Source organism: Miscanthus floridulus, chromosome 6 (assembly GCF_019320115.1).
Source record: "Miscanthus floridulus cultivar M001 chromosome 6, ASM1932011v1, whole genome shotgun sequence".
Taxonomy (NCBI): domain Eukaryota; kingdom Viridiplantae; phylum Streptophyta; class Magnoliopsida; order Poales; family Poaceae; genus Miscanthus; species Miscanthus floridulus.
The window spans coordinates 120,698,048-120,769,980 of NC_089585.1; the positions used below are offsets into that span (position 1 = coordinate 120,698,048).

At 47.1% G+C, this 71,933-nt stretch overlaps 2 protein-coding genes and 2 pseudogenes across 2 annotated transcripts; 1 reads left to right on the plus strand and 3 right to left on the minus strand.

The window, feature by feature from the left end:
* The first annotated feature begins 25,711 nt into the window (after nucleotides 1–25,711).
* On the plus strand, nucleotides 25,712–29,233 carry LOC136459350 (BAG family molecular chaperone regulator 4-like). The gene is made up of 4 exons (XM_066459215.1): nucleotides 25,712–26,225; nucleotides 27,225–27,487; nucleotides 27,575–27,721; nucleotides 28,797–29,233. The coding sequence occupies exons 1-4, from the start codon at nucleotides 26,054–26,056 to the stop codon at nucleotides 28,992–28,994; spliced, it is 780 nt and encodes a 259-aa protein (XP_066315312.1). The 5' UTR covers nucleotides 25,712–26,053; the 3' UTR covers nucleotides 28,995–29,233.
* Nucleotides 29,234–30,552: 1,319 nt separating this feature from the next.
* LOC136461134 (ammonium transporter 2 member 3-like) lies at nucleotides 30,553–31,901 on the minus strand (annotated as a pseudogene).
* A 7,117-nt stretch (nucleotides 31,902–39,018) lies between these two features.
* LOC136461135 (uncharacterized) lies at nucleotides 39,019–43,292 on the minus strand (annotated as a pseudogene).
* A 3,854-nt stretch (nucleotides 43,293–47,146) lies between these two features.
* Nucleotides 47,147–48,892, minus strand: LOC136459351 (ammonium transporter 2 member 2). The gene is made up of 3 exons (XM_066459216.1): nucleotides 48,173–48,892; nucleotides 47,807–48,092; nucleotides 47,147–47,706 (listed from the first exon to the last, which is right to left on the minus strand). Exons 1-3 carry the CDS (start codon nucleotides 48,821–48,823, stop codon nucleotides 47,147–47,149), a joined length of 1,497 nt encoding a protein of 498 aa, XP_066315313.1. The 5' UTR covers nucleotides 48,824–48,892.
* Nucleotides 48,893–71,933: the final 23,041 nt, after the last annotated feature.

Consider the following 71,933-nt stretch of genomic DNA (forward strand, 5'->3'; position numbering starts at 1 on the left):
TTCACCTCTTAGTCTGGAGTTAAGTAGCGAGTCTGGTTTGAGGAATGTAATCCATCTTAGCTACTTTCTGGATTTTGATCAAATGGTCTTACTTGGATTAAATTGGTTTCCTACAGTATGGCTCATGCCAAGATGATGCCCCGTAAGTCCACCGGACCCAAAGGAGTTCCTCGTCACCAACTTGCCCCTAGAAATGATGGTGCTAGCAGTAGCAGCTCTAGGCCTAATCCCCAGGCAGAGATACTGAGGGTTTCTATGAAGTTAGCACAATCTACTAGAGATAGGGCTTTGGATGTTATACAAATAGGAGAGTTACAGGGTCAATTGAGGCAGCTCACCACCGCGCATAGGAACTGCGAAAGTATGTTAGTTCATACGGTGGAAGGAAGAAATGAAGCTTGGCACAGGGAAAATGTAGCTAGAGCTAGAACTCATGAGCTAGAATTCTATGTAGAAGATTTAGAAGAACATAATACATATCTACATGAGAAAGTTCATAGGCTTAGCAATCTACTAAATCTGAATCATGAGCCTCAAGCGGATGCCATGGACCCTGGTGTCATCCTTGCCGATGATGATGAATCGGGAGAGGAAGAAGAAGAAGATCCTGAAGAATTAGTAATGATTGATGAAAGTGATGATGAAGACGATAATAATTCTGGAATGGATACCGAGCCTGAAGTTTGAAGAAATTGAGGAAAAGAGTAGAGTTGTATAATAGTAGCTCTAGCTAAGTTATGTAGTTCTATTTTCGTACTCGTGGGATTGTTTGTACATTAGTAAACTCTATGTAATATGTCTAGAGTAAGCTTTGGTACAATTCAATAAAGACATGTGAATAAAGTTTGGTTTATTATGAGCAGATGCGTCGTACGCGGGGTTCATTTATTCCGGGAACTTCACAAGATGAGGACGGTATTCCAGATCCGCCACCAGTTCCAACCAATTTAGCTGATGCTATAACTGCACTTGTCAATGTGATGGCTGAAAATTCTCATTTGCTTCATGAGATGGCTCAGAGTAATTAGAATCAGATGTACGGAAACTGTGGACGCCACCATAACTGACAGGAGGCTACATATGTTGATTTCACAAACACAAGACCCCCGGTGTTCACCAAGGCAGATGAACCATTGAAGGCTGATGACTGGCTTTGAACCATGGAGCAGAAATTTGACCTTATCCCATGCACGGAGTATCAGAAACCTATGTTTGCCGCCCAACAACTTAGAGGAGCAGCAAGTGCTTGGTGGGCAAACTTAGTGGCTATGCAACCTGCTGGCATTCCAATAACTTGGGCTAAGTTCTGTACTGCTTTCAGAGCCCATTATATCCCTGAAGGAGTGATGACTATGAAGCTAGATGAATTCCTTGCTTTGAAACAAGGAGATCAAAGCGTGATACAGTATGTGGGAAGATTTAATCATCTGTCCCAATACACATCCGAACATGTCAATACTGATGCCAAAAAGAAGAGGTGGTTTATGAGAGGCCTGAATACCAAGTTGCAGACTATGATGACCACTTGCACCAATGTCACTTACCATGAGGTAGTAAATATTGCAATTGCTTCAGAATCAAAGTATCGGCAGCATAAGGAGCTCAAAAAGAAAAAGAGTGTGCCATCTGGATCTTTTGAGGGAAATCCAAAGAGGCAGAGGGTGATTTATCATCCAGTACATCATAATCGTCCTCCTTATCGTCCGCCGCAGTTCCAAGCCGAGCAACAGTCAAATGTCCGTCCTGCTATAACCTATCCGAGTTCACAGTCAACCAATACTCCTAGTGGCAATGCTCCAACATCCCAGGGTCACAACTATCCATACTACAATTGTGGAAGAACTAGTCATTTCTCTAGGGAATGTCCATATCCTAGGTAGGCTAATCAAAATTATCAGAAGGCCCCTGCTAATCAACAACAGGGTCAGGCACCAAACAAGAACCCCAATCAGAATGCTCAGAAGGGCAAAGCTGAGAGGAAGACAAGACGGGTGTTCTATATTCAAGCTGGAGAAATTCCAGAAGGGGAGCCAGTGATGATGGGTATGTTTCCTGTTGCCAATCACCCTGCAGTTATACTTTTTGATTCTGGCGCATCGCATTCATTTATCAATAGAACATTTGTCGTGAAGCATGAAATTTCAATTGGGGCAACAAAGGAAAGTTTCTTTATACAGTCGCCCAGGGGACGTCTATGTACTAAGGAAATGGTATATCAGGTACCCATAAACCTGGGTGGGCATATTTTCCCCACTACCATGATTATTCTTAAGGATCAGGATATAGATGTAATCTTGGGAATGAATTGGATGTATCAGCATAAGACTGTTATAGATATTTTGAATAGGACTTTAAGAGTAAGTTTGCCTAATAGTAATTCTCAACTTCTTATCTAACTTCCAACCCTAAGAAGATCAGTGGGCAAGATTTGTGCAACTGCTGTCAAAGAGATTAGAGATATTCCGGTAGTGTGTGAATTTCCGGATGTGTTTCCTAAAGATTTACCCGGTCTACCACCTGATAGGGATGTACAGTTCAATATAGAGTTACAACCTGGAACAACTTCGATTTCTCAGAGAGCTTATAGGATGCCACCTAAGGAATTGGCTGAGTTGAAGACTCAGTTACAAGAATTGATTGAGAAAGGGTTTATCCAACCTAGTTCTTCACCTTGGGGATGTCCGGCAATTTTTGTGAAAAAGAAAGATGAGACCCTGAGGTTATGTGTTGACTATCGTCCATTGAATAAAGTGACCATCAAGAATAAGTATCCATTACCTCGGATAGATCTGCTTTTTGATCAATTGGCTGGAGCTAAAGTTTTCTCCAAGATAGATTTGAGATCAGGATATCACCAAATCAAGATAAAGCCTGAAGATATTCCCAAAATGGCGTTTACCACAAGATATGGATTATATGAATACTTGGTAATGTCTTTTGGTTTGACAAATGCTCCAGCTCATTTCATGTATCTAATAAACTCAGTATTCATGCCTGAGCTAGACAAGTTTGTAGTGGTGTTTATTGATGACATTTTAGTATATTCTAAGAATAAGAAAGAACATGCGGAACATCTTAGAATTGTTCTGACCCGCTTGAGAGAACATCAATTATATGCCAAGTTCAGCAAGTGTGATTTTTGGCTTAAGGAAGTGCAATTTCTTGGACATGTCTTGTCAACCGAAGGAGTTGCAGTTGATCCAAGCAAAGTGAAGGATGTGCTTGATTGGAAACCGCCAACCACAGTTCATCAAGTTTAGAGTTTTCTGGGTTTGGCGGGGTATTACCGTCGGTTTATTCTAGATTTCTCGAAAATATCAAAGTCCATAACTAAATTATTAAAGAACTAAGTCAAGTTTGTCTGGTCATCAGATTGTGAGGAGGCTTTCCAGACTTTGAAGAGACTGTTAACCACTGCACCAGTATTAGCCCAACCTGACATCGAGAAGCCGTTTGATGTTTATTGTGATGCTTCATGTATTGGTATTGGATGTGTGTTGATGCAAGAAGGCCGAGTCATTGCTTATGCATCCCGGCAACTTAAGCAACATGAAGAACACTATCCGACTCATGACTTGGAGTTAGCAGCTGTGGTTCATGCTCTAAAGATTTGGTGGCATTACCTGCTTGGTAATACATGTCATATGTATACAGACCACAAGAGCTTAAAGTATATCTTTACTCAGTCAGAGTTGAACATGCGACAAAGAAGATGGTTAGAACCGATTAAGGATTATGATTTGGAAGTACATTATCACCCCGGTAAAGCAAATGTGGTTGCAGATGCCCTCAGTCGCAAAAGTTATTGCAATTGTCTGACAGTGAGAACAATGGGTTTGAATTTATGTCAAGAAATGGAAAAGTTGAATGTAGAAGTAATTTAACAAGGAAGTTTGACCAACATAATTGTTGAAGCCACTATTCGAGATCAAGTTATTGCTGCTCAGAAGGAAAACAAGGGTATAGCCCATATCAAGGAAAGAGTCAAGAATGGAAAAGCGGAATGCTTTAGTATTGATGATGAAGAGGTGTTGTGGTTCAAGGATCGCCTAGTGGTACCAAAAGTTCCTGAGTTGCGGCAGTCAATTCTAGATGAGGCACATGCTACTAGGTTATCAATCCATCCGGGAAGTAACAAGATGTACCATGACTTGAAGCAAAGATTCTGATGGACTAAAATGAAAATAGAGATTGCTAGATACATAGCAAAGTGTGATACTTGTCAAAAGGTGAAAGCTATACATTTGAGGTCTGCTGGTGAGTTACAACCATTACCTATTCCATCTTGGAAGTGGGAGGACATAAGTATGGACTTTATTGTTGGTCTACCCAAGACATCAAAGGGATTTGACTCAGTATGGGTTATTGTAGATAGACTCACTAAGTCAGCACATTTTCTTCCAGTCAAGACAATATATCCTACGATCCAATATGCCAAGATGTATTTAGCAAGAATCATAAGTCTCTATGGAGTACCCAAGACTATTGTGTCAGATAGGGGTACACAGTTTGTCTCCAACTTTTGGAAACAATTGTATTCTTCATTGGGTACCAAACTGCTATATAGTATAGCTTATCATCCGCAGACTGATGGACAGACTGAAAGGGTTAATCAAGTACTTGAAGATATGTTAAGGTGTTGTGTCCTTAACTATTCCAATAAGTGGGACAAATGCTTACCTTTGGCCGAGTTCTCATACAACAATAGTTATCAGGAAAGCATTAGAATGGCTCCATTTGAAGCACTCTATGGTCGTAGGTGCAGAAGTGATTAGGAGTTAAGTAAAAGCCTAATTGGTGCATTACCACCCTTGTTATTCCATATTTACCATATTACCAGTTTTAAACTCGTATATGCCTAGTTTTGCTTAGCTATGCGTAGAACGATGAAAGTCGGGTGACCCCCTGCCACTTGCAAATTTTAAATGGGACATTGGTCAATATTGTTAGCATGTGATATGGGAATGTGGAGTAATAAATCTAGACCGGGCGGACTCGGTGTGTGTGAGCCACAAGACATGGAGGTCTTGTGAGCGGGTTCTTTCCGCCTGTGTCGATTATGGCACGTCCGTTGTTGAATTGTATGAGGTGAGAATTTGTAGTACTAACCACATACTCTGGTAAGCCTGAACTTGGAAATTCTATTATGAGAATGGCTACTCGCGCACTAGGAGTGGAGAGATGGCGGGAATAGCGTGTACCCACGTGGCCATGGGCTAGAATAGTGGAGTACTATATTCTCGGGTGGCGCGGACCTGTTCTTGTTTTAGAGGATCCGAGGGTAGGTTGATATATATGAGTCGGGGACCTACATATGTCGTGTGGTCTGGAATCCCCAGCTGGGCTTAATCGATTCGAATCGTCGTTGCTCCTCGGTTATGGAGACTCAACTCACTGTTCATCATCATAGAATTAATAACCAGAACTTGAATAAGGTTTGTAAAGGTGTTGGATATGAAGTTTCATGATCTTAGTGCAGATCGTGTCAGCTTTGTATATAATTCTTGAGAAGTTTTCTATATTAAGAATGTTGTTAAAAGAGCTTTTACGCAAAAGAACTTTGACCATTGTTAAAGCTATACCTTGAATCCCTGAGCCTGCATTACTGAGTTTATCAGTTAATATTTCGGATAAGTCTTGTTGAGTACTTTTGTACTCAGGGTTCGTTGACCCCTTGTTGCAGGTGAGCCTCATGAGCAGATCTGTTTTGGATCGTGCTGCATGACTATCGTTCGTGCTGACGATGAGAAGTAAATGTGTGATCCTTGGGCAGGATGTTTATATTGTGTGTTAAGTTTATGTTAATTATGCCACTCCACTACTACTATGGTTTGTAATAATCATCGAACTTAGTTTGTAAGGTTTGAAACAACTGGTTTGTAAACTATGTTATCGTAAGACTTCCGTTGTTTTTACTCTGGTTTTGATATTTGAATAAATGTTGTAATACTGCAATGACTCTGTAACGTGATCCTGCTCGGAAATCGTGGATGATTCGGGGTTCCCCGAGGACACCCGACGATCTTTTTAAGTTATTGGAAACATATGCATAAATGTCAATGGTCATCGGACAGTGACAGGTGCATGTGGGCCCTATAACTTAGGAGGTTCTACCACAAGGACTCACCCTCGGTCGGCCCCCTCCAAACCACAGCCTCGGTTTGCGAGGCCTCGGCTGCTGTAAGGGCCTCATCCAAAGCACCTTTTGTCAGCTGGTGCGCACTCTGTTCTGCCCCAAGCTGCCCAGCAAGAGCCATGGCTGAGGCCGTAGCCTCCACGGCCCGAGCCCTGAAGGCATCCTGATCACTGGCCGCGTGGGTGAGCTCCTCCTCTAACTCCTTGACCCGCGCTGCTAGAGGGGCAAGCTGCTCCTGGGCCATGGTCGCCTCGACCTTCGCATCGTCACAACGAAGGCAGAGGTCCTCCACCTCTGCGCTCCGCACCGATAGGAGCTCGTTGGCGCTGGCAAGAAGGCCCTTCTACCGCTGAAGCTGGTCCTAGACATCCCTCTCCCGGTGGAGGAAGACCGACTTCCCAAGAGATCGGGTCTCGAGCTCCTAGGGGAACAGAACAGGGATCAATCCCTACAAAGAAAGCTCGGAAAAAGACCACTGCATGGAAAAAGAAAGCACAAACCTGGGCGACTCTAGGCAAATCGTTGGCCACCACGGACAGCACCGTCCACAGAGACTGCTCCGCTAGCCGGCGGTACTGCTCAAACGTGTCCTAGCGACCGCCCTCAGCCACGTCCTCAAGGGCAAACAGAGGCCCTGCCTCAGGATCATCCTGGCTTTGCCATAGGACACGTGGGTGGTTCCACCCGTGAGGTTCGGGTCGCACCCGCGCGAGGGCTAAGCTTCCCTCGCCCAGAGTTGGAACCGGATGCTCCACAACACCGACCGCCTCGGCGCTGGCCATCTCTTGTGCCTGGGAAGTATCATCAGAGGAGATCGGAAGAATCTCCACCTCCTGGGTGCTCTCTCGCAACAGCAGCGGGCCCTGAACAAAGGGTGCTGCCAAGGCCTTCGCCGCCTTCATCTCCATTTCCTAGGCTGGCAGCCCTGCCATGATCGCGTTAGTGTCGGTGGTCTCGGGGGCTCCGGCCTCTACCATCGTCGCCTTAATGGTCCTTGGGGCTTCGGCCTCTGCCATCGTGGCCTCGGTAGTCCCGGGGGTGTTGGCCTCTGCCATCGAGGCCTTAGCAGTCTCAGGGGCTCCAGCCTCCGCCATCGTGGCCTCGGCGGTCGCGAGGGCCCCGATGCCCGCCGTAGCGGCCTCGATGGTCCTGGGCGCCGTAGTCTCCGTCGCCCCAGCCTACAAAGCCCCAGGGGCCTCGGTTCCGATGGTCTCGGCGGCCAAGGGAACCTCGGCCACATCCGACCCACGAGCCTCGCCATCGTGGGGCGGAGGCGCTACCTCCCCTTCCTATGTTAGGGCCACCTCGGAAGCCTCTCCTAGAGGGGCCAGCTCCTTTGGGTCGGCCCTCGCCGACGCCGCACCACGATGCAAGGCGGCTTGCGCCTCCACCACCCAGTGGGCGGTGGAGCCAGGGTTAACCTTGAGTGCTTTGAGGGGCATCAAGGTAGGCACCTCCGCAGGCCGCTTCTGGCTAAGGACAAGACAACCACGGGGTCAGTACAAGACAAAAGAACAAACGGAAGGCACTACGACCCCACCAAAAATACACCTACCTCAAGCGGGGTGGCAATTGCTTCACCATGGTGACCCTCATCTGCAAAGGCGGCGGCGGTGGTAGAGGCGTCGCCTCCATGTCCATTGGCGCCGGTTGGTCCTCAATGGACCCCGGCGCCTCCTCGGTCCTCTGCAGGGGCGGTGGCGTCGCCTCCACCGCCACTTGTTCCACCACCGCCGCCGAGTCCACTGGGCTGACGACACGTTTGCCCAACGCCCGTGCCTTGAGCGTGTCAGCCTCGGCCCTAGAGCAGGCAATTACCGGTCCCAGGTGAGCTCCTCCTCCTCCTAGGAGTGCCGGGCTGCTTGCCAACGCCCTGGGCACCACCTCCACTATGTCAGGGAGATGGTCTAGGGGACCTCGCCCCACCTCGCCCTCATCATCCCCGTCTGAGGCCTTCATTGACAGTGATAGCGATGGGGATTCCTCCAATGAGAGACCATCCTTCCTTTATTGATGGCGACGCTTATCCAGCTCCTCGCGCGCGAGGATTTTCTTTGTACGCTTCGCCGCCTTGATGTCTTTCTATTTTTTCTACGCGTCGGCGTGCACCCGGTTGATCGCCCGTAGCCTCGCGTCCTCGGGAACAGGCGGCGGAGAGGCGCGCACATCCCTCATCCCCTGCAGGAATGACGAACGCGCATAAGGGAACAAGGGGTAAGGGCAAACTGAGGAGGCTTGGAGGCTACAGCGGCACACGACTTACTAGCGAGGCGAACCCCTACGACGGTTGCATCGTGATGGGGGTCAAGTTGCTGCCCCTCAACTTCACTCCCCCACCCGACGAAGAATTTCCTTGTCAGAAAGGGCGGAGGAGGACATCCAGATGCCCTCAATGGGCTCACCCGGCTTCATCTCGAACAGCCGCCGCCGCCGAGCCATCAGCGGCAGCACCCTCCGGCGGTGGAAGGCGGCCACAACCACAGCCACGGTAAGGCCACGGCCCCACAGCCTCTCCAGCCCCTCCAGAAGCGGCTGCAGCTTGGGTTGGTCGTCCGTCGGGATGCCGTACTTCCACCTCTCTAGGCAGCACCCCACAATCGGCCCAGTGTAAGGGGGAAGTCCTCCATTGTTGTTATGAAGGTAGAACCAGCTCATGTACCACCGGCAATTGGATGACGTGAGCTGGGCCGGGATGTAGAGGTGCTGGCAGTCCTGGCGTACTTGGAGAGGGCAGCCGCTGGTCCTCATCACTTTCCTTGTGCCCGACATGCCCGTCGGCTTAGTGGTGTGCCCCGCTCAGAAGAGATGGAGCCACAACTCCCAATGGGGAGCAATCCCCAAGTACCCCTCGCAGACGACAACGAAGATGGCCACCTGTGCAATGGAGTTGGGGTTGAAGTTGTGGAGCTCCACACCATAGTAGTGCGGGAGCGCCTGCATGAACCGATCTACCGGGACGCCGAGGCTGTGCTTGTGAAAGGAGATGAAGCTCACGACGTAGCCATCATGAGGCCTTGGCTCTGGCTCACCGTATGAGTCGATCCACTCTGGCCTGTTGGGGTCCATCACTGGATGAAGGAGTCTGTCGTCGATGAGCGACTGGAGTGTCTCCACAGTAACATCAGAAGGATACCAGGGGTCCACCTCGACAACAACGATGTCGCCGACCATGAGTGCAGTGGAGGGATCGAGTGCGGCGGTGAGTTTTTCTCTCTCTCTCTCTCTCGCTTTTTCTCACTTTCTCCTTGGCTTGCTCTTCTCCCTTCTTCTTCCCGGCACCCGCAGCGCTAGCGATGGCTCAATGAGGGCAGAGCTAACACAGGCAAGGTAAGGTGAGGAGGGGCGAGACTCTTCGAGTATTTATGCAAGGGGAAGGCAAAACAAACTGGCGATGAAATCAGGGAAGTTTCCCCTCGATCCAGCGCGGTTAACCACGATCTAATTTTGCCACCCACACACCCACTTCTTTCTCATTAATTGCGGGAACAGTTATGTCCCGTCCACCACGTCATGCTCAGCCACTATGGTAGTAGGCATCGTTTCACCTCCCTAGGAAACTGCCTCAAAAGGTGCGTCACCCATTGCCGAGCCGATGGGGAAGATATTCCCCCACCCTATTCCTTTCTGATGAAGGAACCAGGCTCTGAGCCTATTATGGTCTAGGGGTTCAAAGGCTGGGCCCCTAGGGGTTTCGACAACCACCCCAGGACAATAGAGTCAGGGATGACCACGGGTGAGCCTATATAGGGCTGAGGCCTAAGCAAGCGAAATGCTTGGGATGCTCTAAGTCGTGTCCGAGACCGGTAGGGAGGTCTGTGAATGGGATCCCACCATAGGGAGGCACTGAGCCACCGAGGCCTAGTGAACGGCCTCAACACTCACTAGAGAAACCCTCTGGTACTCTTGGAGTGTGTCTCTGGACCGCTAGCCATCCCCTAGCGAACGGGGCACGGGCCTCCACTCAAACTTACCCGATAACAGCTCACCGGAAGTGCCAATGCTCGTGCCCACCAAGGATAGCCTGGCACATTCCACCCCTCCTTCTGAGCGAAAAGGAAGCGTGTGGGTCATATAAAAAGCCAGGGGAGCTCCCGATGGCCCCCTTGCTCCATGCGGAGGCTAGGGAGCCCTTTCTGCAACCTCGCTGAGACCCCGCGACCAAGGCTTGCGCCCAAAGGGGCCTCGGCAAACAAACCCTCATGCGCGAGGGGCGTATAAAAAGCCAGGGGAGCTCCTGATGGCCCTCTTGCTCTGTGCAGAGGCTAGGGGGCTCTCCCTGTGACCTTGCTGAGACCCAACGGCTTCGGCTCGTGCCCAAATGGGCTCGGCAAACAAACCCTCCGTCCGAACGAAAAGGATATATGAGGGTCGAACAAAAAAGCTAGGGGACCCCTAACCGCCCTCTTGCTCTAGGCGGAGGCTCGGGGGCTCCTCCTACACCCAAGATGAAGACAAACGATCTAAGCTCGCACTAGAAGTTTCGTTACGAAAACGATAAAGGGCACCGAGCCCATTACAGTCCAGGGGTTCGAAGGCTAGGCCCCCTGAGGCTTCGACAGCCGCCCTAGGGCAACGGAGTTAGGGACGACTTTGGGCAAGCCTATGAATGGCCGGGACCTGAGTGAACAGTCGCTCGGGGCATCCCAAGTCATGTCCAAGACCGGTAGGGCGGTCTCCGAATGGGATCCCACCGTAGGGAGGCACTGAGCCACCGAGGCCCAGTGAACGGCCTCGACACCCACTAGAGAAACCCTCTGGTACTCTTGAAGTGTGTCTCTAGACCGCTAGCCATCCCTTAGTGAATGGGGCACGGGCCTCCACTCGGACTTACCTGTTAACAGCTCACCGGAAGTGCCAACGCTCGTGCCCACCGAGGGTAGCCTGGCACATTCCACCCCTCCTTTCAAATGAAAAGGAAGCATGAGGGTCATACAAAAAGTCAGGGGAACCCCTGACGGACCTTTTGCTCTATGTGGAGGCTAGGGGGCTCTTCCTACGACCTTGCTGAGACCTCCGTGACCCGAACTCGCACTTGTGGGCTCGGCAAACACGATAAAAACTCCTCACTCAAACACGAAAACAAAAAAAGCCCCTAGAGGAGTAACTCCACTCCTCTAGGACCTTGGGGGCTACACCTGGCGGGTGCGCTCGCGCGCATCCACTGAAACCTCAAGAAGCAAAACACAATCTTTACGGGAGCGACTACAAGCCAAGTCTCGATAAACCCTCAGGGAAAGTGCACTCACTCCCCCTGAGGCTCGGGGGCTACTATCGGGTACCATAAAATGGGGTACCCCGAGTGTACACCAAAAGAGGCACTTAAATCCCATCAACAACAAAGTTAGAGGGTAAGCCATGGGCTCATCACTAGCCTCGTCCGAGCCTACCCAGCTCTTTGCATCGCCTTAGGCCTCTGACAGGAGGTCTCGGCGTCCTAGCACAATTTTCGCCTCGTGCGAGGCCTCTCACGGAAGGCCTCATCAAGGAGCCCAATCTCCGTCTCGCGCGAGGCCTCATTCTTCGTATCGCTCGAGGCTGGCTTGTCCATAGCCCGTCGCCCTTGCCTTGATCGGTCTTCCCGACATCACGTCATGTACCATTAATACGTTAACCACTCCCACAATCTCAGCCGGACGATGGCTCGACACCGCGGAATGGCCAACGGGGCATGAGGTCGCATCAGCGCCATACCGGCTAAGACAGGGCACGACGGGGATTACCGGCCACTGTATTCCGACGCTGTGCCCATGATCAACGCCCGCACTACACTATGCCCCGCGATCCCTGCCTCAAAAACAACATGACATGGGCAGCCTAGCCTGGGTCATCATCGCCTCTGAGCCTCGGCACTCTGTACCAGGGTCTCGGCCATCTCGGGATTCATGCCTGCCGAGACCCCCCACCGCGATGTGGCCTCGGCACCGACCAAGCCTCGGCCTCGCGTACAGTCAATCCACAGTGACCCGCACACTAACCGTCGCACCCGCTCTGAGGTAGCCCTAGAGCTCCCATGACGCACAGGATTAGATGTGACCAGCACACCGCCCCAGTGCTCCAAGGATGGACCACTCCGATGACCACGCCACCACAGGAACAGGCTATAGGGCTCGGACACGCTGCCTCTGTTCGCACGACACCGTATAGCTAGCTCATGTACTGCCCTGGTCCTCCCTTCAAACTATAAAAGGAAAGGGCTTGGGCTATTTCTAAAGGGAGAAGACAAGTTCTCATGAAGAACAACACTCGGTGACATGCGCACTACCTCATCGCTTGAGAGCAATGTCTCAAGCAGCCCGCATCACTCCCCGCCAAGACTTGGGACTATCTCCCTCTCTCACCTAGCTTGTAACCCTCTACTACGAGCACTTCGGTGCAAGGAATACAAGATCAATCTCCTAGACTAGACGTAGGGCTCGAATTGCCCGAACCAGTATACACCTCGTGTCTCTTTGCATCACCATCTAGAATCAGAATCACGTAGAATAAATTCACTAGTTGGTTGAGGACCCCCCCGGTCCAAAACACCGACAATAGGCCTAAAAAAATTTGGGTTGCAAAGTCACTTGTTGAGAAGGTAAAGGGCCCTCAACAAGTTTGGGTTCCTAAAGCTTGATCTCTTGTGTGTAGGTGAACTACAAGACTAGTGGAAGTCATTGGGTTATTGATAGTAGTTGCACACAACATATGACCGGTAATCCTCGTATGTTCACCTTACTAGATGAAAAAGTAGATGGACAAGAAAGAATCACATTTGGAGATAATTCTAAGGGCAAGGTTAAAGGATTGGGCAAAGTGGCAATATCAAATAATCATTCTATCTCAAATGTGCTCTATGTTGCTTTATTGAGCTTTAACTTGCTATCCATTAGACAATTATGTGATCTTGGCTTCCAATGCTTGTTCACCAAGAAGGAAGTTGTTGTATCTAAGAAGGATGATGATCAAGTGATATTCAAAGGATTTAGAACAACAACCTATACTTAGTGGATTTCACCTCCAAAGATTCTAACTTGAAAATATGTCTATTCACCAAAACAACACTTGGGTGGCTATGGCATAGAAGACTTGCTCATATTAGGATGAGCTCACTCAAGAAGCTAATGAAGAATGATTTGGTGAGAGGGTTGAAGGATGTGAAGTTTAAGAAGGACAAGCTTTGTAGTGCATGTCAAGCCGACAAGCAAGTTACAAATACTCATCCAACAAAAGCTTTCATGTCAACCACAAGAGTGCTAGAACTCCTTCACATGGACTTATTTGGACCAACAACATACAAGAGTTTAGGAGGAAATCTTTACTGTCTTCTAATAGTTGATGACTATTCAAGATACACATGGGTGTTCTTCCTTCATGACAAATCCAAAGTTACATCTTGCTTCAAGAAGTTTGCCAAGAGAGCACAAAATGAATTTGAAGTGAAGCTCAAGAAGATTAGAAGTGACAATAGGAAAGAATTTGACAACACAAACATAGAAGCCTATTGTGATGAAGTTGGGATCAAGCATGAGGTCTCCGCAACATATACTACTCAACAAAATGGTATAGTTGAGAGAAAGAACCAGACATTGATCACTCTTGCAAGAACAATGCTAGATGAGTACAACATCTCCGAAGCTCTATGGGTAGAAGCTATCAACACCGCATGCTATGCATCCAACCGCCTATTCCTTTGAAAGTTCCTTGGCAAGACACCTTATGAGTTGCTCAATGGGAAGAAGTCGGGCACCTCCTTCTTTAGGGTGTTTGGTTGCAAATGCTACATCTACAAGAAGCGGCAAAACCTAAGGAAGTTTTAAAGATGTTGTGATATTGGTTTTCTTGTTAGTTACTCATCAAAGTCCAAAGCATATAGAGTATTTAATCATGCCACTGGCTTTATTGAAGAAACATATGATGTGAAATTTGATGAATCTAACGGCTCCCAAGGAGCACATGAGAATCTTGATGATGTAGGTGATAAACCATTGAAGGAGGCTATGAAGAACATTCCAGTTGGAGACATCAAGCCTAAAGATGATGAAGATGATGTACAAGTAATTGATCCACCTTCTTTATCAAATGTGCCACAAGATTGTGATAAAGATGGGAGAGTAGAAAATAAAGACACTCATGTCTCCCATGATCAAATGGTGGTACAAGCACAAGATGTTGATGCTCCACAACCTCCTCCTCAAGTGGTCAATAGAAGAAACACACCTCTACTACAAGATCATCCACAAGATCTCATCACAGGGAGTTCATCAAAGGGTGTAATGACTCGCTCATAAAAACTTGCTTCATTTATTGCACATCATTCTTTTGTCTCTTGTTTTGAGCCTACTAAGGTAGAAGAAGCTCTTCGAGATCTGGATTGGATAAATGCCATGCATGAAGAGTTGAACAATTTCACCCATAATGAAGTTTGGACTCTTGAAGAGCGGCCAAAAGGTGCAAGAGTCATTGGAACAAAGTGGGTGTTCCGCAACAAGCAAGATGATCAAGGCATAGTTGTGAGGAATAAGGTAAGACTAGTTGCAAAGGGGTTCTCTCAAGTTGAAGGTTTGAATTTTAGAGAGACCTTTGCATCGGTTGCAAGACTAGAAGCCATTCATATCCTCCTTGCATATGGATCACATCATGACATGAAACTATATCAAATAAATGTGAAAAGTGCTTTTTTTAAATGGCTTTATTAAGAACTAGTCTATGTTGATCAACCTCCTGGGTTTGAAGATCCTAGATATTTTAATCATGTTTATAGGTTGTCCAAGGCGCTATATGGGCTTAAGCAAGCCCTAAGAGCTTGGTATGAGCGTCTTCGGAACTTCCTAATTGAGAAGGGCTTCACCATTGGGAAGGTCGACACCACACTATTCACCAAGAAGCTTGATGGGCACATCTTCATTTGTCAAGTGTATGTTGATGATATCATCTTTGGATCATCAAATGAAGATTCTTACAAAGAGTTTGGTGAATTGATGTCGAAAGAGTTCGAGATGTCAATGATTGGAGAGCTTATATTCTTTCTTGGTTTTCAAGTCAAGCAAATGAGAGAAAGGATTTTCACCTCTCAAGAGAAATATACAAATGATCTTCTCACGAGATTCAAGATGGATGAATATAAGCCAATCAAGACACCAATACCACCTAATGGACATCTCGACCTAGATGAGAAAGGTAACATGGTTGATCAAACTCTCTATCGCTCTATGATTGGTAGCTTGTTATATTTAACTACATCTAGGCCCAACATTATGTTTAGTGTGTGCATGTGTGCTAGATTTCAAGCTAATCCTAAGAAAATTCATTTAATTGCTGTTAAAAGAATCCTTAGGTATCTTAAATACACACCAAGCATTGGCCTTTGGTATCCCAAAGGAGCTATATTTGAATTGGTTGGCTATTCTGATTTGAATTATGCCGGTTGCAAAGTGGATAGAAAAAGCACATCCAGAGGGTGCCATTTGCTTGGTAGATCACTTGTGTCTTGATCCTCTAAGAAACAAAATAGTGTGGCTTTGTCCAGCGCCAAAGCAGAATACATTGCCGTTGGTGCTTGTTGTGCACAAATTCTTTATATGAAACAAACTTTGCTAGACTATGGTGTAGTTCTAGAAAAAGTACCTCTTTTGTGCGATAATGAAAGTGCGGTAAAACTTATAAATAATCCGGTTCAACACTCTCGCACCAAGCACATAGATATCCACCATCACTTTCTTAGAGATCATGTTGCAAAGAATGATATTTCATTAGAAGGTGTAAGGACCGAGGATCAATTGACGGATATCTTCACTAAACCGCTAGATGAGGTGACTTTTTGTCGATTGCGGAATGAGCTCATTGTTCTTGATTTTAGTAACTTCACTAAAAAATGAGTTTGCGTTGTCCCTTGCATTGCATTGTAATATACAACATATTTACTCTTTATGGTAATGCATATAGGGCTTGTCTAACATGGTTAAGATAACCACCAAAAAGCGTGTGAAGAAGCTTAACCTTGGATCAAACTTGACAAGCAACTAGATTTACTTTCAAGTATTGCATTACATATGCATGAATGTTGCTTTATCGTTTATCTTCAATTACCCTCTTATTGCCTATTTTCTTAAAAAGAATTATAGCCTAAGGCAAAATATTTTAAAAATTTTGAGGGTCTGAGAGAGGTCACTCACATCAGTCAAAATTAGTGTTTATTTGGATCTTATTGGAGTTGGGACTTGATTGGAAACAAGAAGCATGAAGGACTTTGAAGATTTACTGGTCAGTTCATAGGAGGTGAACTGCTGCTGAGAAGGAGTGACCGAACACTAAAACAGTGTTCTACCAGCGTCCGGTCAGATGGCGATCCAGCGTCCGGTCAAGCAAACAAGACGTAGTCTAGGTCGACCGGACTCTGGCTGTGTCCGGTCAGTTGGGATCGGACGCATCCGGTCGCAATTCTAGAGGTTTTGGACCTCTCTGGAATCGACCAGATGCTGGGTGGTAGTGTCCGATCGCTGCCACCGGAGCGTCCGGTCAGTAGAAAATGTGCGGGTTCAGGACTTCTCATCCGTTTCCTTTTCTACTTCGTAGGAGCGACCATAAATCGCCGCGCATGTTTGACCTAATCCTATTCCGCATCCTCACTGCACGCCACCAAGCCCGTCGCCCTACTCGTGCCACCGCTTGCGTAGCTCCCACGCCGTGCTCCCTGTACCGTCGCGCCCTGCCTGTGCCGCCGCTCATGCCACCGTTGAGCCCTGCCTGCACCACCGCCCACGTAGCTCCTGCACCGCCGCTACCTATGACGTGCACCCCACACCACTATGCCTTGCTAGCGCTGCCGCCGTGCCTCTGACCTAGTGCCGCCGAGCCTCTATTCCAGAGCCATCGTGTTCTTGCCCTAGGCCACACCCGTGCTTCTACTTCACATGCCCGAGCCACATTGTTGTGCCATGCATCCTCTATCGCCGATCCACGCCACTACAAAACCCTAGTCGACCTAGTGGTTCCCTGATCCATTCCTATTCTTATCGTTTCACTGATTCATCAGGTAGCAAGCCCTTGTTTCCAATTTTGTTCCTAATTGCTTGCTTCCTAGGATTTTGTATATTTAGATATATTGTATTTATTTGCATATCCTATCTTTTCTATCATGCAACTAGTCGATGCCATTATGGTTCTATTTATAGTTATCAGTCAACTCAGGGCCAAGCCTCGAAAGTGACAGTTGGCAGTTGATTCTTGTTAGGGCAGTTGTTCCTTTCAGCTTCATCAGATGGCTCATGTTAAGAATGTCGGAAGAGGTCCCAGTGATAAGGATCTGAGGCCCCCACCTCGCCAGCCTATAGATGCAAAAGGCAAGGCGACAAAGAAGCTAGCATCGAGGAAGCACAAGTACCCTGATGCAGATACAGTGAGAGCAGCCGCAGTTGTAGAGGCCGTAGAGCATGTAGAGAGAGGAGGAGCTCAGAGTGGTGTTGTTATTGCATATCAGCTTTCTCCATCTATGAGGGCTGCACTTGAGTAGGTTGAGCGCCATCATGGTGGTCTAGCTAGGACCCTTATGGTTGGAGGACGGCGTGTGGCTATTGATGAGAGTCAGCCTCAAGGGGAGTCACAGCAACAGCCATAGCCAGTAGTGCAGACTCAGGAGGGAGAGTAGGCCGAGGAGACAGAGCAGGCACCTCAGCCACAGCTTCGCCACTCTAGTCATACCCGTGCTCCAGTCACACCGAGGTCAAAGATATAGTAGAGGGGTTCTCGTCCACCACCTAGACCATAGGGTCCGCCTCTAGTGACTCACTTGGATTTGAGGGCCGTCATGGCCAAGCAGGTTCAGTAGCTTAGATTTGTAGACTTTGAGCAGTGGTTTCCACCAAGGTAGGATGAGCGTGCTTTAGAGGGTTTGTACACACCTCTATAGGAAGACTTTTATAATACATATCTTAACAGTGGGACAATATTCAGATCTCAGAGGGTGTGTAATATTGAGATCATTGTAGCAGCAGCTGGAGAGCATATTCACCCCTACCTATCTTACCTGCTAGGGCTGACATATTTACTTGGATGGATAGGCCTATATGTTTCATCTTGAGTTCGTCAGTTCTATGCTACAATCTAGATTGACCCGCAGCATAGATTTATACACTTTGCATTTAGAGGCAGAGATTACAGGCTGACAAGCACAAGGATCAGAGAGATACTCAGGCTTCAAGAGTAGCTCGTCTAGCTATATGAGGTTTGCTATGGACAGACAGCGCCCCCCAGACACCCTCATGGCGGTATGGTGCCCCATACAGATCTAGTTCGCCATTGCTTCACAGAGCCATTCGGCGAGGGGTCTAGCAGGACATCCAGTGATCTCACTCCCACTGCTAGAGTGCTTGATGCCATTATGAGGAGGACACTACTTCTGAAGATGGGATATCATGAGGGCATGACTCGCATACAGTTATGGTTACTGAACACTCTAATGTAGCAAACAATGTTTGACATTTGGGATCTCCTTCTATCAGAGATGGAGGATACTATTGTAGAGGGGTTTAGGGGGTCACAGACAGCTGCCATATGCTCACTAGATTACATTCCTGATCCATAGGGCAGATACCGTGATGCCTCCAGAGATGTTGACAGAGTATAGTGGTGCTACTACAGAGTTCTCTACATACAACATGACTTAGATGATTTGACATAGTACAGTGAGGACATCCCACCAGCCAAGCCAATGTCCAGATGTGCTAGAGACTATAACTCAGCAGGATGAGACCATCAAGAGCATAGCAGCTATAGAGGAGGAGCAGCTTGATGCTCAGCAGGAGGAGATTGTTGCGAGTGACCCCAGTGATAGCTCAGATGATGACTACCAGCCTATTCCTTAGATGCCTCCACGACGACATGACCATGAGGTCGATAGCTCTAGTTTAGCTCCATCTGCACCTAAAAGCTCTAGTTTGGTTTTGCTGAATTGTTGAAACCCTAAAGTGTTAATCTAGTTTATCAAGTGATCATGAGATAGGTAGCACATTCCAAGTGGTGAAGCAAATGAAGATTATGATGATGGTGATGTCATGCTGATGATCAAGCGCTTGGACTTGAAAAGAAGAAAGAGAAAAACAAAAGGCTCAAGGCAAAGGTATAAATTGTAGGACTAATTTTATTTTGGTGATCGAGACACTTAGTGAGTGTGATCATATTTAGGAGCGATAGCCATACTATTAAGAGGGGTGAAACTCATATCTAAATGTGGTTATCAAAGTACCACTAGATGCTCTAACTCATTGCATATGCATTTAGGATCTAGTGGAGTGCTAACACCCTTGAAAATATTTGTGAAAATATGCTAACACATGTGCACAAGGTGATACACTTGGTGGTTGGTAAATTTGAGCAAGGGTTAGGAACTTTACCGGTGGAGTGTCCGCCCATAGAGTGCGGACAGTCCGACAATGCCATCGACACCCTAAACTCAGGTGAACATGGTCACTGTAAGTGACCGAACACTGGTCTCTGAAGGATCGACGCGTTCGATCAGTAGTAGCAGAAGAAGCGCAGCGTCGATCATCGATCGAACGCTGGCGCTAAAACGACCGGACGCTGGCTGGCTGTGTCCGGTCACACTAACATGGTCATGCATAGGGGAAACATCAAGTGACCGGATGCGTTCGGTCATGAAAAATCGTCTTTGGATGCTTACTGGAAACGACCGGACGCTGGGGTTCAGTGTCCGGTCACTTTGAGCTGCTACGTCCGGTCGTCACTTGATCGTTGAGATTGAGCGATCAACATTTGAAGAGAGGGGACACATGGCATGCACCGCATGACCAGACGCTGAGGTCCAGCATCCGGTCACCCCATGTTGTGCCCAGTGAAGGAGTACAACAGCTCTATTTCGTGGAGGCTTCTATTTAAGCCCCATGGCTGGCTCAAGCTCACTCTCTTGGACATTTGCATTGACATAGCAACCTTGTGAGCTTAGCCAAAACCCTCTCACTCGTCTCCATTATTGATTCATCATCTTTGTGAGATTGGGAGAGAATCCAAGTGCATTGCTTGAGTGATTGCATCTAGAGGCACTTGGTGTTCGTGTTTCGCTGTGGGATTCGCTTGTTACTCTTGGTGGTTGCCACCACCTAGATGGCTTGGAGCAGCGAGGATCATCGAGCAGAGGGTGGTGATTGTCTCTGGCTTCGATCGTGGTGATTGTCAGGGGTTCTTGACCTTTCTTCGGTGAAGAGCCAAAAGGTACTCTAGTGGATTGCTCGTGGCTTGTTATGATCCTCATCTTGTGTTGGTTGTGCGGTACCCTATTGAGGGTTTGGCGTATGATGCTAATTAGCTCGTGAACCTCCAAGTGAGTGAATCGCCACAACGAGGAGTAGCTTGTCGGCAAGCAAGTGAACCTCGGTAAAAAATCATTGTGTCATTATTTGATTCCGAGGTGATTGGTTTTCATTGTTATTCATTCTTGTGATTGATTGGCTTCTTCCTCGACTCAGCGATACAACCTTCTTGCTCACTCTCATTACATTACCGCAAACTAGTTGTCAAGCTCTTTAGTGTAGCTAGTTGTGAGAGCTTGTTAGTTTAGTTAGTGTGGCTCTTTAGTTAGTTTTTGAGATCACACTAACTTAGTGTAGTGTCATAGCTATTGTGTAGATAGAAACTATATAAACTAGAATTATGGTAGGTGGCTTGCTATTTTAGTAGGCTAGCATAACACTTGCTTTGCCTCATAATTGTCTAACCGGTTTATTAAGTGTTGTTGTAGAAATTTTTAATAGGCTATTCACCCCCCTCTAGCCATTAGGACCTTTTAGCACTGCAGACAGACCCCGCTCTACTTGCCATACTTGAGCGGATGAGGCAGGATCAGGCTCGCTAGGCTCAGGAGACAGCTGTCACTTTTGCTTAGTTTCAGACTAGGCATGATGAGTTCCAGCGATAACAATAGGTGATCCAGCAACAACAGGCTATACAACAGCAGCAGTAGGCCATGCATCAGTAGCAGCTCCTCATGCAGCAGTAGCTCCTTGGATTTATGCAGCATGTTGTGACAGCTATTAGAGCTCCACCGCCATAGTCTTCGCCCTAGCTAGGTTAGCCTGCCACCACTTCTATGACTCCAGCTTTACTGCCTAGTGGGCTTTAGAGTTAGGGACAACCATCAGCATAGTTTGTTTCACCTATAGAGCAGGTGTCCTAGTGGTTTGCCTCGCCAATGTTAGCCCCGCAGTTCACACCTCTTTAGACGCGCTTCACACCGGCTTAGACTTCTTTGCTGCTAGTGCCAGATACCTCAGTCTCGAGGAGTCTTGGAGCGACTTTTAGTGAGTTGATAGGGCAGCTTACTCTGCCATATTTACATGTCCCAGGTCCTTCTATAGTTGTACCTATTACGGGGACTGCAGAGACGCTCTCTTCTTCTGTTGCATCATTAGAGCTGCCTACTTTAGTGATACCTACACAGTCTACGGCCGCTCTAGTCCCTGATCTGACCTAGATCGCTTCAACATCGTTTCCAGCTATAGAGGGTCAGATAGCTCAGAGCTCAGGGTCAGATGATGATGGCACACAGTTCTAGCTCCCTCCTCGTACCTCAACGCCTGACTCATCCGCTGCAGCCCCACCGACCGACCCTTAGGTTTTGGTGTTTGACGCCAAAGGGGGAGAGAGATCGAGTATGTTAGACTTAGGGGGAGCGACTTAGGGAGAGTTTAGTTTATCTATTTGGTTTTTATGTGTGATATACTATTATGCATTTGTGTGTTTACTTTTATGCATCAAACTATATTTATGTGATAGTGATATCTACGCAATCATGATATGTGACATGTGTGCTCTCTACTTTGAATCTCTTATATGTCATATCACTAATGTTATGCTCATTTGCTTTGCTTTCGTGTTTTACTCCAGTGCAAATGAGCTTTATTACTTGTACTTTTACTTATTTCATATCTTTTGAGTACATCATATTGGCTTGGGTCATATAAGCTTGCCTAACTCTTTTGTTCTTATTGTCAAAAGCTTATATCAACCAAGCATGTTAAAAACCTCAACTCTTTCATATACTCAAGGTGGTATTATCATCAATTACCAAAAAGGAGAAGATTAAAAGCATCTAGGCCCCCAGTTGGGTTTCAATGATTAATGACAATATGTGATTACTATGACTAACGTATGTTTTGTAGAGGCAATTAAGTTAGGTTATGGTAATGGAGATCTATTGGGCTATCATGGTGGTCATGCCCCTATGATGGAAATCGTTTTGGTTTTTAAAGGATGGATGACAAGGTTAAGGATGGACTAGTTCTAAGTATCGATTGGAGTTGAAGAGACACTTAGAGTAGTTTAGGACTTTGTTTTTTGTTTGGCCGTACTAAGGGGGTATGGACGGATAGCTTGACCTAGGTGAGTGTAGTCGGTTAGATGTGATACACACTTGCTAAACCTAGCACTAGGTAGCTCCTAAAAAGCCCTTAGATCCATTGGAGCAAACTTCATTCATATATGATCGAGAGTTGGAAGTGAATGCAGGATCAAATACTGACCGAACGCTGGCTTCGGTGTGACCAGACACTAGCGCAGAGTCCGATCAGTTCATTTGATCAAGGTGAAGTCGTCTAGAAGTGACCGGACGCTGAGAGGTGAAGTGACCAGATGCTGAGTCCTAGCATCTGGTCGACTCCAGTAAGGTTCTAGAGAGGGAAAATCACGACTGTACGCGTCCGGTTAGTGCTGACCGGACGCTGCCCAGCGTCCGGTCACCACTTAAACACTGGAGTTCAGGAAGAACTGACCGGAGCATCCGGTCAACATGACCGGAGCGTCCGGTCATCCCGCAGAGGCACATAACGGTTTATTTTTTAGCCATGCTTATAAATACTTCCTCCATTCGTGTGTGGGGGTACTTTTGCTCATTCCAACAGCTAAAAAACACCTTTGAGAGTGCCAAGAAGAGCAAGGTCCTAGTGAGGTGATTGAGATTTGAGAATCCCAAAGAGAACCCTCATTAGTGAGATCAAGAGTAGCAAAGTGTGAACCTTCGTAAGCACGTTATTTCGGGTGGTTTTGCCACAATATCGGACTCTAAAAAAGGAAAAGATTAGGGTCCAAGTTATCTTAAGTTAGAAATATTTTCTCTTATACCAAAGATTATAATGAGTCGTACTTGAGTAGGATTCATATTTAGGTTCTAGGTATAAATATTAGACCTCGGCTATTGTAAAAAAGGATTACAATCAATCAATATCAATTACTTCTTCGGCTTCACGCCAACCCTTAGGAGTAGAAGTAGTGTAGATCTCGATGAGTTCTTTAACAAGCAGGGCTGCATTGGTCTAGCCGATCTTCGGCTTGTCTGTAAGTACCGTCATGGCTTATCTCTCTGTTCGTAAGGCTGCATCGGTCCCGCCAATCTCTTGCGAGCTCTAGTATAAGCTAGTTCTCGATCCTTATCTAGTTCAAGTACGGCTGTATCGGTTAAGTTCGACCTCCACTGCTCGAATCAAATTAAGATCAAGTTATCAGCTCTACCTAAGGGTGGCATCCTTCGGGTAGATTTATTAAGTTACCGATCTTGTTGATGTCCTTATTGTCATTAGTTTTAATAATATCAACATGTCCGATCGACATCAATCTAGATCGACCTCATATCCCTCGTTTATTCTGTCACATTACGATGGTCCTTACTTTAAACGATGGATTATGTTTCATCGACTGTTCTATTTTGATCTTGATCGTGCATAGTACACAGTTAAGGCATATGTTATCTTGAGGAGATTTGCTGACTAGTTGAATCTAGTCTATAGCTCGCTATTATGGCTGTAATGATCCAGTTGATCCCCACATATGGTACTCTAGATCGGAGTATGCTAGCTGGTAGGCTTGCTTTCGACCAGGCGTGACATTGACTGTTTGCTATGCCTGCATCGGCTAAATAGCCGATTGCTTGTACTTTAACGCTCATAGTGTGTCTTCATGATTCTGTTAAATATGAATAGATTTATTTACTTTAAAAGTTTAATTTGTTATCTTTATTATGATTACCATCGATCCGGTCAAACCCTACTGTTAGAAATAATAGATTAGATTTGATGAGTTTATACATCTGTTTATATTAAATAGTCGATTGTTCTCATGCTATGACCCTTTTTCTACCTGAATCGGCTATTTTAGTCGATTCGCCCATGCTTTCACACATGTAGCATGTCTTTCGTAAACCTGTCAATATATAGATGGTTTTATGGATTCTTCGGCTTTAGTTTGTTGTTATCATCATAGCTGCATCGATCCGGTTGAACCTCACTGTTGATGGCGATAGATTAGATTCAGAGCGTTTGTAGATCCATTTGTACTAGACAGTCGATTTGTTCGTATGTTACATTCTTTCACGTTGAACTTATTGGCTCAATGCTTTACACTGGTTATATTTATCTACCCGATGATGTTACTTATATCTGGGTGTATTGTATTCGTTACTGTAAAACCAATCATGACCCGTGAGTTTTACAGTCCTTAACAGTAGATTTCTTCTCGTATCGGCTATTTAGTCGATTTTTTCGTCTGGCTGCTCCCAAAGTGGCACATTTGGAACTGTTTGGGCAAAACCGACATGTTCCACCTTAAATTACTGATAAACTTTCTCTCCTTGTCAATTGCGGGTCAAATTGACTGGCACGCCTTCGGAAATTCGTAGGATCGACTGGTCCTGCGTTGAAGCCAAGCGAATCTCCAGCTTACTCCACCAAACAGATCCTTCCGGCTTGCTGCGTGTCGACACTACATATCTAGACATATTATTATATTTAGATACATAGTAAAATAGATGTATCAATAAGTCAAAGCGACTTATAATTTAGAACAAAGAGAGTATTTAAGATTGGACCAACACATGGATTTTCGGATCTCAATATTGAACAAGCAAAGGACCCCACACTTGGGCTGTGTCCGGCCGTTATTATAATAAGCCGGCTTATAAGCTATGATACAGTATTTTTCTCTTTCAACATATTAACACCATAAATTAGCATAAACAACTTTACGAGCGGCCGAACTTATCCTCGAATTGACGAATCGTCTGTACCGGACCGGATAGCTACTCATGGCATTGGCCCCATTGGAGAAGTCCAAACGCAAAAATTTCACGAAAACCACACCACGAAGCGCAGGATCATCCAAACCCAAATTTCACGTGATCGTCCGTGGGGGACGGGGGCACGGGGACAACCGAACGCCGCACATCTGCAGTCTCCACCGAGTTCACGAACATGCCACGAGGCCGGCCCCAGCAGCCTGAGCAAGGGAGCAGGGATAGAAATGAATCAATACGGTATATTTGTTTTCGTATTCTGCCTAGATTTTAATTAAAATACAGATATTATCAACCATATCGAATATGATATGATTAAATATTGATATCATAAATATATAATTTAAATATTTAAATACAAATACGGTATTGGATATTGAATATCCAAATTCGAATACATATATTTATCCGTCGCAGGCCCGGCCCTCGCCGACCCCACGATCTCCCTCGTGGAGACCGTTCTATCCACGGCGGACACGGCGAGCGAGTCAGCACAGCAGCAGCACACGACATCCACCCCGGGCCAGACCCCGAGCCAGTCCTGCCGTCCATCCATCGTTTCGTCCCCGCCCGCCTGCACCTCGCGAGCATCCAAAGCTGTACTTGGGGCAAAGCTCTCGCAAAATCCTACTCCCGCTGCCGACCGACTCGTACCCTCCGCTCCGCTCCCCAATCCGCCATCTTCCTTCCACCCTTGCTTCTCCGGGAGGGAAGGCACCAGGGAGGCCGCCCCGCCACCCATCGCAAAAGCCACGCGCCACCAAACTTTTTTTCGCTCACCCCGTCGCTTTCGCGTTCAGCGCGAGCCGAAGCCGAGCCGGTGGGTCGGTCGCTGGAGGCGGAGCCATAAAGGCGTCAGCGACGGCAGGATGATGAGCGGCAGATCGGGCGGGAGGGACGCCGAGGGCGAGTGGGAGGTCCGGCCCGGCGGGATGCTGGTGCAGCGCAGGGACGGCGAGGCGCCCGGCCCCGTCATCAGGATCAGGGTCTCCCACGGCGCCAACTTCCGCGAGGTCGTCGTGCCGGCGCAGGCTACCTTCGGTACGCTACGCATCCCTGTTCGTTTACTGATCCCTTCTCCCTTCTGTCGCATATTAGCATTGGTGAAGAGGCAGAGAAGGAATTGGGTTTTGGATCTCGACAGGTCAACTGACAATCTAGTGGATTTTATTTAAGTCAACACGATTGTTCCGTTCGTTCTCCCAGCGTTTGATTTTAGATTAACCAGACCAGTCTATACGAAGAACAGAGAGTTCTCGAATACCTATATTCATATTAAGATGAAAAGTGCTTACGTACTTGATGAATCGATCATGACCCTGCTCCGGTAACTTTACCCTGCTGAACGGAAGTCCCGGGTAACTGTTACTCCCTCCGTTTCTCAGTTTTGAAGTTGTCTTAAGTTAAATATTTTAAATTTTGACTATAAATAATTAATTTCTTTTGGGTTAGTTTGAAAATATGAAAGTGATGTAAGTAGATTCATCTCGAAATGTAGTTTCATAAAAATATATATTGACTATATTTTATAAATATTTTATAGTAAAAAGTAACGATTAAAGTCATTTATTAAAGATCGTGTGGATGTCCTAAACGATTGGCCGGAGGGAGAACCCGTTAGCTTTTCGTACTAATCCTTTTGACCATATGTCTCTATGTTATAGTAGTAGTACTCTCTTTACCATCCATTGGTCCATAACTACTAGTTATTCTTCTTGTTCAAAAATAATACTAGTGTTTAAATGTTACATTAATAGCTCCTTGCCAGTTGTGATGATCAAATCAGTTGGAACCTCATTGGCTTGTAGCCTCACGTGCAATGGTACAAACCGTTACATCACCTAGTAGGTCTTTACATGCGTGGGGAGCATTTCTGTCAGTCAATCTCTGCACAGTTTATCATTAGAAAGAAGCAGATACCATCACCTTCCCCCCCAAAAAATCAATAAACCTGCATAAATGATCGTTGCTTCTGCATTGATTGCTTGAAGGTGTTGATTTACAATATTCTAATAGGCACTTTGTATTTTGTATATGAAGGTGAGTTGAAGAGTATCCTTGTTCAGACTACTGGCTTGGAGCCTGAGAGGCAGAGGCTCTTCTTCCGTGGGAAGGAGAAGAACGACAGAGAGTTCCTGCACACGGCAGGTGTTAAGGATGGAGCAAAACTGCTTCTGCTTGAGAAGCCTGCCCCTGCCAACATAGAGCAGAAGGTTGAGCCTGTGATTATGGATGAGAGCATGATGAAGGCATGTGAGGCTGTTGCTCGTGTTAGAGCTGAAGTTGATAAGCTGTCTGCTAAGGTGAAGGAACATTCCATCTGCCTTCCTTATTTGTTTAAGCATTCAAGTGTCATATTATTTTTGGTGCTCACACTGTTCCTTTTGTAGGTGTGTGACTTGGAGAAAAATGTGCTTGGAGGGAGAAAGGTTGAGGATAAGGCATTTGTCGTCTTGACGGAGCTGCTTATGATGCAGCTGCTGAAACTCGATGGCATCGAAGCTGAAGGAGAAGCAAGGGCACAGAGGAAGGCTGAGGTACACAACTAAAACACTTGCTGCTGCTATTTTTGCATGTGCTACATGTTCAGTGAGAATGCATTACAACGACTGAAATATTTATGATGTAACGCCTCAGGATAAGTTATATTCGAGTTGGAGATATGCCATGAAATGATCTTACTTTTTTTGGACGAAGTAAGAATTTCAACAGTACCTTTTCTTAGTCATATAATGAGTCCTTGATGCCTGCTCGGTGAGTAGTTAGTTCCTGAAGTATGGATGATCGACATATATCATAAATCCTAATGGATTAACTTAGCATCTTTGGTGATAGTTATCATATGAACCTTGAAATTTTCCATTCGGTAGATTTTCCAGCCAGTAGTATGGTTTCAGGAGTAACTGTGTTTTTCTGTTTTTCGCACTCTGCGTGGTGGTGTAGTGAACTAGTATTTCTTCGGTAGACTTCTTCTGTAGAGAGTGTATCACTTTATTGAGGCTCCTAGTTGAATAAATATTAATGGCCAGGTTTTGCTAGTCTGACCTTATCTGTTGGCCCTCTTCTGGTAAAGATGATCGGACTAAGTTGGCTGCATTGTCCCAGCTTTACTTCTACTCAAACTTTGCTTTGTAAGGGCAAACAAACCCTTGATCTAATGTTGCATAAACACTTAAGAGTATTCCAGTTACCATCAAATGTCTACCATTAATGTTGAAATTGTGCCAAGGAAAAGGTACATCTAGAACCTATCCAATCCCTTTCACTTTGTTATTTTCTGGCTTAATTAATCTATATAAGAACACATATGAAAAGGTTAATTGATTTAACAGATTATGCGTTTGCAAGCATCATCAGGGATTGTTCTGAGTTATTTTTGGTACTTCTATAAGCACAAATTGCTGGTTAATTATGTCATATGGTTAGTAGGTTATATTCACGTGCACAACATTTGATAGTTCACACTTATGATGTTATTAGTGTTGGTCTCTAAGGACAAACGGTTTAACTGTAGTCAATAAAATACACACTCATATTATGGAAACGATGAATTTAGACCTGCCAAACCAGTTGCCTGATATAGCTTTTATGTTCAATGCTTCAACATCTCAGGTGCGCCGTGTTCAGTCCCTTGTGGAGACCTTGGATAAGCTGAAAGCAAGAAATGCAAACCCCTTCAGTGATCATAACAAAGCTGTTTCAGTGACAACGCAGTGGGAGACGTTTGAGAACGGCATGGGCAGCTTGAGCGCTCCGCCGCCCCGTGTTTCTTCGACGCAAGTTAACACTGACTGGGAGCAGTTTGACTAGGCTCAGATGAAGCTATTGATGTATCATGAAATTTGTGAGATCGGTATGGACATTCCTTTTCCAGGCAGCGAGGTGTTGTGTATATGCGCCACGTTTGTATATGCACCACGTTTGATGCCTTTGGTGTCCTAACTGCCTGTGAATGTTACCAGATCATACCATACTACCATGTGAATTGCGTCGCTCGTTGAGGGTCATATTTCAATATGCTCCTGCCAATGCCATTCGCATGATATTTATTGGCTGGGTTCAGCAAGGTTGATAACGTCCCTTGCCAGATCCTTTACAGCACTAGCTCATCAGTGAATGCAATTGTACCATGTACAAGCTGACGCTATAGCTGTTCCGAAACTTTACCAATAATAAGTTTCCTGAATTCAGTGTAAATTGAAGCATAGTGAAGAGTAACCATTGCATAGTTCTCCAATGCAAAATGAAGTGACGAGAGAGTTTATCAAAGCATGAAATGTTACCTGCTGGCCAAATGTTTTGTAGTATGATAAAAGGGCAAAATTTATCCATTGGCAAATAATAGATTTGAGTTCCTTTTTATGTTACATTTAATTTAGAGAAAATGGTGATTTGATCCAGTTCAGCGGCAACTAAAGAATGCTGAATTGCTTGTACATCTGAATGCGTGATGCAGCAGTACACCGGCCATGGCGTTTTAGACACCTTGCGCCCTGTTCGTTTGCGCCCTGTTCGTTTAGGCTTGTTTGGCTTAGCCACAGTATGTTTCTCTCACACCAAATCAGGGCGCGTTTAGTTGCCCCCAAAGTTGGCGCCGCCTGAAATCCCGAGGCACTGTAGCGCACTGTATCATTTCGTTTGTATTTGGTAATAATTGTTCAATCGTTGACTAATTAGGCTCAAAACGTTCATCTCGCAAAGTACAACCAAACTGTGCAATTAGTTTTTGATTTCGTCAACATTTAGTACTACATGCATGTACCGCAAGTTTGATGTGACGGAGAATCTTCTTTTTGCATAGTGCCAAAGTTTGGATTTTGAATGAACTAAACATGGCCTCAGCCAAAAGTACTTTCAACCATGGCTTATCAGGCAAACAAGTTCAAACAAACAGGGTGTTAGAAGGTAATCTGCTACTACAAACCTACAACTGGATGGTGACGCCTCTAGCTCCCATAGACCCATTCCGGCAAGCCGGTGCTCCGCTGTGTCTTCCCTGACGGCGTTGCTGTTGGAGTTGTTCCAAATTCACTTCAGGATATAGGCCGGGCTTCTGACGGAGCGAAGCGGAGGCCCATCGCCGGAGGCTTGGGCCGGAGCGTAGCGGAGTCTGAAGCCAGCCCATCAGGTCTCACCCTTGTGCTCGGGGGGTGCGGGGGGCTCCGCCCCCCGCGGTACGGTACGGTATATACACCCTTGCTAGGGTTTCGTGGAGACTTGATTCTCTTGTAAGCCGCCATAGGCGTGTAATCCAAAACTCTTGAGATAGTGAGATTGTTGCTGGCTGGTGCCAGTGGTTTTTCCCCTTCACATCGGAGGGGTTTTCCACGTTAAATCATGTGTCTCCTCTGTGGCTTGATTCTTTACTTCATATTCCTATACGTCGTTCATAACAGTTGCCCCACGCGCGGGCCCTCGCCACCTCATTGAGTGTCACGTCGAACCTGTGGCCATCGCCCCAGAGCACGTAGGGCTCCTCCCCGTGCGCCGCGTCGTCGCCGATCCTGGCATGCGCGTCGTCGCCGATCCTGAGCTGATCGTCGGCCATGCGCAGCGGCACGAAGAGGCCAACGCGTAGAAGGATGCCCGTGGTGACCACGACGTTCCAGGAGAGGACGAAGAGGGCGCCGCCATAGAAGGTGGGAGTGGAGGGCCATGAGGTTCGGTGCGCCGAGGAGGCCAGTAGTGAGGGCGTCGCCGAGCCCAGCGACGGCGTGCGTGTCGTCCAGCTTCTGTTGGAGGAACATCATGGTGACCCACGGCACGCTGCCGGCGCAGACGCCCATCAGTATGGACCGTGTGTGCACCAGTCCTGCACGTGTGTCGTGCAGGACAATGTAATTTGTAAGTGCCAAACTTTTATATATACAAGCTACTAAAAAACGTAAATGCGATAGCCATTATAAGCTCTGGCGTATAATCCACAATTTGAGGGCATTTTTTCCCACATAGTTTAGCTGCACTGCCGCACTGGCGGTGATACAGACAAGCCCGGCAATGGGCATTGCCATCATGCTCTGCACCGCGCCAATAACCGAGGGCCTGCCGAAGAAAATGACGTCGAGGCAGGTGCAGGTCAGGAAGCTCGTCGCGGCACTGACATTGGTGTTGAGCATGGCAATGGACGCGCAGTGATGTCGGGCCGTACGGCGCACCGCCATTGAACCCAGACCAGCCTAGCCTCAGCAACCCACCGCCGGCGATATGAGGTGGATGTTCATTCAATTCGGTGCCAAACTCTACCTGTCGCTCTTCAGCCTCCGCCCCCACCTGGAAGAAATTTATTTGTCGCCTATCGATTGGTTAACAAATTTCATGTTCTACTACCAAGTACAAAGAGAGAATTTAATTGCTTGTTGATTAACATTGGCAAGGGTGTGACACTTTACCACTGACTGCATGCTCCCGCGTTCGGCCGTCCTACCTACTGTTTTCCCTGACCAACGACGAAATCACTGCAAGATGTAACGAAATTCAGACGACCGAAACGGCGGTCTGTTGCACGGCACCGCCCGTGTACTCTAGACACGTACGTTCCCAGTAGGCAGCGGTGAAGCCGGCGACTCCGGAGGAGAGGTCGGACCGCGTATCCGCCGAGTAGTCGATGACGCCCCAGTGGTATAGAGGAAGCCGCTGCCCCAGAGGCTGAATGTGTAGAATTGTAGATGGTGTAGGAGGAGCAAGAGCAGCCACAGGCCACAGCGACGTGAACGCCATCCACGCTCTGACGATGTTCATGCGCCCGAGGAGCGAACCGGCCGGCACCGGCAGCTAGCACCACTGCACCAGCGCGCGCGATGGCGGTCAACTCAAACTCAAACAGCACAAGCGACGCCGCGTCTGGGTAGTGCGGCTTTGTGTGCTTGACTCCACGCTTTGTGCACCAAGAACGCCGTAGCGCGGCGTGGCGGGGAACGACGCGCGCACGTCGAGGAAACCCTCCGGCAGCGGACTGGATGCCCACGAGCGTCGCCGCGGACGCGTTGTCGCTCTTGTTTAGCCACGCCGGCACCGCCGGAAGTCGGCCGCGTCGTGCAGGCGCCTGTCTGAGGCGGCGTGGCCATTCATGCGTCCGGTGGCACACGGTGTCACCCGATGAAAATTCTCGCGAGCTGCGGCGTGACGCAGGTGCGCACCGTGACGTGGCTCCTTGCCCGTGAGCGGTGATCTTTTTCTCAAATCCACAGTCATCTAGGTTTCTATCCTGTATCATACTGTTCTCTTTGCAATTATTTTACATTTTTATTTAACTTTTACGGTACACACGAATGAATAAATTATTTACAAGGTCCTACGTGAGCATGGGCACGCACGAAATCACTAGTATCATCTAAAGGGGTATAGGTTCAAGAATTGTTCAAAAGTCATGATTATATCTTTATTTTGTTCAATGTCCACAACAATTCTGCGACGATGACGTCCATTTGAAGCAGATTTGACGAAAGAAAGCAGGTAATTCCAACTCACTCTAAATTAACTGTGTTGTAATCTTATTCGGCCTGATGATCAGTGCATGATCAAATAAATTAATGCCGAAAGAAAAACACACTGTGGCTATCTCAAATAGATAGTACTTGTACTTATACTGCCATAGCTCTTTATTTGCTGAATCTACGTATAATATAACCCAACAACGGACCAGAGATCAGCAGTAACAGTGGCACTTGTGGTGACCACTGCGGAACTTGCACTCGCCTCCGCGGCAGGAGGTCTGGCGCCACGAGTTGCAGGCACCATTCTGATCCGAAGAGCACCCGTTCATCATGAAAGATAGTCGTTTCAGCACATAGGATTGGACGAGGCTGCGGCAACACACATATATCACATGGACAAGAAACAAAGCATGCATTCGTTAGCTACTATTAGTTCTAAACAAAACAGATAAACGATGGCATTATAGAGTTGTAGCTGCTGAGAGAATAAGATGTGTCATCGTCATCGTCAAGTTACCTGTCGAGGCAACAAGAAAGGCGAGCACGATGAGCACAACTACTGCACCTGTACGCTCTATGTTCCTCTGTATAAGAATTTCTTAACGAGCTAGCAGAAAATATTTCGATATCGGTCGATGGTGTTATAGTTCGTCTTTGGGTGCCTATGTCTATTTATACCTGGAGACTGCATGCCTTTGACTCTGCAGTGTACAAATTATGTAAATTAATGTTGTTACTCCCTCCATCCCAAAAAGAATGCAATTCTCGCTTCCCGAGGAGTCAACCGATTTCGACTTTGACCAAAGTTCTAAAAAAATACTAACATTTACAATATAAAATAAGTATCAATAGATTAATGACGGAATATATTTTCATAATAAATCTTAGTTGAGACATAAATGTTAATACTAATCACTGTAAATTTGGTCAAACTTTAGCAAATTTGATCGGCACGATTCCCATAATCGCATTCTTTTTGAGACGGATGGAGTATTATTTACTATATTATGGAAGTTAAATCGTTTCCTATATACTATTTATTTTATCTATTTTCCTTCCAAATTGTTTCACCGCGAGAGGTGACAAGAAAACCAGTTACACCAAGAGGCCGAACCTTGCTGCAGAAAGTAGAAGAGCTGATCGACCCGGCCACTGAGCAGTGGGACGCGCAACTCCTTAATCAGTGCTTCTGGGAGGAGGATGTGAGATTAATGAAGGACCGGAAACGGCGACCAGAGGGGGGGTGAATGGGAGCCGTAAAATTTCTCGCAAAACTTTTAGGCTACTGTCTCAAAATCACGGCCAAACATAAGTGAGTTCCCGAAATAAAAATACCCAAGCCACCTAGTGATGAGAGTATCTACGAAAATTCCTCGGAACGGTAGAAAGCCAACGCAATAGACGGAACTCGATTCGGAGCACAAACGATCAAGCTGCGCGCAAAACAAAAAATCAGGGCTTGAAAAAATTGACCGGAAAATCTCCTAAAAATTTGTTCAACACAGAATAGAGAGAGAAGAGGTAGCACATTGGCCTGGGCCTCTCGGGCCTGCACAGCTAAGTGCTCATGATGGTATAGCTGCCTCTGCTCTGCTCAATTCATGCACGAGGGAAGGAATTAAATTCACAAACACTATTGCTTGATTGAGACGTTTTCAACAACCAACATTAAAAATCATGAGAGCTGCTCCTGCTATTGGTGGTGTGCAGACATAGGTGATTCCTGTATGAGCATTGATTGGTGTTTGAAGCACTGGTGCTGAGCACGGCCAACCAGAGACGAGCGAGCTCCGGAAATCACGGGAGAGCACCAGAAGCTGTGCTGAGCGAGCGCCTAGTCTGCTCAGCGCTGGACCTCGGTTCATCGAGCAGCTCACCAGGGGCGAGCACACAGCTGTGCTTGTTTGCTCGGCGTCGGTCCTGAAAAGAGAGGAGAACGAAAACGAGGACAGAACAGAGCCGATGGCACAAGATTCCACTCACGCGACAGCAGGGCGATGGCGAGCTACGACTCAGACCTGGGGGCGCACGACGTACGCAGCTACAGGCGAGCCTACACTGGTGACCTCCGGCCCCTTCATCTGTTCGCCCAAACCGAGCACGACGAACAGAGAACGACGCCCTTCACGAACACAAGAACAGGAAAAAGGGGCGACCTCAAAATCAATAGAATCCAACTCAAATCAAAAGGATTGGCTCCCAAACTTTGCACAGATCAAATTTGACTTGATACAAATCTATTCCCGAAAATTCATCGCCTGGGGTTGACTCAAACTCCGGCAAAATCAGATCGTAGCAAGAACGAAAAATGGGGAAAAACTTAAGAACATGATGAACGAAAATCACAGCTTCAAATGAGTCCAGAGGATACGAGGAGGATTTGGGCCTCCTTTCCCACTCCAAATCACAGCATAGAACCACAAATTCTTAGATTTTTGACCTCTCTCAAGAAACACTAGAAAACCTAACCCTAGGGAGAAGGGAGGAATGAGAGTGGGAGAGAGGTGAGGGAGATAGGGGCTCCCTCATCCTATTTAACAGGGCTATTACACATTCCCAGTTTTGCCCCTAGATACAAATGAGTTGAACTGCTAAGCCCAAGGGCGTTGTTGTCCAACCCGGTGTAATCTTGATCCGACGGCCACCGCGCCTTCTCACCGGTAGCTTCGCCTCGACGCGAACTCCCCGATGCCGCCACGTGCCGTTCGTCCCTCCTCGGAACCTCCGCCCGGGTTTTGAGGCCCAAACCCATAAACCGTCCATCCGATGGTTTTGAGGCCCAAACCATCAAACCGTCCGTGGGTAGCGTACTCCATACGCGTCCCCCGCCATCCGACGCGTGTCACCGCCGTCCTCGATCGGCCAGCCCGTCAAGTCCTCCTGAGCCTCGCTCGACTCACGCGTCTGCCATCTTGACCCGGTCAACACCGTCACTCCATGTCTTCTTGCACTTGTCGATGTCCCAAGTGTCAGCCACCGTGGCTAGTCACCCGGCCTCTGGGTCCCTCGGTCCAAGTCTCACGTCCGTCCTTCACCGCTCCCGGTCTATCGGCACGGCACGTCCTCCTTGACCTTAACCTCGCCGTCGACCACCGTATCCAAGCTCCACACCTGCACAACACAAGCCAAAAGACATGTCGCACACATAGCTTTCGCCATGGTAGGGTTAGTCACCACTCAACCCACTTCGTGGATCACATTGACAATCACTCATCACAAAACGAACACACAAGGGTACTTGTCAACCTTGTGTTCGCAATCTCCCCCTTGATGAGTGCATTGTCAACACCAATACACGAACAGCTTGAGCAAAAGAAAAAGAAGAAGAAGAGAAAAGAAAGAACCCACCCAAATGACCAAAAGCCAAGAACCGGGTCATTTGAAAATGAGCAAAACTTGGTCCCCAAAGACATGGGCAACGGCTTGACGCGACCAAGTAAAACAAAGCTAGCCCTCAAGAAGAGGCAACGGGCTCAACACCACTAGCAAAGCTCGAAAAGCCGAAAACCTGCTAGACCCTCTAGAAAAGGCAAAGGCTCAACACATCTAGCAAAACACCTTAAATGCAACTCCCCCTGAACAAGTGCAATCTCTCTCAAATGAATGCATATCTCTCAACTTTAGGTGAAATTGAAAGTTTTCTCCCCTTGTGTCCCCTTGTGACATTGTGAGTGTGGAAACTTCTCCCCCTTGTTGACACATGCACTTATCAAGCTAGAGCTCAAGAATTGAAAGAATGCTCTAGTGGATGTTGTCATGTATATATAGCAACACATACAAGTGCTAGCAAATGCTCAAGGTAACCAAATGAGACAAAATATGGCATTTAAGCAAGTTTGATCAAGTTTGAGCAATTGTAAAAGAGGGTTCACCACCAAAGGAGCACATAGCAAAAATAGATAGGAGATCGACCTTGTGCTACACATGTATGCAAAGTGAACTACCCCAAACAAAGTTCACACATCATGTCAAGAGACAAACTGGTGGTTTGATCAAATTTGAGACACCAATTGAAAGTTATCGGAGTTATGCAGCGTATTATCAAAGTTTGTCAGACAAGTGTGTGCGGGAGGTTATCTATGCCATCAAAACCTGACTTAGCGACCATGTCAAGCCTATGCCAAAGGCAATCAGAAGCTTAAGACAATGATCTCGGTATCCATTACAGAGCTCAAGTTCACCAATAAGTGCAATTTGGAGCTATCTCGATACTCTGACATAGGATAGTACAGACCCATCCTGATCTTTTCAAATCACTTAGTTTGATTTTCAAGTTTTAGCACAAATTCAAGTTTCTCAAGCAAGTGTGTAACTCAAGGTATGAGCCGTAGCAACTAAGCATATATATAAGCAAGAAAAAGATCTCGACACATTCTACACATGCTAGTGCCACAAGTAGTGGTGAACACATTTCATGTTTCAACAAGTTTTAATCAAGTTCACAGTTTGGAAAACAAGCTTAGCTCATAACATGTATCAATTGATCAAAAGGAGCCTAAGCCAAAAGCACATCATTGTATATCCATAACATCCCCAATAAGAGCATAGTGTCAATCTAGCTACTATAAGGATGAAGCTCAGGATGCAATATGATACATGATGATATGATATGCAAGAATGATATAAAAACAAAAACAAAGGCTAAACTACAAAGAAAAGCAAAACTAGAATACAACAACCAAAGTTCCCCTCCTCTAAAAAGGGAAACAAACTCCAAGCTCCCCTCGCAAGCGAGCAAACTGGGCTTGGTCAAGTGGTTTGGTGAAGATATCTGCAAGCTGGTTTTGGGTATCAATGTGGTGCAGATCGATATCACCTTTCTCATAGTGGTCATGCAAGAAGTGAAAGCGAACTTCTATGTGCTTTGTCTTTGAGTGAAGGACTAGGTTTTTGGCTACACTTATGGCACTGGTGCTGTCACAAAACAAAGGCACTCGCCTAAACTCTAACCCAAAGTCTCTTAGAGTAGCTATCATCCAAAGCAACTGGGAACAACAAGCAGCAGCAGCAACATACTCAGCTTCTGTGGTGGATTGGGCGATGCTAGACTGCTTGCGAGAAGACCAAGACACAAGAGAAGATCCAAGAAACTGACAAGTCCCCGAAGTGGACTTCCTCTCAACACGACAACCAGCATAATCCGCATCAGAATACCCACAAAGAGAAAGAGAGGAGGAGGCTGAAAACCAAAGACCAAACTCGGGTGTGAAATGAAGGTACCTGAGGATCCGCTTGATGGCTTGACGATGAGACGTGCGCGGCGAAGACTGAAAGCACGCGCACAAGCAGACTGCGAACTGGATGTCTGGTCTCGTCGCCGTTAGGTACAGCAGGGACCCGATCATGCTTCGGTATTCCTTCTGGTCCATGGCTTCTCCCTCCTTGTCCTCATCCAGGGCCGTCGTGGTTGACATGGGCGTCGAAAGAGGCTTGGCCTCACCCATATCAAATTTCTTGAGCACGTCCTTGGTGTACTTGCCTTGGTGCACGAACGTCCCCTCACGAGTTTGCTTGATTTGCAGCCTGAGGAAGAAAGTCAATTCGCCCATCATGCTCATCTTAAATTATCTGCTCATAGTATCTGAAAACTTGGCAACAAGAGCATGAGAAGAGCCACCAAAGATTATATCATCCACGTATATCTGAACCAAAAGGATGTCTGTGCCTTGCTTGAGGAGGAACAAAGTCTTATCTATGGAACCCATCCTAAAACCCTTATCAAGCAAGAAAGCTTTTAAACGCTCATACCAGGCTCTCGGGGCTTGTTTCAAACCATACAAGGCTTTGTGGAGTTTAAAAACATGGTTGGGGTACTTTGGATTTTCAAAGCCAGGGGGTTGCCTCACATAAACCTCTTCCTCTATGTACCCATTCAAGAAGGCACTCTTTACATCCATCTGATATAGCTTGAACCCTTTCGAAGCTGCAAATGCTAAAAGAATCTTAATGGCTTCTAGACGGGCAACAGGAGCAAAGGTTTCTTCATAGTCTATTCCCTCTTTTTGGCAAAAACCCCGAGCCACTAATCTCGCCTTGTTTCTCACCACCACCCCATCCTCACTCTGCTTGTTCTTGTAAACCCACTTTGTACCTATGGGGTGGCACTCTGGTGGAGGTGGAACTAAAACCCACACTTGGTTCCGCTCAAAATTCTCTAACTCCTCGTGCATAGCATTAACCCAATCGGCATTAGATAGTGCGTGTCTAATATCTCGAGGCTCAAAAGAAGCTACGAAAGCAGAATGAGCGAAATGGGAAATATGATAAGACTTGGAACGCGTTACCCTTTCGTCGATGTCGCCGATCATGGTCTGAGGAGGATGGCGTCGCTGGATATGTCGAGGTGCACCCAAAGACAAAGTCGCCTCCCCCTCATCCACAGCTGGGGCCTCCTCAGTCGATTAAGGAAGCGGCTCGCATGGACCCCATGAAGTAGAGGTGGAGGGCTTGGGGCCGTGAGCTGAAGTGGTCGAAGCTGGCTCGATCGGGGCAGCCGGTTGAGATGGCTTGGGATCATCCCAATTGACGTCATCGTCATCCTCAACGAAAATGCCGTCACCCATCTCTTCATCACCTGCATGTTCAAAGACAGAAACAGAAGAGGGCATGGTTTCGTCGAAGGTGACTTCACAAGTTTCCACGACAAGGTTAGTCTCAAGATTAAGCACACGGTATGCATGTGAATGAGAAGCGTAACTGAGAAATATACCATCCGAAGATCTAGATTCAAACTTATCAAGATTACCTTGCTTAAGAATGAAGCACCTGCAACCGAAGACTCGAAAATGACTCACCTTGGGTGGACGCCCAAACCGCAACTCGTAGGATGTCTTCTTCAAGAAAGCACGAAGAAAAATGCGGTTTGAAACATGGCAGGCGGTGTTGATGGCTTCGGCCCAGTAACGCCTAGGAGTCCTATGCTCATCGAGCATCGTCCTGGCCATTTCAACCAAAGTTCGATTTTTGCGCTCAACAACACCATTCTGCTGAGGGACATAGGGCGAAGAAAACTGATGTTCAAGACCCAACGAAGCACATAAGGTGTCAAACTGTGAGTTTTTGAACTCAGTGCCATTGTCACTGCAGACAGCTCGTATGGCATTCTTTGGTAACTCAGTTTGCAACCTCAAGATCAAGTCACGAGCATGAGAAAATGCTTCGTCCTTGCCCTCCATGAAAAACACCCATGAATAGCGAGAAAAATCATCCACGATCACAAGAATGTACCACTTCCCTCCCTCTGACCGAACTCGAGCCGGACCAACAGTGTCCATATGGAGTAGCTCACCAGGTCTCGTGGTCATGACCTGAGTCACTGGAGGATGGGAAGCAGCCACCATCTTCCTGTGGCGACAGGGATGGCATACCAGATCCTTCTCAAACTTAAGTTTGGGCAATCCTCAGATCATGTTAAGAGAACTCAACCTCACTAGGAGATTGAAGCTCAAGTGACCAAGTCTCCTATGCCACTTCCACAAATCAGAAGAAGATCCGGCAACCAAACAACGAGAAGAACCAAAAGACTGAGAGAAATCAGCTCTGAAAACTCGACCAAAAGGAATGATCTGACAAACTAGATGTCCCTAAGAATCGAGCACACGAGAAAGTCCAGTCTTAAAGCGCACCTCAAATCCATCTTGAAGGAGTTGTGAAACAGAGAGCAAATTGAAATGCAAGCTTGAAACCAAAGCAACGTCCTTCAAGATAAAAGACTCATTGACCCGAATGGTCCCACGAGACAGCACCTTACCTTTGCTATTGTCCCCAAATGTGATGTACTCCTTGTATTGCATGGGGTCGAGGCTGGAGAACCATTGGGAACTTCCGGTCATGTGGCACGAACAGCCGGAATCAACAAGCCACGTGTTCTCCAAGCCTCTGCTCTGCATCAATAGAAAGACAGGGGGTGAGCAAATGGCACAACACTGGGGTTAGTGAAATGAGGAGAATACCAATGTTGAGTCATTTGCCCTAGAAAAGTGTTAGGAAAAACACCATACATGCCATGTCCCATTAGAGAGAAGCGATCACCACGTGGGGGAAAATGTGGTCCGCTAGGAGTGTGGGACTGAAAGCCACCGTCGCGAGGTCCAGAGTCATATAGATCATGACTTGGGCCACGCCGGGCACGACCACCTTGTGGTCTCGCCACCTGAGGCCTAGCACCTTGAGGCATTGCACCTCTAGGCCTAACACTGTGCCTCTGAATAGGCGGTACATGTACGCCATGGGGAGGACGGTACATGTTCCGATTGTTCAACTCGTACTCGCGCTGCTCATCTATCTTCCTCCTAAAGCAAAACTCAGCCAAATGACCATCTCTATGGCAATAGTCATAGTGGTACCTCACCTCTCTCTTGGGTGGTGGTTGACTCACTCTCTTGTGGATGTGGTTCACTCTCTGGGGTTTTTTGGCTTTAGGAAGGGGTGCACTAGAGATGTTGGGTAGAGTATCGAGTGAGTTCCGAAAGTGGTTCGGTTTGGGAACCCAAACTTGCTTAGATGGTGGAGCTTTTGGTGGTTCTTTAAACACACCATCTTTGATCATAGGCTTGGTAGGCTCTGGTGGAGGGATCTTGATCAATTGGGGAGTGTTGGTGGGTTTCTCACTTGGGTTCAAACCACTATGTTCACCAACCTTGCCATAGACATGCTCACCCTTCCCTCCTATAGCAAAGCCTACTCCCGATGAGTCAGTTCCCCGCCTGAACTGGCTCACCATCATGCCTAATTGGGGCTCACTGCACGACACCCAGCTCAAGATGGACCAAAGTTGTGTGTTTTCTTCCTCGGTTCCCATCTTGTTGTGCCTGCAGGACTCAAGCTCCAACACCAAAGCTTCACATCGAACACATGTAGTGGTGGTGCTATCTGAGTTGGCCTTCTCAAGCTCAGCAAGTTTGGCAACCTTCTCTGCCAACTCAGATTGCAAGCCTGAGCAGGACTTGCACGCACCGAGCAACCCAGAACGAGACTTCAGCTCATCACATTCATCAAGCAAAATAGCATACTTGGATTGCAAGTCAGAGAGGTTAGACATGTGTATAGCGCACTCATCGCACTCCTCCTCCTCTGACACCACTACACCACTCTTGGCAAGCTCCAACTCCTTCAAGGCAACCTCTAGCTGGTCCTTAAACTCTTTTCTCTCGTGGGCAGCACGCTTGAGCAGCTTATCTTGACTCATCAATGTATCATTCATAGTATCAAGCTCAAGCATAAGTGAGCCAAGTGTGGGTGGTACCTCGTTTTCGTCGTCATCGACGTCGACATCCTTTTTAAGCTTTGCTCCACCGTCAACCGCCATAGTGCAAAACCCACCACGGTTTGCACCGGCGACAAAGCAGAGACCGTTGAGCTTGTCCTCGCGCTTCTTCTCGGACTCATCGTCGGTCGAGGGAGAAGAAGAGTGATCATCGTCGTAGTCGTCGTCGAGGTCGCTGAGGGAAGCGAGGAAGGCGCGTTCTTGAGCTTTGGCCTTCCTGCGGTATGCCTTCTTGATCGCCTCCTTGTTGAAGCCGCCCTTGGCCTTGTGCTTGCCGGAGGTGTAGTTGCGCTTATCCTTGTGCTTGCTGGAGTCGTACTTGTTGGTGAAGGGCTTCTTCTTGGGGCAGTGCGCGACAAAGTGGTCCGGATCTCCACATCCATAGCATCCCTCCTTCGTGCCACCACTACATCGGCGGTTCAAACGGTTGTTGTGAAACCGAGAGAACTGACTGATGACGAGTGCCAACTCATCATCCCCAAGAGACTCCAGCTGCTCCTCTATGACTGACATCAAGCACGACAAAGAGAAGGAAGCTTGTGAAGGGTTAGTCAATGAACTTGAACCACTACCTGAGACCAAAGTCATGGTTGGTGCAGAAGGATTCTTGAGCTTGGCATGGGTTTGGTAGTCGATCTCTGTGGACTTGAGCTTGCTGAAAAGCTCATCGACGGTGAGGGTGTCGTAGTTGGCCGACTCGATGATCGCCGACACCTTCACATCCCATACCTTTCGATCAAGGGCATAGAGAAGCTTGAGCGCCCTCTCATGATCACTATAAGGTAGGTTGGCCTTGTTCGCTTTCATTTTGTTGACGATAGTCTGAAAGCGGGAAAACATGGCATCGATGGACTCGCCATCAAGCTGAGAGAAATTCTCGTACTCACGCTTGTACGTCTCGTAGAGTCTGGTCTTGACCTGTGCGGTCCCCTCGTGATAGCTCTGAAGCCTCACCCAGATCTCTCGAGCTGTAGTACAATCAGAGACACGCTCAAACTCAGAAAGCGAAAGACTCGAGAAAAGCACACTGCGAGCTTTGCTATTTGCGTTGTGCCGATCCTTGTGATCCTGGGTGGTACAGGCCGCAACAGGGAGCACAACGTAGGTAGCATCCTCGCAAATTTCCCAGATGAGCCAATCAATCCCCTGGAGATGCGCAGACATGCGGATCTTTCAATAAGGATAGTTGGACCCATCAAAGTGCGGTGGTTTGCCGGAACCACGCTCCATGTCGCCTTCGTGGATCACGGACCGATTAAGGTGGAATGATCCTTAACCGGCTCTGATACCAATTGAAGGACCGGAAACGGCGACCAGAGGGGGGTGAATGGGAGCCGTAAAATTTCTCGCAAAACTTTTAGGCTGCTGTCTCAAAATCACGGCCAAACATAAGTGAGTTCCCGAAATAAAAATACCCAAGCCACCTAGTGATGGGAGTATCTACGAAAATTCTTTGGAACGGTAGAAAGCCAACGCAATAGACGGAACTCGATTCGAAGCACAAACGATCAAGCTGCGCGCAAAACAAAAAATCAGGGCTTGAAAAATTTGACCGAAAAATCTCCTGAAAATTCGTTCAACACAGAATAGAGAGAGAAGAGGTAGCACATTGGTCTGGGCCTCTCGGGCCTGCACAGCTAAGTGCTCATGATGGTATAGCTGCCTCTGCTCTGCTCAATTCATGCACGAGGGAAGGAATTAAATTCACAAACACTATTGCTTGATTGAGACGTTTTCAACAACCAACATTAAAAATCACGAGAGCTGCTCCTGCTATTGGTGGTGTACAGGCATAGGTGATTCCTGTATGAGCATTGATTGGTGTTTGAAGCACTGGTGCTGAGCACGGCCAACCAGAGACGAGCGAGCTCCGAAAATCACGGGAGAGCACCAGAAGCTGTGTTGAGCGAGCGCCTAGTCTGCTCAGCGCTGGACCTCGGTTCGTCGAGCAGCTCACCAGGGGCGAGCACACAGCTGTGCTTGTTTGCTCGGCGTCGGTCCTGAAAAGAGAGGAGAACGAAAACGAGGACAGAACAGAGCCGATGGCACAAGATTCCACTCACGCGACAGCAGGGCAATGGCGAGCTATGACTCAGACCTGGGGGCGCACGGCGTACGCAGCTGCAGGCGAGCCTACACCGGTGGCCTCCGGCCCCTTCATCTGTTCGCCCAAACTGAGCACGACGAACAGAGAATGACGCCCTTCACGAACGCAAGAACAGGAAAAAGGGGCGACCTCAAAATCAACAGAATCCAACTCAAATCAAAAGGATTGGCTCCCAAACTTTGCACAGATCAAATTTGACTTGATACAAGTCTATTCCCGAAAATTCATCGCCTGGGATTGACTCAAACTCCGGCAAAATCAGATCGTAGCAAGAACGAAAAATGGGGAAAAACTTAAGAACATGATGAACGAAAATCACAGCTTCAAATGAGGAATCCAGAGGACACGAGGAGGATTTGGGCCTCCTTTCCCACTCCAAATCACAGCATAGAACCACAAATTCTCAGATTTTTGGCCTCTCTCAAGAAACACTAGAAAACCTAACCCTAGGGAGAAGGGAGGAATGAGAGTGGGAGAGAGGTGAGGGAGATGGGGGCTCCCTCATCCTATTTAACAGGGCTATTACACATTTCCAGTTTTGCCCCTGGATACAAATGAGTTGAACTGCTAAGCCCAAGGGCGTTGTTGTCCAACCCGGTGTAATCTTGATCCGACGGCCACCGCGCCTTCTCACCGGTAGCTTCGCCTCGACGCGAACTCCCCGATGCCGCCACGTGCCGTCCGTCCCTCCTCGGAACCTCCGCCCGGGTTTTGAGGCCCAAACCCGTAAACCGTCCATCCGATGGTTTTGAGGCTCAAACCATCAAACCGTCCGCGGGTAGCGTACTCCATACGCGTCCCCCGCCATCCGACGCGTGTCACCGCCGTCTTCGATCGGCCAGCCCGCCAAGTCCTCCTGAGCCTCGCTCGAGTCACGCATCTGCCGTCTTGACCCGGTCAACACCGTCACTCCATGTCTTCTTGCACTTGTCGATGTCCCAAGTGTCAGCCACCGCGGCTAGTCACCCGGCCTCTGGGTCCCTCGGTCCAAGCCTCACGTCCGTCCTTCACCGCTTCCGGTCTATCGGCACGGCACGTCCTCCTTGACCTTCACCTCGTCGTCGACCACCGCATCCAAGCTCCACACCTGCACAACACAAGCCAAAAGACATATCGCACACATAGCTTTCGCCATGGTAGGGTTAGTCACCACTCAACCCACTTCGTGGATCACATTGACAATCACTCATCACAAAACGAACACACAAGGGTACTTGTCAACCTTGTGTTCGCAATTAATTAGACAGCTACCGGTACATAAGGACATGGACGATACTTTGGCTTGGCATTATGACAGTAAGGGAATTTTTTCGGTCCGGTCAGCATATAAGGTCCACAGAGCAGCGCAGCAACGGTGTCAGCAAAGAACAAGGCCGGGGGGTTCGGAAAGCAGCAAGGGAAAAGGAGAATTCTGGAGGAAACTATGGAAAATTGACTGCCCGCCGAAGGTGAAGCATTTCCTTTGGAGACTAAGTCATAACTCTATGGCGCTCCGGATGGTTCTACAGCGACGGGGTATGAAACTTGACACCAGATGTTGCATGTGTGGGAGATTAGATGAAGATGGCGGTCACCTGCTGTTTAAGTGCAAACATGTGAAGGAGGTTTGGCGTGCTCTAAATCTAGAAGAGATACGATGTAAACTTGTTCAAGCTGCGTCTGCAAGGGAGGTGATGGAGGAAATCCTACAGATGGAGCCGAAAGTTCAGGTCACTGTTGTAATGCTCCTTTATATCTGGTGGCGTGAAAGAAATACATGGAGAGAGGAAGCGAGAAGAAGATCGGTGGTGGCAATGGCTTATAGTCTTATACTGCTGCTGCACAGGCTGATAAAGCTACTGCTCATGCTGAAAACCTGAAGGACATTGAAACACCATTGCCGTTGTCGGATTTCTGTCAGAAAAAAGTCTGGGAGAAGCCGGAGCAGGGGGGTCCTTAAGATTAACTCTGATGGAGCTTTCTTTGAGCAGTTGGGAGACGGTGGATGGGGTTATGTTATCAGGGATAATGAAGGCAGGATGTGGAAAGCTGGCAGCGGCAGGGAAGATTTCTTACAGAGTGCTTTCCATGCTGAATTGCCGGGATGCTTTGAAGGACTGAAAATGGCGGCTCAGATGGGGATGACACAGGTGATACTTGAAACGGATGCAGCTACCGTGAAGACTGCTCTGCAAGGCGATGAGTACAGACTGTCACCGATGGGCGGGATGATTATAGAGATCAAACATTTCATGGCTGCAGAGTTCTCCATGTGTAGGGTTAATGTCTGTCCCCGTGTCTGTAATAATTTAGCTCATGAGTTTGCCTCAATAGGCTGTAAGATGCCCAGTGGTGATCGCGCCACTTGGGATTGTGTACCTCCGTTTTTCGAAGGTCTGGTGTCCAGCGATTCAGCTGTGACAGAGGAGTAATGAAAAGCCTCGTTTCAAAAAAAAAAAATGCATTCCAAACCAACATACAGGACGTATGCAAAGGAGGCCGGTTTTCAAAGTTCACCTGGAGGCGGTTGGTGAAATTTTTTCAGGGACAGTACGTGAGCCGCATGAATGGGACGGTGAAAACTGAGAAGCGTGGCCTGATGTTGGTCAATTTGGGAAGCCCAAGTGGTCCATATTCTTTAGCATCCGTATCAAATCTCTTCTCTCTGTTGTTCTTTTCTTCTCAATTTCTCATGTCCTCCAAATTTTTTACTGCTGTGGAGCACCCATGTAGCAGGGGCCGCATTGTTAATTTGGCTCTCTTCCTCTTCCTGTCTAGTTTTTTTTTGGTTGAAATATGAAGGATCTATCAATGAATTACTAGTTACTGAGTACATAGTACAGTAGCAATTTAGGATTTTAACGTTGTACTTTCAGTTTTGCCTGAAAAACATCTCTGAATCTCTGATGTAATAACAGACTCATTAAGTCATTATGATGAGTTGTTTAAGCAAAGTAGTCACACTTATAAATAGCCACATTAGCACTGCACCATAAGAACAAAGGACACCGGTGATTATCAAAGTCGACATTTGAAGATCGAAACAAACTGATCTCATCATCAGGAAAAGAAATTACGACGACATACATCAGCTAACACTGAACATCAAAGACTCAAGAAACAAGCATGTCGAGATCAGAGAGCCCAGGCCCACTGACCAGTCAAGCAACGGGAGGAGCTACAGCTGAATGGTGACACCTCTGGCACCTATGCTGGTCAGTCGCTGCTCCACCGTGTCCTCCCTCGCGACGCCGCCCGAGGCACTGCCGGTCCTCGTCGTGTCCGGGCGCGTCACGTCGAACTTCTCGCCATCTCCCCAGAGCGCGTAGGCCTCCTCGCCGTGCGCCGCGTCGTCGCCGATCATGAGCTGGTCGTCGGGCATGCGGAGCGGGATGAAGAGGCCGACGCACAGGAGGATGGCGCTAGTGACCACCAGGTTCCAGACGGTGACGAAGAGCGCGCCACCGAGCTGCTTGCCCATCTGCGCGACGCCGCCGCCGTAGAAGACGCCACGCGCGCCCGGGACGGGGGAGTCGAGGGCGCAGAGCTCCGGGGTGGCGAGGAGGCCCGTGAGCACGCCCCCGAGCACGCCCGCGACGGCGTGGGTGTGGAACACGGCCAGGGTGTCGTCGACCTTCATGAGCAGGGAGGATTTCTTGTGCAGGATCATCATCGTGAACCACGGGACGCTGCCCGCGAACGCGCCCATCAGCATCGCCGACCACGTGTGCACCAGCCCTGCGCCACGCAAACCAGCATGGCACCATCATGTGCATGTGTTGCTCAGTGAACACATGACGTTACGATTGTTTCGAGATGAAATTGAGAGGCTCGTTACCTGCGCCGGGCGTGATGCAGACAAGCCCGGTCATCATGCCCTGCACCGCGCCGATCACCGAGGGCTTGCCGAAGAAGATGACGTCGAGGCAGGTCCAGGTCAGGAGGCTCGTTGCGGCGCTAACGTTTGTGTTGAGCACGGCGACAGACGCGGTTATGTTGGGGGCGTACGGCGCGCCACCGTTGAAGCCGGCCCAGCCGAGCCAGAGCAGCCCGCCGCCGGCAATCATGAGAAGGATATTGTTCGGCGAGAACCTCTCCCTGTCGCTCTTCAGTCTGGGGCCCACCTGTCAGTATCACGTTGTTATTGTGGTACACTGGTACAGATATGCTACTAGTACGTGTCTACCGTCTACGTGAGGTTTACCCAGTATGCGGCGGTGAAGCCTGCAATGCCGGAGGAGAGGTGGATGACGTATCCGCCGGAGTAGTCGATGACGCCCCACTGGTAGAGGAAGCCGCCGCCCCAGAGGCTGAACGCGCCGACGGTGTAGGAGAAGAGCAGCCACAGCGGCGTGAATGCCATCCACGCTCTGATGTTCATGCGCCCGAGGAGCGACCCGGCGAGTAGCACCAGCGTGATGGCCGCGAACTCGAACTCGAACAGCACCAGCGACGCCTGCGCGTAGTATGGCTCGGTGCGCGGCGTCTCCAGCACGCCGCCGCGGCCGTAGTGCGCCGTGGCCGGGAAGACGGCGCGGCGCACCAGGAAGTCCTGCGTCAGCGCTGGCCCAGCCTTGGCCCAGAACGGGAGCATGCGCTCGCCGAACGCCATGCGGAAGCCGACGAGCACCCAGACGATGAGCGTGGACGCGTACGCATACAGCGCCATGAAGGCAGAGTTGACGGCCCACTTCTTCTTGACGATGCTGCCGTAGAGCACGACCAGCCCCGGCATGGACTGGAGCCCGACGAACGTTGCCGCCACCAGCTGCCACGCGTTGTCGCCCTTGTTCAGCCACGCCGGCACCGCCGGGAGGTCGGGCATGTACGGCCCGGGCTCCGGTGGCGACGCCATTCCGGTGGACGCGACGTGCAATTGGCTTAGTGTTTGAGCGAGCTTCAAGGAGTACGTGAACAACTGCGCGCGAAGTGGCCGATAACTGGAGATGGGCGTTTAATAGCCATCGGTTCCAAGCTGAAATGGCGAATTTTGGGCTAATCTATTGCAGGTTGCGTTTGATAAAGTTTGGGCCAGCTCGGAGGCGAGCTCGTTAGACGTGATGCGCGCTCGAATCGACGTGTGGTGGGGGACGAAATGTGGGGAACCGCAACCGGTTCCGGGTCAAACCTGGCAACTCTAACGCGGACCGTTTTCTTCCTCAACTTTTGGCTTCGTTCCCTTGAGCTAAGACGTTGCTGCTGCAGTGATGTACTGAAAGACATTGCAGCCGTAGCTGTAGCAAAAGCTTTAGGCCTTGACCAGGTACCAGTCGGGGAGACGCAATTGGAGTCTCGACACTGAAGTCTGAAGATTTGGTACCGTTGGAGACGCAGTTGGAATTTTCAGTGTATATATTCCACGTTCAAAGATCATCAGAACGGAGGCCTCATCTTTTTTATATATCGTTAAAAAGCATGGGAGGCTGTGTACTTGTGTTAGGGTGAGCATGAAGAAGCAGCTAGGGATTGGTCTCATCCGGCACAGGATGTCACCATTCTGTTTTTTGTAACCACAACTTGGATTATGTGAACTACGTATGGCACACAAATGTAGGTTGTGCCGAAGCCCAAGGAATTATCCTCAATAGGTAATGATTTGATCCGCGATCCAACAGAAGTATGCGAATGTAAAATCCAAACAAGCCAACATGGAGTTCTTAACCGATTAGTCAGTTTACTGAAATACTGGGAGGCATGTCTACCTCCGGTACACATCCCCGGTTTAACAACCTACCAAGTTGAGATAAACGGCTGAGAGTCATCAGCACAAGGGAACTGATTGCACCCAATATCTCGCAGCATGCAGTTGAAAGAGCCTTGTCACTTGAGAGTTGAGAAAAACAAGTCACTAGATTTCTCGATCAGGGGAAACTGATGATGGTTAACCAGAACCAGTGCATCGCTTCGGTATGGATTTTATTTTTACCACTTTGTCATAACCTTGGTCATCAAGATACTTAGGTTTGCTTGCTTTAGTTCAATATAATGTGAAACAAGTGCCTTTTCAAACAAATGAAATTATAACTTCAATTACCTCCGGTCATTTATTTGGAGCAATGTGATGCACACATGAAAAGAAAGGGACCTCATAAAACTATGGGCAGTGCAAGCTTGCCTGATAAAAAGAGGTATATATAGGACAGATGAGCAACTGCGCAAGTGGACCTAAAATGCCTAATATGCCAAAGTTTCATCCTCACTCCGGGCTCAAATGCATGCCCTACTACACAGGAACATGACAACATGGCCCTCAAAAAGCAAATATGATTGCTAGTATTTTGTAACATAATTATAGAAATGATTACAATCAATCTAACTACTTGAAAACAATGCAAGCAGTCAATTTTTTTTTTTTGAAACAAAGCAGTCAGGATTAAATGCTTGAGCATAACTTTATGTCCAAAAGAAGAATTTGTGACCGGATATATTAAAGCACAGACCCCTATGTACGCAAATATAAGTTGTTTATGGTCATTGACGCTGCCTCCAATATGACACTTCACTGGTGCTTTCTATTAAGTTATATTTTTCGAGATCTTACAGTAGGAGCAACTCATCCCTCTCCCCCGCGTCGCTCCCCCACGCAGGGCGACATGGGCAGACCCCTGAGCCGCCGCCGCTCTCCCACCCCTCTCCTCCTCTCTCGCCGCGCCGCCACCAGAGCTGGCCGCCGGCATGGCCGTCCTGCCGGCCAGGAAGGTGGCGGCGGGGCTCTCCCTCCCTCGTGTGGGCGGCGTGCGCCGCAGTAGGCCGGCAGTCCTTCACCCCGCGAGCTGCGTGGAGCTTCGGTGGGGATGGTTGCCGCGGCTGTGGCGGCGTCGGCTCGTGCCTGCGCAGGCGCAGGGGATGGTGGCGGAGCCTTCCTTTCTCCTTCGCTCATCCCCTCCTCCATCAAGACGACAGCGGCGGCGCCGGCCGGGGCCGCATGTCTGGTGCCCGGGCTGCCGGATCCGGTGCCCGGGCTGCCGGACCCGGACCCTAGGCGGCCGGATCTGCCTTGGCGGCCAGTGGCAGGTAAAGTGGCGGCCGGCGGCGGCAGTTGTCGGGGCTCGTGCAGGCGCTTGGGGCGGCGCTCTCTCCTCTGCCTGCCTCTCCCCGCACGGCCTTGGCTGCTGCTGCGGCGACCAGCCGGGGCTGCTACGACGGCGACCGAGCCTCTTCTTGGGCTGGTTGTGGCGGTCTGGGCGACGGTGACGGCAACGGCGACAGACCGGCTCTAGGCGGTGCCGCGGTTGTGGTCAAGTTGGAGGCGGCGGCGGCGGCGGCTGGGGTCGCCCGGTTCGGGGCCTGGCGTCCGGACCCGGTGACCTCGGGGCAGGGGGCGGCGCCCGAGATGGTGGCAGCACAAGCCCTGTGGCTGTTAGCGGCTTTGTCTGCAGCGACATTGGCGGGTGCCTGAGCCGACGACGTTGATGGCCATTGGCGGTCTCGGCGTGCGGAGGTGTGACGCGAGCGGCAGAGTCTGGTCCAGCTCTATGTGACCCGGTCAGAGGGGGTGGCCGTCGATGCAGCTGTGCGGCTGCAGTGTGCAGTCGGCGCGTCGATGCCCCTCTGAAGGGGCTTCCGTGGGGCGGCGGGAAAGCGGCGTTAGCGGTGTTGGATGGCAGGGGGTTTCGCTTCGTGACTCGGCGTTTGTGCTAGAGGGTTCATGGGCGAAAGCCTTGGCGACGGCGACGCCGTTGGGCGTCGTTTCCCTGTTGGGGGCGTTGTGTTTAGCCCTCTAGTATATCTTCCAAGGGTGAAAACCCGATCCACTTTGGACGTGCGATGGTGGCGTCATCGGCGTTGCTCCCTTCCTGAAGGCGTCGCATTTGGATTATCGTCGTGTTTTCGTTGCGAGTTGACGGTTCGCGCTTGGAAGTCGGAGCTGCTCTTCGTTCGAGCTTGGCAACGATGACCGGTGGTGACCGTTAGCTTCGGACCCGTCGGGGAGTGACTAGTGGGTGGACTGCCATGGGAAGTCGGAGCTGCTGGCAGCTTGGCTTCCATGTTCGGCAACGATGACCCATGGCGGTGTGTCGTGTTTGTGCTCAACCGCGTCGCGTGGGGTGGTTAGTCCCTCGGGGGGCCTTTTGGCATCTCGTTTGGCTAACCTTCTTGTACATAATACTCTTTCGTCTTAATTGAGCGGTAGAGCTCCTGCCTTTGTTTCAAAAAATATATTTTTTTTTCTGAATAAAAAAGAGTTGTATATTGTTAAAGCCTTTTCAATTATGAATCATGTAAATCAATTTTATGACTTAATCTACATAATTATTTATATATGTTGGTAAAATGCAAAGTTTGGCCAGCACATATCCTAAAACTGACTTATATTTACAATCTAAAGGACTATAATGCTGGATGATAAACAAAAGTGAACATATTCTCCAAACTCTAGGTACAGATTCTCAACGTTTATATTTTCTCAGTAAAGTTTTACATATTACAACATGATGGAGAAACATCTCATATGTCCTTTGAGGCTAAACATCAAAAGATGAGGTTACCAACTAGGAATGATGTTAAAGGAACAGACAAATTGTTATCCAGTTCTGTGCTGATGGGGTGTGATTCAATGAGTGTTGCAGCTACAGAGACAACGAGGAAGCCTAAAGCCATGTACCATGTTTCCTCAATACAGCCAAAAGTGTGGAAGTAATGCATGTACCTGAATAAATGAGACTGAATGATTAAAAAGAAGTTGATGCAACTGAGAATTCAGTAAAGGTTAAACATTACCCAACTGAGGCCAGAAAACCAGCCAACACCATTGCTATGCTTCCAGCATATGATTTATTGGGGTTGCATGGATGTTTTTCTTTACCTAGGCGTCTCCTAATTACATCAGCTATACCAGGGAATGCATAAATCAACATCAGCAGAGTAGGGCCATATTTAATTATCACGTTTGTAGCATGAAACTTTTTGGAATATCCAGAAATATGTTTTTCCTTTTATAAATTAAAGAGGAGCAAATTAATGACATACGGTTTCCAGTAACTATGCCAATGAGCTAACAAATTATGAAGCATACAATTGATTTATTCTAGGATAAAAGAAGTGAAATGCATATATTAACATACCATCTCCTCCATTCTCTCTTTCTCATAAAAAAATCTCCACAACGCTTGTCCGCTCGTCTCGGCGTGGGCGCGTGGGCACTCATCCACCTATCGCACTCTGCCCCGCCGCGCTCCCTTCCCCACCGCGCGTCTGTCCTCCGCGCACACCGTTGCAAACTCTAGTTTGGTTTTGGTAAATTAATGAAACCCTAAGTGCTAACCTAGTTTATCAAAGTGATCATGAGATAGGTAGCACATTCCAAGTGGTGAAGCAAATGAAGATCATGACATGATGATGGCGATGCCATGGTGATGATCAAGTGCTTGGACTTGAAAAGAAGAAAGAGAAAAACAAAAGGGTCAAGGCAAAGGTATAAATGATATGAGCCATTTTATTTTAGTGATGGAGACACTTAGTGAGTGTGATCACATTTAGGATCGATAGCCGTACTATTAAGAGGGGTGAAACTCGTATCGAAATGCGGTTATCAAAGTGCCACTAGATGCTCTAACTCATTGCATATGCATTTAGGATCCAGTGGAGTGCTAACACCCTTGAAAATGTTTGTGAAAATATGCTAACACATGTGCACAAGGTGATACACTTGGTGGTTGACACATTTGAGAAAGGGTTAGGAACTTCACCGGCGGAGTTGAAAGGTCCTTGTTTGGTTTTGGTAATTGAGTGACAACTTAGGTAGACTAATTGTGTTTATGTGAGATACACAGGTGATTAGTCCACAGGTACATGCGTGTGAGAAACATATGCCATGAAGGTGAAAATGGCTTGGAGATGTTGCAAAGCTCACACATGTGATGATGAAGGAGCTTAAATGCACATGAGACATGACATTGAGTCATGTGATCAAGGTGGAGAAGATCAAGACAAGACTTAGCTTGATGGACCGGTTGCAAGCGTGAAGGGCAAGTCGAAGGCTTTGGAGTGATGGACCGTGTGGCGGTGAAGCTTGAGCAAGACTTGGCGCCGATGGATGATGGCAACGGTGAAGAGCAAGTAGAGTCAAGATCGATGAACCAATATGATCATGTGATGATATGAAGTGGATCATATCATTGTTGATCATGTTGGTGCATGTGTTGCATCGACATTGAAGGAGATGGAATGAAATGCGCAAGGCAAAGGTATAACCTAGGGCATTTTATTTCACCGGTCATAGGTGTGTAGAGAAGTTTATGACCGGGTTTAGGATAGATGGCCGTACTATCAAGAGGGGCAAACTTGTTTGCATATCGGTCATCTAGTGCCACTCGAGTGATCTAACTTTGCATTGTCGCTAGGATCGAGTGGCGTGGCAAGTTGAGTGGCTAACATCCTTTGGGAAATGATTGTGAAAATGCTAACACACATACACATGGTGGTGTACACTTGGTGGTGTTGGCACATTTACAAAGGAGGTGGTGTTTGCAGGGGTGTTGACGCTTTCGGAAAAATGGAATGTCTATTTTCTATTGCGCCGGATGCAAATTCTTGTGGTTAGCACACTTGAGCAAGGGTGAAGAGAATGGAGAAGATGCTGGCGTCGGTCAACTGACCGGACGCTGGATCTGAATGCACCAGACGCTGGCAGGCTATGTCCGGTCGCGCTGATGTGGAGTGTAGCAGTAGCTAGAGTGTGACCGGACGCTGGCTACGTCCGATCACGTTCGACCGGACACGTCCGGTCATGCTCAGGAGCTTACTGGAAACGACCGGACGCTGAGGGTCCAGCGTCCGGTCAGTTGAAGCTGGAGCGTCCGGTCAGGTCAAGTGACCGTTGGAACCGGGACACGTGGTTGTCTGTGGGCGACCGGACGCTGAGGTCCAGCGTCCGGTCAACACGACCGGAGCGTCCGGTCGGCCCGACCGTTGCCTAGTGAAGGGGTAACGGCTAGTTTAGCCCTTGGGGCTATAAATAGAAGTGGCCCTCGGCCATGGCTGGGGTGGAGCACCTCAAGGGACTTAGTGTCCATGCTTGTGAGTGCTTGGGAGCCCTCTATCACACATATACTTGATAGTGATCATTCGATTGTGTGAGTGAGCGATTCTAGTGCGATTGCATCGTGAGGTTGCATCGAGTGGCACTAGGTGATCGAGTTGCAAGCCGGTGGTGCTTGTTACTCTTGGAGGTTGCCATCTCCTAGACGGCTTGGTGGTGGTCTCCGTCGAAGCGCGCAAGAAGCTTGTGCGGCGCTCCAGATAAGTGCTTGTGAGGGGCATTGTGCTCGCCCCGCGGAAGCCGCGAAGAGCAACTCTAGTAAAGCGTGTCATTGAGCTACCCTCACTCAAGGGGTAGGTTCTTGCGGCGCCCGACATGCGGGCTTAGCGGGTGATGCTAATTAGCCGCCGAACCACCAAGTGAGCGGTCGACACAACGGGGACTAGCGTGTTGGCAAACACGTGAACCTCAGGAGAAAAATCATCGTGTCAACCTTGTTCTTCCCATTGGTTTGCATCCCCATTACACAAGCTTGCAATTACTTTTATACATATCAAGCTTGTGTAGTTGCTCTTGTAATTAGATAGCTTGTGTAGCTTGCTAATTACCTTCTTGCTTGTGTAGCATAGAAGTAGCTTCCTTGCATGGCTAATTTGGTTTTAGTAACCTTGTTAGTCACATTGCTTAGTTTGTGTAGCTAAGTATTTGCGCTCTCTAATTAGGCATTGGTTGCCTTGTTATTGAGCATTGCTAGTGTGCTTAGTTAGCTTTGTGCTTTTGCTTACTAGCATGTGTAGGAGCTCCCTTGTTGCTTAAAGTACTAGTGGCATAGGTTTGTCTAACCTTGCTCCTAGAATTAGTTAGGTGAGCTCTAGCTAGCCCGGCACCTTTGTTGCATAATTGATATCTTTGCAAGGTGCTAGTGAACATATATAGTGGGGTATAGTCTTGGCTAGACCGATAGTTTTAATTCCGCATTTGTATCGGTTAGCCGACGCGATTAAGTTTTAGAAAAGACTATTCACCCCCCCTCTAGTCGCCATCTCGACCCTTCAGGAGTGTCCGTCCGTAGAGTGTGGACAGTCCGACGGTGCCACCGACGCCCTATACAGAAAAGATAGGGTTTTCACAGAGTGTAATAGACATGTCCGGTAGCTAAACTTAGGTGAACATGGTCACTGTAAGTGACCGGGCGCTGGTCTCTAAAGGACCGACGCGTTTGGTCAGTGGTAGCAGTGAGCGTGCGGTTTTGGTCTCATGACCAGACGCTTAGGGCCTGAGTCCTTTCAGTATGACGTATGGTGACGTTAAGTGACCGGACACTGGGTGCGTGCGGTCGGGCATGACCGGACGCGTCCGGTCGTGATTTTTTACTTCTGGATGCTTACTGAAAACGACCGGACGCTGAGGTCCTGCGTCCAGTCACTACAAAGCAGTGCGTCCGGTCACAACTTAAATGTGCTGACGACCATTGAGATCAGGCGATCAGCGTTTGAAGCAGGGGACACGTGGCACACATCGTGTGACCGAACGCTGGGGTCCAGCGTCCGGTCGATCTGACCTGCGTGTCCAGTCACCCCGTGTTTAGTGCAGTGAGGAGCCTAGCAGCTCTATTCATAGGGGCTCTCTATTTAAGCCCCATGACCGGCTCTAGCTCATCCTCATAGCCATTTGCATTGACATAGCAACCTTGTGAGCTTAGCCAAACCCTTCCACTCATCTCCATCATAGATTTATCATCTTTGTGATATTGAGAGTGAATCCAAGTGCATTGCTTGAGTGTTTGCATCTAGAGGCACTTGGTGTTCATGTTTCGCTGTGGGATTCACTTGTTACTCTTGGTGGTTGCCGCCACCTAGACGGCTTGGAGCAGCGAAGATCGTCGAGCGGAGGTTGGTGATTGTCTCCAGCTCCGATCATGGTGATTGTGAGGGGTTCTTGACCTTTCTCCGATGAAGAGCCAAAAGGTACTCTACTGAATTACTCGTGGCTTGTTTGATCCGCATCTTGTGTTGGTTGTGCGACATCCTATTGAGGGTTTGGCGTGTGATGCCAATTAGCGCGTGAACCTCCAAGTGAGTGAATCGCCACAACGAGGACTAGCTTGCCGGCAAGCAAGTGAACCTCGGTAAAAAATTATTATGTCATCATTTGATTCCGAGGTGATTGGTCTTCATTAGTATTCATTCTTATGATTGATTGGCTCCTTCCTCGACACGGCGGTATAATCATCTTGCTCACTCTCTTTATATTACCATAAACTAGTTGTCAAGCTCTTTAGTGTAGCTAGTTGTGAGAGCTTGTTAGTTTGGTTAGTGTGGCTCTTTAGTTAGCATTTGAGAGCGCACTAACTTAGTGTAGTTACATAGCTATTGAGTGGATAGAAACTATATAAACTAGAATTGTGATAGGTGGCTTGCAATTTTTAGTAGGCTAACACAACACTTGCTTCGTCTTATAATTGTCTAACTGTTTGTTAAGTGTTGTTGTAGAAATTTTTAATAGGCTATTCACCCTCCCCCTCTAGCCATTAGGACCTTTCAAGTGGTATCAGAGCCAATGTCACCGTAATTTAAGGCTTAACAACCTTCGGTGTAAAAATGGCTCAAATCAACAACACCAAGAAGCCACCATAATTTGATGGCACAAATTATCTATATTGAAAATCAAAGATGACCACACATTTCAAGTCAATCAATAGAAGAGTGTGGAAGGTGGTAGAAACCAAAATTAATATTGATGATCCAGAGAATCCCACCGCGGCTGAAGAAGTGTTTCTCCAAAACAATGACATTGCTCTAAGTGCCATTCATGATGCAATTGATAAGAGAACATTTGAGCAAATCAAGAATATTGAGATGGCTTATGAGGCTTAGAAGAAGTTGAAAGAATCATTTGAGGACTCTCAAGCCATGAAGGATGCAAAGGCATACATTCTCAAAGAAAAGTTTGTAAGCTTCAAGATGAAGGATGATGAGAGTGTGCCAAAGATGTTCCATAGGCTTTAAGTGCTTGTCAATGATCTCAAAGCACTTGGAGAAGAGGTGAAGGACAAGGACTTCTCCCACAAGTTCTTGAGATGTTTCCCTTCAGGATTTGGCCATTAGTCACTATTCTAGTGAGGAGTGGTTTGGACACCATGACACCAAACCAAGTGTTGGGAGATATAATGACTAATGATACATATAGAGATGATGATGAGAAGAAAGAAAAGAAGGAGAAGAAAGATGAGAAGAAGGATGAGAAGAAAAAGAGAGTGGCATTCAAGGCCACATCATCCAAGCGCAAGGCAAAGCTAGATACATCAAGTGAATATGATGGCTCATGGGATGATGATGAGAAGATGACTCTCTTTGTCAAGAGATTTGTCAAGTTTAGGATGAAGAAGGGATACCATGCTAGAAGAAAGAAGTCTTCATCCAAGAACAAGGAAGAGTCAAGAAGGTGCTTCAATTGTGGAAGCAAAGATCATCTTGTTGCTTAATGCCCATACAATAGCAACAAAGATGATGACAAGAAGAACAAGAAGAAGGACAAGAAAGAAAAGAAAGAGAAGAAGGACAAGATGGTCTTCAAGAAGAAGAAGGGTGGTTCATATGTGGTCACTTAGGATAGTGATGCTTCCTCAAGTGATGATGATGAGAGTGATGATGACAAGACCACCAAGAAGAAGGCACTTGCAAGCATTGCTATCAATAAGAAGCCTTCTCTCTTCAACACACCATCATGCTTCATGGCTAAGGCCACTAAGGTATAAATTTGTGATGATGGAAGTGATGCAGAACATGATAATGAAAATAAAAATGAAAATGATAGTGATAGTGATGATGATGAACCTACTAAGGATGAACTATTTGACATGCTCAAAGATGCTAAAGAACACTTTGGCATTAAGAGAAGGGAATACAAAAGCTTGTGTAAGGAACTAAAAGCCCTTAAGCAAGCTTTTGATGAGCTCAATGCATCTCATGAGAGGCTAGAGCAAGCCCATGAGAAGCTTGGCAAGGCTCACAAAAAGCTTGAAAAAGCTCATTCCTCTTTGCTTGATGAGCAAAATAAAAAGATGCATGTTGAGACTTGCAATGTAGGATTAACTTGTGATATAATTGATAAATCATTATCTATGCCTATCATTGTTCTCCCCGCTAACCCTTCTTGTAGTACGTCTACTTCCACCTCATCTAGTAGTGATGGTCTCACTTGTGATGCATCACTAATGGTTGAGAACGAGAACCTCAAGAAGGAGGTCAATAAGCTCACTCACACCTTGGCTAAGGCCTATGGTGGTGAGGATCGCTTGCTTATGTGCTTGGGTAGCCAAAGAGCTTCTCTTTACAAAGAGGGATTGGGCTATATCCCCAAGAAAGGCAAGGTGACCTTTGCTTCTTATAAGACTAATTTTATGAAGAACGATGGTCGGTTTTGTACTAGTTGCAAGCAAGTTGGTCATAAAGAGCATGAGTGCAAGAACAAGAGCAAAAATACTAATGTATTCTCAATTAAGATTAATTCTTTCTTTGTACTTACAAAGGGTGTAAATGGTATAAAGGCTAAGTTCATTGGTAAACCATGAATGGGCTCAAAGAAGAAAGCCATTTGGGTACCAAAGAGCTTAGTGACTAACCTTCAAGGACCCAAACAAGTTTGGATACCTATAAAGAATTGATCTTCTTTTATAGGTTAATTACAAAGCCGGAGGAAGGCATTGGGTTCTTGATAGTGGGTGTACTCAACACATGACCGGTGATGCAAGAATGTTTAACTCAATCAACACCAATAGCAATAATGGTTATGATAGTATCATATTTGGTGATAATGGTAAAGGCAAGGTCAAAGAGCTTGGTAAAATTGTAATATCCAATGACATGAGCATATCCAATGTGTTGCTAGTAGAGAGATTGAACTTTAATTTGCTATCCATGGCTCAATTGTGTGATCTTGAATTCAAATGCATATTTAGAGTAGATGATGTAGAGATCATAAGTGTAGATGGCTCTAATTTGATCTTCAAAGGCTTTAGATATGAGAATCTATACTTGGTTGATTTCAATGCTAGTGAAGCTAGATTGTCTATATGTTTATTCACTAAGTCTAGCATGGGTTGGTTATGACATAGAAGGCTTGGTCATGTTGGAATGAAATAATTGAATAGATTGGTTAAGTATGACTTGGTTAGAGGCTTGAAAGATATTGTGTTTGAGAAGGATAAGCTTTGTAGCTCTTGTCAAGCCGGCAAACAAGTTGAAAACACCCATCCTAAGAAAAGCATGATAAACACTAGTAAAGCATTTGAGTTATTACACATGGATTTATTTGGGCCAACTCAATACACTAGCATTGGTGGAAATAAATATGGCTTTGTGATAGTGGATGATTACACTAGATACACTTGGATATTCTTTTTATTGGACAAAAGTGATGTGTTTGCAACATTCAAATCATTTATCAAGGGCATTCACAATGAGTTTGAAACAACCATCAAGAGAGTTAGAAGTGACAATGGTAGTGAGTTCAAGAATACTAGAATTGATGAGTTGTGTGATGAATTTGGAATTAGACATCAATTCTTGGCTAAGTACACTCCATAGTCAAATGGTCTTGTTGAGAGGAAGAATAGAACACTCATTGATATGGCAAGGTCTGTGCTTAGTGAATACAATGCGAGTCAAACTTTTTGGGCCGAAGCTATCAACATAGCTTGCTATTATAGCAACCGCCTCTATTGTCACCCATTGAAAGAGAAGACACCATATGAGCTCTTGAATGGTAGAAAGCCCAACATTGCATATTTTTGGATCTTTGGTTGCAAATGCTATATCTTGAAGAAAGACACTAGACTGGGCAAGTTTGACAAGAAATGTGATGAATAATCCTACTTGGATACTCAACCACTAGCAAAGCATATAGAGTTTGGAATTTGGATAGTGGTACTCTTGAGAAAGTTCATGATGTTGAATTTGATGAAACCAAGGGTTCATAAGAAGAGAATAAGAACTTGGAAGATGTTAGAGGTATTCCACTTTCAAATACCATGAAGAACATGGATGTTGGTGAATTGAGGCCTAGACAAGTAAATGATGATGACGATGATCAAGTGCAAGTGCTCTCTAACTCAAATGTGCAAGATGATACAACTCAAGCTAGTACAAATGGCTCTCATGATAATAAACAAGATCAAGTGGCTAGTACATCATCTCAACCCAATGATCAAGCAAGTGTAAGCAATCAAGTTCTAATCCTCCAACCAACCAATATTGCAAGTGTAACAACCCAAAAATCCACACACCAAAAATCACAACTACAAAATTTTTGTTGTTACCCCATGCAATGTTGAGTGACATCTATAGGAGCCAACCCTAGGTGTTGCATTAGTTGTAAACCAACTAAACAATTTCATGAACATGGCATGTCATTCATTAATTATGTTTACTTAAATACTGACAAATAAAACATAGCATACATTGTTAATTCAAATGGTGATTTGGATTTTCATTTGTTTTATGTAATGCCTAACAACTCCTTTAACAAAATAAACCATAAAGTAATTATTAATCAAACCAAAGAATAGATGCTTAAAGAGAAAACTATTTCTATTTTTGTATAACAAAACTACACCTATTTTTGTTATATAAAATAGCTAAATAAAGTTCCTAATATATATAAAAGAATGTTGTGGGCCTCATATCTAAAACTCCAATGAATAATATACACCAATTTTAAATTCAAATTCCAAATCAATTTGAATTTAAACAAAGGAGAAGAAAAATAAAATAGAAAAAGGAAAAGAAAAGGAGAAGACCCACAGCTGGCTCGGCCTGCTCGGCCCGCTAGCGCGCAGCAGTAGCCGGCCTAGCCAGCCAGCCTAGCTTGCATGCGCAGCAGCACCAGGCCCCGCAAGCAGCCCTGCTTCGCGCGCAGGCTGGCCCAACTCGCGTGGCCAGCCCAGCGCGCTGCTCACGCCCACGCGCCTTCCTGCTTCGCTTGCTGCCACTACCACCAGACCCCACGCGTCAGCCACACCCCGCCACAGTGTCGTCTTCCTCCCCACGCCGGCACCGCCTCCGACCGAGACCTAACCAAAGTGACAGGCGTGGGCCTGGGATCACGTGAGTCACCTGGCCCTGTCCCCTTGGCGCCGTGCCCACGCAACCTCCGCGCCAACCACCCGCGCCCACGATACCGTTCGATGCCCTCGACGCATCGCCAGCCGTCCGCCCCGTCCGCCATGGGTGGAGCTCAGGCACCGGGGCTATAAAGCGACGCCAAGGCACCCTAGGGATTCCTTAGCCCACGACGCCGCCGCTCAGTGGCCCAACAGCCCGCACCGCACTAAGAGAAGAGGGCCGAGAAGGAATTCAGAGGAGGGGAGGCGAGCAGAGAAAGCTCGGAGGTGCCGATCACCGAAGCTGGAGCGCCGCCCTAAGCGCCTACCCCGATAACGTGCCTCGCCACCGCACCACCATCGAACGCCGCCAGCACCGCTCGGTGAGTCTTTTGGCTGAGACCTCCTCCTAGCCCTTGGACGCTGTAGTAGAGCATGTGCACGCCGCGCTCATGACGCCGCCATCATGGTGCGGCCACCACTTGCACACCTAGCCACCTCATCGGACTAGGAGGTGGCTGTAGCACCACCATGATGCCCGGAAGATAGCCATGTAGACCGAGACCCCATTAGCCAACTGTAGCACCTTGGCCATGAGCACCAGACCACTGGCCGGAGCTCCACCGTGCACCACCACCGCATGTGGACTCCGCCATGCCCTTTGGTCATTGTCGACACTTTACCCTATCGCCCGCTAGCCATCTGGAAGGGAACGGGGCACCAGGACCCCTAGAATAGCCCTGAGCTGCCCCATCGATGAGCACCGCCACGACCAAGCCACCGACCACCGTGGCCAATGCCCTAGGAAGCCCTGGCCGCCACCTTGACCTCACCACCGTATTTGCCGAGACCTGACGAAGCTTTTCCCCACCTTAATTGGACGCCAGCACCACCATAGGAGCTCGCCGGTAAGCCCACCACCGGCAGGAGCACGTCGGGGAATGGAAGTAGAGGAATCCTTCCTCGCTGGCCACACGCGCCTGCACCCGGTGCACATGGACTAGGCCAAAAGGAAGAAGGGTGGACTCGGTCCACCGAAGACCCAGCCAACGGTCCATGGACCGTGAACACAAGTTCACCGTGAGCCACGCGGTGTGGGCCGAATGGTGGATGAAGCCTAGTGGAGGCCCTTGGCTACGACATGGTAGCGCCACAGCATGCCACGTGGTGGGCCAAAGCCCAGCCCATATCCAGACCCAACCGGCCCAGTTCGGACCCGGTCTGTGTTGATGGTTGACCGATCAATGTTGATGGTTGACCTAGCCCCACATGTCAGCGACACAGAGACTCTAGACCCACATGCCAGTAAGTGACATCATGCTGACGTCATGACAACGTCACGCGGGTCCCACCTGTCAGTAACAACACAGCCGAGGTGACGTTGTGCTGACGTCATGATGACGTTAGCTGCTGACGTCAGCAACTCTGGCCCCACCTATCAGTGACCATGACCTGTTGACCGTTGACTCACCTGTTGACTTGACATTGACTCTGACTGGACCCATAGGTCAGTGACCCAAGAGCCTCTGGCCCCACCTATCGGAACCGATGACGTTGATGACGTCAAGATGACATCAGTAGGACCCCACTTATCAGCTCAGAGCTGAGCCAATGACGTCATGCTGACGTCAGCATGCCACGTGGACCAGTCACAGCATGACACGTGTCAGCCCAGGATTAATTCAGCCTTTTCCATTTTTAGAGATGATTTAAACTTTAGAAATTCATAATTAATTCATACGACCTCAGAAAAATACGAAACCAGGACCAAAATTCATCTAAAATCAAGCTTTATGCAATGAACCCATGTTAGAGTGTATTTAGCTATTTTGAATTTTCATTGTTTCTTTGTGCTATTCTATAAACGTCGCTAACGTGACTATAATGCGATCGTTGCAGACTCAGAGGAGAACCAGACGGATGAGGATCGTGAGTACCGTGAGAAGAATGGAGACGACTACACTAAAGGTACCATATCCCATCCAATCTCATAGCACCTATTACGCATGGCTAATATAGAACTGCTATTGCTTTACTTTACTGCTATAATCATACTATGATAGGACTTGCATGGTAGTATGCTTACTTGATGGCCCTTACCTTGACACAACCTTACCCCTACATACCCTGCTATTAGGTTAGACACACGCTTAATGCTATATATCATTGCTTACACTTTTACTACACTTATACTACATTAATGTGTGGTGGAAACTGGTGTTATCCGGACTATGGGGAGAGTGTTGCGTGTGTGACTTGGGTGTGTGGAGGGTGAGGGTTGTGTCGACCAAGTTGGAGTATATGATGAGCCTGGGGCAAGTCTTGCCATGGGGTGCTACCTGGGCACCCCTAGAATGGATACCTATGGTGGGTAAATGGTATATGGGGTGGTCCTAGGTGTGAACCTGTGATGGGAGGAGCCCAGGATGGAGGTGTTGTGGTAGCACGATAAATGGAAACCCTGATGGAGACATTCTGGCTTGGTTATCTCTAAGGACTTACTAGTACTTAGATTCACCAGGAAGCCTTACATACCACTCACCCTATATGGTGCGGGACGGCTGGACTACTTGGTAGGATATTGCCACTACTGCTAGGTTGATAGCGGACAGTGTAAGGAGGTACGAGGCGCGAAGGATGCGCCCACACCCTTCTGAGACTTCATGGAGACCTTGTGGACCCGGCTCATGACTCACAGTTTTAGCCACCCCAGACTAGACTTAGGGTGTACCAGGGCTGAATGGTAGAGTGGCATTATCCTAGGCTAGCAAGCGGTCGGAATCAGCCCAGTTGACGATGGTCAGCGAAGAAGGCAGATCTTGTGGTTATGTAAAACCTCTGTAGAGTGTATGGTTGATCGATCGATACAGGTGCCGACTTGTCGGCTATAGACCTTTCCTGGGTTTCACTTAAACTAGATAGTGAGATGAGTCCTTCTCTTTTTCCCCTATGAGAGAGTGTCAGTCGTAGCCAAGGGCTACGGACCTTGAGACAGTGCTGAGAGAGAGTTGGCCTATCGACTGAGCAATGGTATGGTGATGGTGGTATATCGATCCTAGGATCGAAACCTGGCTCTGGAAAGGGAATGGGGTGGAATGTGTGTGGGAATGGTGTTAAAACTTGACCAACTATTATTATATACTTGACATGCTAAAACATAGAAGACCCCAGCCTTATAGGTTCCTTTTGATTATATCCAACTTGCATCCAATTTCCACAATGCAATGCTCATAGGGTGGGAGTGGCCAATACAAATCGTACTGATACATTTTGGCACATAGGTTCTGCTGAAGAGTTTAGCTCCGAGGAGTTTGATGGTTGAGGGGTTCGTTCCTACGCTCAAGTTTGGCGATCTTATCTTCAAGCTGTTCTGAATGAATGCTACTTTTGATTCCGCCAATACGGCGATATAATAAATTATGTAATTCCAAACTATTTGTACTCTGATATTATCATTGTATGGATATGGTATTTGACTGGAAATTTGGGTAATATGATCTATAATGGTCTTATTATACTTCGACTCTGTGGATTTCCCTTCATGGAAATCAGGTCGCTTCGGCAAGGGATCATCCATTGGACACTATAATTAGAGATATTTCTAGAGGTGTACAAACAAGATCAAGATTGGCATCACTTTATGAGCATTTCTCATTTGTGTCATCTATTGAATCAAAGAAGATAGATGAAGCATTGAAAGATATTGATTGGGTGAATGCTATGCATGAAGAATTGAATAACTTCACAAGAAATCAAATATGGGAATTAGTAGAGAGACCAAAGGGACACAATGTAATTGGAACCAAATGGGTCTTTAGAAACAAGCAAGATCAAGATGGGATAGTAGTAAGGAACAAAGCAAGATTGGTAGCGCAAAGCTATACACAAGTTGAAGGTCTTGACTTTGAAGAAACATATGCCCCGGTTGCTAAATTAGAAGCAATTAGAATCTTGCTAACCTATACTTGTGCCCACAACATCAAACTCTATCAAATGGATGTTAAGAGTGCATTTCTCAATGGTTACATCAATGAAGAAGTATATGTTGAGCAACCTCCCGGTTTTGAAGATGACAAGAAGTCCGACCATGTGTACAAGTTGAAGAAGGCATTGTATGGCTTGAAGCAAGCACCTAAAGCATGGTATGAGAGATTGAGGGACTTTTCACTCACTAAAGGGTTCATGATGGGCATGGTTGACACTACTCTTTTTATCAAGAAGATTGGAAAAGATTTATTTGTGTTGCAAATCTATGTTGATGACATCATATTTGGATCAACCAATCAAGACTTTTATGATGAGTTTGGAAAGATGATGACTAATGAGTTTGAGATATTAATAATTAGAGAGTTGAGTTACTTCCTTGGTCTTCAAATCAAGCAATTAAAGAATGGTATATTTGTGAGTCAAGACAAGTATATCAAGGACATGATCAAGAAATTTGGCATAAGTGATAGCAAAGCTATTAGTACACCAATGGGAACAAATGGCAACTTGGATAGTGATGCAAGTGGCAATATGATGGATCAAAACTTGTATCGGTCTATGATTGGAAGCCTACTCTATGTGACCACATCAAGACCAGATGTTATGTTTAGTGTATGCATGTGTGTAAGATTTCAAGTCTTACCAAGAGAGAGTCATTTGAAGGCTATAAATATAATATTGAGGTACTTGAAGCATACACAAAATGTTGGTTTGTGATATCCCAAAGGAGCAAAGTTTAAGCTAGTAGGTTACTCTGACTCGGATTATGCAGGATGCAAGGTTGAAAGGAAGAGCACCTCGGGCACATGTCAATTGTTGAGAAGATCACTTGTTTCATGGTCATCAAAAAAGTAAAATAGTGTTGCATTATCAACCACCGAAGCCGAATACATATCCGCCGGTAGTTGTTGTGCACAAATACTTTGGATGAAGACCACTTTGAGTGACTTTGAAATCAAGTTCAAGAAAGTGCCATTGCTATGTGACAATGAAAGTGCAATCAAGTTGACCAACAATCCGATTGATGATATTGATAATCTCAACCTATCTACATTTTAAACATTTGTGGTCATTGATGACAAAGGGGAGAAAAACAAAGATATTAGTACATGGGGAGAAAAACAAAGATATTAGTGTACTAAGATAATGAAAAGACAACAGAGGGGGAGAACTTGATATAGAGGGAGAGATATGACAAAGGAAAGGGATCAATTAAAATTATGAGCACACAAGTAGAGGGAGCAAGCTCATAAGATAGGTAGCACATTCTAAGTGGTGAAGCAAATGAAGATCATGACATAATGATGGTGATGCCATGGTGATGATCAAGTGCTTGGACTTGAAAAGAAGAAAGAGAAAAATAAAAGGGTCAAGGCAAAGGTATAAATGATATGAGCCATTTTATTTTAGTGATAGAGACACTTAGTGAGTGTGATCACATTTAGGATCGATAGCCATACTATTAAGAGGGGTGAAACTCGTATCAAAATACGGTTATCAAAGTACCACTAGATGCTCTAACTCATTGTATATGCATTTAGGATCCAGTGGAGTGCTAACACCCTTAAAAATGTTTGTGAAAATATGCTAACACATGTGTACAAGGTGATACACTTGGTGGTTGACACATTTGAGAAAGGGTTAGGAACTTCACCGGTGGAGTGTCCATCCGTAGAGTGCGGACAGTCCGACGGTGCCACCGACGCCCTATACAGAAAAGAAAGGGTTTCACAGAGTGTAACAGACATATCCGGTAGCTAAACTCAGGTGAACGTGGTCACTGTAAGTGACCAGACGCTGGTCTCTGAAGGACCGTCGCGTTTGGTCAGTGGCAGCAGTGAGCATGCGGTTTTGGTCTCGTGACCGGACGCTGGCGCAAGAAATGACCGGACGCTTAGGGCCTGAGTCCTTTCAGTATGACATATGGTGATGTTAAGTGACCAGACGCTGGGTGCATGCGGTCGGGCATGACTGGACGCGTCCGGTTGTAATTTTTTGCTTCTGCATGCTTACTGAAAATGACCGGACGCTGAGGTCCTGCGTCCAGTCACTACAAAGCAGCGCGTCCGGTCACAACTTAAATGTGCTGACGACCATTGAGATTGGGCGATCAGCATTTGAAGTAGGGGACATGTGGCACACATCGTGTGACCGAACGCTGGGGTCCAGCGTCCGGTCGATCTAACCCGTGCATCCAGTCACCCCGTGTTCAGTGCAGTGAGGAGCCCAGCAGCTCTATTCATAGGGGCTCTCTATTTAAGCCCCATGGCTGGCTCTAGCTCATCCTCATAGCCATTTGCATTGACATAGCAACCTTGTGAGCTTAGCCAAACCCTCCCACTCATCTCCATCATAGATTCATCATCTTTGTGAGATTGAGAGTGAATCCAAGGGCATTGCTTGAGTGTTTACATCTAGAGGCACTTGGTGTTCGTGTTTCACTACGGGATTCACTTGTTACTCTTGGTGGTTGCCGCCACCTAGACAGCTTGGAGCAGCGAAGATCATTGAGCGGAGGTTGGTGATTGTCTCCGGCTCCGATCGTGGTGATTGTGAGGTGTTCTTGACCTTTCTCCGACGAAGAGCCAAAAGGTACTCTACTAAATTACTCGTGGCTTGTTTGATCATCATCTTGTGTTGGTTGTGCGGCACCCTATTGAGGGTTTGGCGTGTGATGTCAATTAGCGCATGAACCTCTAAGTGAGTGAATCACCACAACGAGGACTAGCTTGCCGGCAAGCAAGTGAACCTCGGTAAAAAATTATTGTGTCATCATTTGATTCCGAGGTGATTGGTCTTCATTAGTATTCATTCTTGTGATTGATTGGCTCCTTCCTCGACACGGCGGTTTTATACTAGTTGCAAGCAAGTTGGTCATAAAAAGCATGAGTGCAAGAACAAGAGCAAAAATGCTAATATATCCTCAATTAAGATTAATTCTTTCTTTGTACTTACAAAGGGTGTAAATGGTATAAAGGCTAAGTTCATTGGTAAACCATGAATGGGCTCAAAGAAGAAAGCCATTTGGGTACCAAAGAGCTTAGTAACTAACCTTCAAGGACCCAAACAAGTTTGGATACCTATAAAGAATTGATCTTCTTTTATAGGTTAATTACAAAGCCAGAGGAAGGCATTGGGTTCTTGATAGTGGGTGCACTCAACACATGACCGGTGATGCAAGAATATTTAACTCAATCGACACCAATAGCAATGATGGTTATGATAGTATCATATTTGGTGATAATGGTAAAGACAAGGTCAAAGGGCTTGGTAAAATTATAATATCCAATGATATGAGCATATCCAATGTGTTGCTAGTAGAGAGATTGAACTTCAATTTGCAATCCATGGCTCAATTGTGTGATCTTGAATTCAAATGCATATTTAGGGTAGATGATGTAGAGATCATAAGTGTAGATGGCTCTAATTTGATCTTCAAAGGCTTTAGATATGAGAATCTATACTTGGTTGATTTCAATGCTAGTGAAGCTAGATTGTCTATATTTTTGTTCACTAAGTCTAGCATGGGTTGGTTATGACATAAAAGGCTTGGTCATGTTGGAATGAAATAATTAAATAGATTGGTTAAGCATGACTTGGTTAGAGGCTTGAAAGATATTGTGTTTGAGAAGGATAAGCTTTGTAGCTCTTGTCAAGCCAGCAAACAAGTTGAAAACACCCATCCTAAGAAAAGCATGATAAACACTAGTAAAGCATTTGAGTTATTACACATGGATTTGTTTGGGCCAACTCAATACACTAGCATTGGTGGAAATAAATATGGCTTTGTGATAGTGGATGATTACACTAGATACACTTGGATATTCTTTTTATTGGATAAAAGTGATGTGTTTGCAACATTCAAATCATTTATCAAGGGCATTCACAATGAGTTTGAAGCAACCATCAAGAGAGTTAGAAGTGACAATGGTAGTGAGTTCAAGAACACTAGAATTGATGAGTTGTGTGATGAATTTGGAATTAGACATCAATTCTTGGCTAAGTACACTCCACAGTCAAATGGTCTTGTTGAGAGGAAGAATAGAATACTCATTGATATGGCAAGGTCTGTGCTTAGTGAATACAATGCGAGTCAAACTTTTTGGGCCGAAGCTATCAACATAGCTTGCTATTATAGCAACCGCCTCTATTGTCACCCATTGAAAGAGAAGACACCATATGAGCTCTTGAATGGTAGAAAGCCCAACATTGCATATTTTTGGATCTTTGGTTGCAAATGCTATATCTTGAAGAAAGACACTAGACTGGGCAAGTTTGACAAGAAATGTGATGAATAATCCTACTTGGATACTCAACCACTAGCAAAGCATATAGAGTTTGGAATTTGGATAGTGGTACTCTTGAGAAAGTTCATGATGTTGAATTTGATGAAACCAAGGGTTCATAAGAAGAGAATAAGAACTTGGAAGATGTTAGAGGTATTCCACTTTCAAATACCATGAAGAACATGGATGTTGGTGAATTGAGGCCTAGACAAGTAAATGATGATGACGATGATCAAGTGCAAGTGCTCTCTAACTCAAATGTGCAAGATGATACAACTCAAGCTAGTATAAATGGCTCTCATGATAATAAACAAGATCAAGTGGCTAGTACATCATCTCAACCCAATGATCAAGCAAGTGTAAGCAATCAAGTTCTAATCCTCCAACCAACCAATATTGCAAGTGTAACAACCCAAAAATCCACACACCAAAAATCACAACTACAAAATTTTTGTTGTTACCCCATGCAATGTTGAGTGACATCTATAGGAGCCAACCCTAGGTGTTGCATTAGTTGTAAACCAACTAAACAATTTCATGAACATGGCATGTCATTCGTTAATTATGTTTACTTAAATACTGACAAATAAAACATAGCAGACATTGTTAATTCAAATGGTGATTTGGATTTTCATTTGTTTTCTGTAATGCCTAACAACTCCTTTAACGAAATAAACCATAAAGTAATTATTAATCAAACCAAAGAATAGATGCTTAAAGAGAAAACTATTTCTATTTTTGTATAACAAAACTACACCTATTTTTGTTATATAAAATAGCTAAATAAAGTTCCTAATATATATAAAAGAATGTTGTGGGCCTCATATCTAAAACTCCAATGAATAATATACACCAATTTTAAATTCAAATTCCAAATCAATTTGAATTTAAACAAAGGAGAAGAAAAATAAAATAGAAAAAGGAAAAGAAAAGGAGAAGACCCACAGCTGGCTCGGCCTGCTCGGCCCGCTAGCGCGCAGCAGCAGCCGGCCCAGCCAGCCAGCCTAGCTTGCATGCGCAGCAGCACCAGGCCCCGCAAGCAGCCCTGCTTCGTGCGCAGGCCGGCCCAACTCGTGTGGCCAGCCCAGCGCGTTGCTCACGCCCATGCGCCTTCCTGCTTCGCTTGCTGCCACTGCCACCAGACCCCACGCGTCAGCCACACCCCGCCACAGTGTCGTCTTCCTCCCCACGCCGGCACCGCCTCCGACCGAGACCTAACCAAAGTGACAGGCGTGGGCCTGGGATCACGTGAGTCACCTGGCCCTGTCCCCTTGGCGCCGTGCCCACGCAACCTCCGCGCCAACCACCCGCGCCCACGATACCATTCGATGCCCTCGACGCATCGCCAGCCGTCCGCCCCGTCCGCCATGGGTGGAGCTCAGGCACCGGGGCTATAAAGCGACGCCAGGGCACCCTAGGGATTCCTTAGCCCACGACGCCGCCGCTCAGTGGCCCAACAGCCCGCACCGCACCAAGACAAGAGGGCCGAGAAGGAATTCGGAGGAGGGGAGGCGAGCAGAGAAAGCTCGGAGGTGCCGATCACGAAAGCTGGAGCGCCGCCCTAAGCGCCTACCCCGACAACGTGCCTCGCCACCGCACCACCATCGAA

What these genes read in the sequence shown, in the direction of transcription:
- LOC136459350 (XM_066459215.1), top strand. Translation starts at nt 26,054, where the DNA reads ATGATGAGCGGCAGATCGGGCGGGAGGGACGCCGAGGGCGAGTGGGAG. An exon ending in GCCGGCGCAGGCTACCTTCG is followed by an intron (nt 26,226 to 27,224) that starts GTACGCTACGCA and finishes TTGTATATGAAG; the next exon opens with GTGAGTTGAAGAGTATCCTT. An exon ending in TTGATAAGCTGTCTGCTAAG is followed by an intron (nt 27,488 to 27,574) that starts GTGAAGGAACAT and finishes TTCCTTTTGTAG; the next exon opens with GTGTGTGACTTGGAGAAAAA.
- LOC136459351 (XM_066459216.1), bottom strand. Translation starts at nt 48,823, where the DNA reads ATGGCGTCGCCACCGGAGCCCGGGCCGTACATGCCCGACCTCCCGGCG. An exon ending in GCTTCACCGCCGCATACTGG is followed by an intron (nt 48,093 to 48,172) that starts GTAAACCTCACG and finishes TGATACTGACAG; the next exon opens with GTGGGCCCCAGACTGAAGAG. An exon ending in CTGCATCACGCCCGGCGCAG is followed by an intron (nt 47,707 to 47,806) that starts GTAACGAGCCTC and finishes TGCGTGGCGCAG; the next exon opens with GGCTGGTGCACACGTGGTCG.